Below are 54,904 nucleotides of genomic sequence, written 5' to 3' on the forward strand. Positions count from 1 at the left end.
AGTTGGTGTCTAAGGTGCTACTGGAAAGAATTTTCTATTTTGTTTCGACTATGGCAGACCAACACGGCTACCCACCTGTAACTCCACCTGATGTGTTTTTTTAAACGCCAGATGAGCCTCATCAGAAAACAAGCTGGCAACACCACTTATCACGAGAGGATCCAGGTTCAGGTATCTGCCCAGGTATGAGGCACACTGGATAGTCCCTCAGGCTTGGCCCCACAGGGTTGGCGTAGGGATAAAATGGGTGGGGTGAGGTCCATGCACACTGTGCCAGTTTGAGGAAAGGCAAGATAAAAGTGAAGCATCTGGTAGGCCACTCTCGAGAACAGGGGGCTGGACTAAATGGTTCACTGGTCTGATTCCACAAGGCTTCTGTGTACATATCTTAAATATGCAGTCTATTACAGAGCACAAAGGTAAGTCCCTCTGAGTTCAATAGGACTCAATCCCAATAAATGCTAAGGTTTGGAATTGTTCACTAAACATTCCAACAATGTATTTTTAGTGGACATGACTCTCCACTGCATTGCAGGAGTTTTGTTCACTCCCTGGTCCTATTTACATATTTGAACAACTACCACCTTCCTCACACCTTGTATTTGAACTTTTATGACCAGCATTTGGGTGGAGCTTTCTGTGCCAAGGAATTACCTTCTCATAGTGGCCTGACAGTTCAAGCTGTACAAAGGTAGGCCAAAGGTAATTGTTTTGTTTCGATTTTTTAATACAAAGAAATGACACCAATCAGGATCCCTATATATAATCACCTCCCACGCCTGAACAAATAGTTCAACCACACATACAGACTTACAAAAGAAAACCAAACACTCAAACCACAAAAGACAGGTTTTGTTTTTTAGGTATAGGACAGCTGATTTTTAAAAACCTTTTTTTGTAAAGAAAAAGAAAAATGTAGTTGACATTCCACAAGCACCTACCTTGGGTGAGATTCAACATTGTGTCAGAGTGGAAACAGCAGGACTCTCCTACTTCACCTCCCCCTGCAAGCTCCCCAAGCTCTCAACCTGCTCTGGAGGAGTCCCCAATCCCCTGGAAGAGATTTTAGGGGGTACAGAGGGTTCTGGGAGAAGCAGAATACCCATTTGTGTAAGCAGAGGTCCATTGTACAAAGGATGTCTGGATATCACCACCACCAGTGTCACTGGAAATCCATTTCCTTCCACTCTGAGAATTGTTTTGACGTGTATGAAACTAAGCTGCACAAGTGTGCATGCCCCATTGTCACCAGTGGCATATTGTCAGTTGGCTGGGGGGAATAGGTGGGCTAGTCCCTTAAATGTTCCTGGTAAATTAAGAGTATTAAAGCATTAAAGCATCAGCTGGAGCTGATGAGAGTTTGAGTCCAACAACATCTGAAAGGAGAGAGGTGCCCCATCCCTCTGCTAAACCACAGTTTAGCAGTGTATCTGTACTGGCTCGTTGTTCAATAAATACAAAATAGCCACAATACAGTTATACTTTATTTGAATTAAGGCAAAATATCACATAGGTTAAATATAAATAGCATGGATACATGGAGTTCTTCTCTCATTGCTAAGCCAATATTCTGATCACTGCTTTTAAAAGCTAAAAAAACAACAACAACCCTATTTTAACTATCACTCTGGTGTACAATACAAAACAAGTACAAGAGACACACTTTGAAATATCACAGTGTTTAAAACATGGCATGGACTTTTATTTAAGGTGCGATTCTACAAGAATAAATCAAGTCTGTTTGGTAAAGAGACGATATATGGCACTGAGCAGGTATCAAAGCAGAGGTTTTTCAGTACTAACGAAATGACTACCATGTGCTGAAAAAATGGACAGAGGTTACCAATAAAGGGTACATATCAGCAACACGAAAACATTTCTTCTTGCACTTTGCTGGTTCTCAGATATACACTTTAAGACTACCTCATGCGCATTGCCACCAGCTTGAGGCCTTGCCAGCATATGAACTTGTTAATGGACATTTGCGAGCAGACCTCTGGTCTTTACTAACATTTTGAGCTTGAATCTACTTCAGTCAATGTCAACATTTATAGTGATAATGCTGCAATGTCTGTTTATTGAATTCCCTCACTCTAGAACTGCATTGATCACCCTTATTTTGTCACTAACTGAAGTCACTACTTATTCACCCAGGCTTTTGGTCGATACTGAGGTATGGTCAGGGTCACTGTGTGTGCTGGTTCTGTGGTCTGCAGTACTTATGTGGGGAGCTGCAATCCTCTGATTTTAGTTATTTTAGGGTTTTTTAAAAAAAAAAAAATCCAGTGGTTATTCTTAAATTATTCTGTTCTTTTACTGTTGTATTATGAAGTCCTTGTCATCCTGTTTGGATGATGGGCGCTCTAAAACAAACAAATGACAAAATCATCCTCAAAGGCAATGCATTAGATATGGTATAGTCACGGAATATTCATTGATTGGTAGCTCTATAAATGTAATCATCTTCATCTTCACAGTGTTGTGCTTAATTCCAAGTAAGTGTTCCCTGGCACATCACCTTTTATGATTGAAGACTACATATTTAAAACAGTATTATACCACTTTCACTGTCATGGCTTCCCCCTAAAGAATCCTGGGAACTGTAGTTTGGGGAAAACAGTGACAGTTTAAAGCAGTATGATACTGCTGCAGTAGTAGTAGTAGTAGTAGTTGTAGAAGAAGAAGAAGAAGAAGAAGAAGAGGAGGAGGAGGAGGAGGAGTTTGGATTTGATACCCCGCTTTATCACTACCCTAAGGAGTCTCAAAGCGGCTAACATTCTCCTTTCCCTTCCTCCCTCACAACAAACACTCTGTGAGGTGAGTGGGGCTGAGAGACTTCAGAGAAGTATGACTAGCCCAAGGTCACCCAGCAGCTGCATGTGGAGGAGCGAGGACGCGAACCCGGTTCACCAGATTACTAGTCCACCGCTCTTAACCACTACGTGTAGTGCAGATGAGGTCTAAGTGATTTCGTGGAAAGCGTTGTTTGTACTTCTGAGATCCTGCCAAAAGTAGCCCCAAATAGAGGCTCAAGCCCACTATTACTGTATTCTTTTCCCTCTGTCAGGGAAATGGCAACAAGGATTAAACACAGAATGTAATGGTTGAGATTACAGTAGTTTCTTTCTACATGTAACAGAGGGATTTAAGAGTATTATCCCCACTGTATATATTATACAAATATTGTATAGAAAATATTTTTGGTCTATCACTATATAACCTTACTACATTATAAGTACTTTTGATCAGCAAGCAGCACTTTGCTTTGTAAAATAAATATTAAATATCATGGTCTGCTATACCATATTGCTGTAATTAAACTTAACTGATAACCAATTACTATCAGGGTTAACATGTGAAAAACTACAATTTTCAAAACATGCCAAAATGTGAGGAGCATGCACAGAGAGCTAAAAGCAACAATAACTTTGATAAACCTCATCCAGAAGTATAATAAGAGCTCTTCAAATAACATAGCTATGTTATCTACAGTTTGTAAACACAAGAATAAATTTTTTATCACAATATTGTTCACTGAAAATATGCACTTAAGTATATATACAAATTGATAGCACGAGAGACTACTAGCAAAGTCTGTATGAACAGAAATTATTCATCAGTACACACAAATTATGATAAAATCCTGCTATAATTGAAGTTGATATTCAAGGCAATTCAACTCTTTAAGTGCAGTATATGGGGAATAAATAGTTGTATGATGAAACAAGATTTGTGCTACTTTGTTGGAATACGCCTAGCCACATCCCTAAAATGCTGTATTGTTTCATAGGCCCTGAGTATTGCTGGATTATGGCTTTGCAGTATGTATGCTTTTCTCTCAGCAGTGTAAGACTTTTTTTTGGTTATTTTCTAAGGCCGCGATCTTAAACACATTAAACTTTGAGAGATTCGCTTCTGAGAAAACACTCTAAGGATTGCACTTTAAGGCTGTGATCCTATGCATACTTACTTGGGTTGGGAATAAGTCCCACTGAACTTACTGGAACTTGCTCCTGAGGAAATGTGCACGGGATTGCACTGTAAATTTCTTGCCTTGAAATTACCTTCGCGCTGGTAGCTACTTAGCCAATTGTATTGTTGCAAGAGCAAGTCAGTGTCAAGGGCTGCGATATCAGACGGAGACAGGACTTTGGGTAGCTCCTCATGTATTTGTTGGCTTAGCTTCCCATTATATTGTGGACTTATTATATTTGTTAGACTTATGTATTTCTTTGCTGAAATTTTATTTTCTGTATACCCAACAGATCCTGACTATGGTATGCATTCTGTATTCATGTCACAGAGGTGGGAAGCTCACACTCTACTGAATACACCTGGGGCAATACAGTTGTACCTTGGAAGTCAAACGGAATCTGTTCCGCAAGTCCGTTCGACTTCCAAAACCAAAGCGCGGCTTCTGATTGGCTGCAGGGAGCTCCTGCGGCCAATCGGAAGCTGCAGAAGCCCTGTTGGACGTTCGGCTTCCAAAAGAACGTTCGAAAACCGGAAAACTCACTTCCGGGTTTCGATCGTTCGGGAGCTGATTTGTTTGGGAGCCAAGGCATTTGAGCTCCAAGGTACGACTGACTTCAGAAAGTAAGAAGCGGAAGCATAATATGTAAATCTCCTAAGAGCCTTTTTAATAAAGACGACTCCATGTGCAAAAAACCTTGCTACTCATAAAATGATTTTACATCCTTCTTCACCTATATTTTAAAAATGTGCACTTGGGCCTCCTTTACTTGACCGTGTGGGATTGCCTTAGGAGATAAGCTGCTGGACTGAACATATTCCCTGTAAATTCTATTTTCTCCTCCAGTCAACAATTTGAATATAATATAGTGTGGTGGTGGCTGTTTGCCTTGGCTGAGGAATAAGAGTTCATACACAGACTAATACTGAAATAATATTATGTAAAGAGGCGGACAGTGGCACTTCTCCCTGAAATAAGTTACATGGCACAACATCAAAATGCAGGGAGATCAAGGGGGAGAAGCTGCTTTCCCAGCCCCCACAGAATATTTGTAACATTTAAAAACGAAGTGTGTGGGGAGGACATTATAAGCAAAGCTAGGACCACAGTATTCCTAGCGAATTTTAAATCTGTAGAAAAAGCAATAGATATTTACTAACATGTACATATCTGGTACTAAAACAATAGCTCAGCTCTAATAAAAAATGCTAGTACAATATTTTATACTTTTACTCAAGAATTTTACATTTAGTTAAAATAGCTGGCTTTACTATGATCTGAAGATTGTTCCTCATGAGTCACAAATGGCCATAATGCCTTAGGGTAAAATCTGATGATTTACAGACCAGGATGCAGGAAATATACATCACAAACAGGCACACAATATATGGCAAAGACTAATAACCCATTTTCTTTTAAGAAAGCATAATTAAAACACATTATATTACTTAAACTTCTATTTAACTACACAGAGAAGCAACCTAGTACATTTAAGAATTTAACCTGGGCTGAAATCCTAAACACACTTTCTTGACAGCGAGTCCTACTGAACACAAGGGACTTCTAAACAAACATGTAGGCTTGTATTCCTACAAGATCTTGCCTTGTTTTAGACTGTTTTTGCAATTTTAGGTAGATGTTACACATTCCTTAAATAACTGTACAATATATAGTTGTTTATTATTATTTAATTTCTATACTGCCAGTGGCGGCGGGGGGGGGGCACAATTTGCACCAGTTCTACTTCACTCCCTTAGCATCCTGAGAGCTGAACATCACCAACAGGGAGCCTTAGATTCAACCCAAGGGGATATTGTTTAATATATTTTATGAAACCAAATCTAGCTCATCAGCAAAGATTATTTTCTTATCCTATGAGGACCCGTGCAGTAATAAGCACCCATCTCTGTTCGATTTTGCAGGATTTTGCAATTTTACTATAGCTGAGGGTTAGAATGACTTCTTATAGAGGAGAGAAAACCTGCTGCCAAAGAGGTGAGCAAAGGCAACAATTCCACCTGCCTACACTGGGAAACAGTGACCTAGAATTGAGGTGGAGAACCTCTGGCCCTCCAGGTGTTGCTGGACTATAGCACCTTTCATTCCCAGCCAACAATGGCAGAATCCCCATTTCTTAAGGGCACTTTGCCATTATGGTTAGTCCTTGCCAGGAGGCTACAATGGAGCTTGATTCCTGCAAGATACATAAAACGGGCTTTATTTGAATATCTGCTATCTCCTACACTCCATCTTAAGACTCTTGCTGGGTGGCTAGAACACCAGCCAAATCCCCACCCCACCCTGGTTTCTCCCAGGTTGTTGCCATCTTACCGGATGAAGAATTCTGGGGAGCTCAAAACCCGGCATGCTCTTTTGTGGCGTTTTGGTTGGCCTAATAAAGACATTGCCCTAATATGAATTTCTGGAATATGTCAAAGATGTTTGACAGTTTTACTTTTCTTATTGCCTGCCTTCCCCAAAAGAATGTGCCAATGTACCATAAAAATATACTTTTCATGTGCTTTTAAATAATGCATTGTTCACATTTCTCCCACACTTGCACTTCTCTGAAATTCAAGTTTGCATCTTGTCCTTTAACTAATCTACACTGTGGAAGACAAAACGCTGTCAGTTTTTGTGAACTTCATTTAACTTGCCTTAATTCATCTGAATTTTGATTCCTTTTCAGTTTTGTAAAAATGCCAGACCCTTTTCTAACCTTTGAATAAAATTGCTACCTATTATTTATAAACTGCATGCCTCCCTTCCCAAGCCCCAGAATATGTGTGTGTGTGTGTGTGTGTGTGTGTGTGTGTGTGTGTGTGTGTTTGTTAAACCTGTTCTCCCCACCCCGCACCCTGCAACGTTAAGGCTATCTCATTAGCGGCAATGCAGAAATGGACATATTCTAAAATCGCTTTCCTTGATAGTGAACTGAAACAGTGCCTTTGTCCTGTCCTGGCAGTGGAACATGTTCCATTTTACACAAAGACACTGAAGAGGGGGAATTCGGCTTGGTTAGGCTGTAGCAAGTCAACCAGGAAGCAAACTGTCCCTGAGAAACCTTCATACAGACTGTAAACACTTTCCAGTTCCCGGGATCCAGCCTTAAATTCTTCAGTAAACAAGAATTCAGCAAACCTAAGGGGAAGAAAAAACCAAGACAAAAAAGAGAGTTACTCTGTACAGTAACGTCAACAAGTTGCTATTTCAAGCCGGATTCAAAATTGTCCTGTTTGGAACCATATTTAATCAAATGTGTTCTTATGTGTTATGGACAGATTCATTCCCTGGCTGTGTGGTCTGCTGCATCCAGACCATTTTTTAACCACCCCAGACCTCACACATGGAGGGGACACTGGCACTGCTGCATTGTTGCAAACTGCTGCATATATTGCAGCAATATAACTGCTAGCACATTTACCAAGCTAACGAGATCTTGGTATGGTTTCAAATTGGATGGGGGACCACGTGTTGAGATTTGGAAGATGGACTAGGTGACCTTCTGGATCCTAACTTGAGCTCCATAGATTGGGGGGGGGGGAAGGGGAGAGAATCACAAAACTCCATTAAGTATAGTGGTGTCTTGGTTCCCACGGAAAAAACCCTCAAACTCTGATTGCAGTTTCTACCAAAACCTTTACTACTTATATCTCTATGATACAAAAGCAAAGTAACACACACATTCCCACCCACAATGAACCAGCAAGTGTGTGTTTCGTTTTTAGGGTTTGGTGTTTTTTTTTCCAATTATCATGAAATGCATCCAAGTCCAAGCCTTCAAAGGATGAATCTCTTTGGGATGAAAAGCTGTCCCAGCTTCCACAGCTGTGGTGCAGCCTTCAAAAGCATCCTTGTGTGTCCTTCCTGCCTTAATTTGATGCAGAAATTAAGAAGGTGCTCTTGGCTGATCATAGAGATAGCAATAAATAAGAGTGGAGGTTTTCTGATATGATTATTAATACGCATAGTTACTTCCCAAAGCCAAACTACAAAATACTACTTCAGAAACTTTAAGATATCAAGATGTAGATAACAATCCTTTTATATATACTGTATATGATACTGGAATATATATATATATATATATATATATATATATATATATATATATATATATATATATATATTTTCCAGTATCATTCCAATAGCCTCATTATAACAACATCAATTATATCCAGTTAATACAATTATTAATGCCAATTATTCAAGTGTCAAATGATATAATTTAATTAAACTGGACCCCTTGCATGCTAGTTAATGAGTTCATTCTTCTACATTTCTTCTGCGTTCCAAAATTTTGATAATTTCCATCACATTCCATTCAGATATAATAATATTTTATATAGCAACTTCAACCTTGTGATTTCTATTTGTGTTGGTATAACAAATAATTTGTAAATGTTCAAGTGAGGAACTTTAGCTGTAATCCTTATTCTGTCCTGTGTGTGTTTTCCCCATGATGTTTTCCCATCCATGCTATATATGGTGTTGCATTGTTCATTTGTGCAACTGTTGATGGTTCCCATCATGCCCCAGGAAAAGCTATCTCACAGTTTCCAAAAGTCACTACATCTCTTTGTCCCGTGATTTGGCTTCCAGTAAACAAGCAATCTTTGCCATTTTTCCAGCCTAGGAAGGGTCTGAATCCAGACTGCAGATAGTTAATCCGAAAACATCTACAGTGGTACCTCAGTGTAAGAACAGTCCAGTTTAAGAACAATTTGGTTTACAAACTCCGCAAAACCGGGAATAGTGCCTTGGTTTGAGAACTTTATCTTAGTCTAAGAACGGAATCCGAATGGTGGAAGGGCACTGGCGGCGGGAGGCCTCATTAGGGAAAGTGCGCCTTGGTTTAAGAACAGTTTTGGTTTACAAACAGACTTCTGGAACGGATTAAGTTCATAAACCGAGGTACCACTGTATTTCCATAGCTGGTAGGCGTTCTTCCTCCCTGTCGCTGATTTATGGCCAATTATTGTTATCTCGAATGCATTCCTTTGTGGATAATGGAGGTTAGGGAGGACTTTGCTCTATAGTTTCAAAGCATATCATTTCTCTCCCCCCCCCTTCCCTCTCAGTTCCTTTCTCTCACACAAGCAGTTCCAATTTTGTTAAATTCCATATTATATTCCAATTTCTTCCATCCTCACTTGTGCATATATTTTTTAATAAAACTTGCATTCTGGGGAGGATTGCCGGTATCTAAATGTAGAAAGAAGCTTTAAATAAGCACACTGTGACTGTGGGCTACCCTCCCTCCATCGTTGCTTTCACCGAATGAAATCCGCTCTCAGTCCAAACCTTTTACAACCCTGTAGCTGGGTTGTTTTCTCAGTTTTTTTATCTCATTGTCTCTGGCATGCGCCTGTAGTTTACTCCAATTAAAATCCAATTAGCAGGACAACCTGTGCTTCCAGGAACAGGATTTTTTTTGGGGGGGGGGGGTGTCACGGCAGCTGGAGTGCTCCATGCACCCAGTGCCTTTGTTTGCCCTCGCATTCCATGGGGAAGCAAATGCCAGACCGCCAGGCAAACTGGCAAACTGCGGGTGAGAGCCTGGTTTCTCTTCCATCCAAAGAGAAATGCAGATAATGAAATTTCCCCATCATTATCTGATTATCTCTACCTGTCTGTCTCCTGTGATATTGGGGAAGACTCCATTCCTGGCCCACGGGAAACAGGAAGCTGTTGATAACAATCCTTTGTTCTGTTTCTTCTGGCTTATCTGGTTCCCAGCCAGTTGGAGTCAGAGGGCTCCAAAAGCCTCATGGAGGAGCTATTGTGCTATTCTGAATGATACCCAGTAACTGGGTCTATCACTTTAGTTTTGCTTAAAGTGACAACTGACAGGAGTCAGCACCTTTGGCAAAAGAATGTTAATGTTGTTTAATGGCTGTGAATGTTTCATGAATAAGCAATTCACCTTCAGGGGAGGAGACAGAGAGAGCTGTGAATTGGCAGTTTTGAAGAGACCACTGAGACAGAAGCTGAGAGGGAGAATGAGCTGTGAGTTGGCCCAAGGTGAAGTACTTTGGGGTAGAGGGTCCCGTTTGAGGGATCTGGTGAAGTGGATCTACTGACTTGGAGGAGTGCCTGTTTGCTTCCATGTGTATGATCTGCTTTTATATTTTTGAATAACGAAAATATCACAGAAATGCCATCACTTTCTAGTGCTCTCTCCTTCAAAAGGAACTAAACAGTTGTTCCTCACTGCTTGGAGTATTAGTGCCAAGCTACATATGACATTACTGTATTGCATTTTATTTGCATGATTTTTTTTTATTTAAAAAATGGAAATAGCTGTTGTGCATGTATGTGTGTGTGTGTGTGGGGGGGGGGAGCAATATCACTACCATGTGCTGTGATCCCAATTAAAAACATGTTCTCCTGCCTCCCATGTTGCTGTTTGCTTTGGAAAGAAAAGCTCCTATTGATGCCAATGCAAAATAGCAGTGTCCAGGTTTTTTATTTTATTTTAAAAATAGTATTACAGCCGGGGGGGGAGTTATACTCTCTCCCCACCTCTGCTGCTAGGAGAACCCTACAGCAGCTATTTCCATGTTTTAAAAAATTCACAAGCCCATTAAATGGAAAAAATGTTTTTAATGGTACATCTAACTTGGTCCTTAGGGAGGCATAACAGTATTTTAGGTTTCTTCTCTTCACTGTTGGGAAATCAGTCTGAATACAACAGGGGCATTCTTACCTCCAAGAAGCTTAAACTTAAAGGAGCATTAAAAAGCAATATGATCTACAACAAAAGAGTGCGCCGAACAAGGATTACACCAATATTCAATGCTTTACAAAGAGGTTCTGTTAAAGAACAAACCGTTGTGCTCTGTAGATGTACTTAGAATTTCCAGTTAGCCTGTATAGGAGCAGGAACACGTAAGCACTGCCAGCCACTCCGTGACATATTCCAGGTCCTTTCTTCAGTAGCCCCTTCTGCCAAGTTAGTTCTCCACAGCGGATACAACTGTCTAGATATTGGGGCTTCTTAGAAACTAAGTATGCTTTTGCAAACATGTATGCAATGCCTAGGAAAATAGCAAACCAAAGAAATGTTGTAAGTACCGGTGAAGAAATGAATAATGAAGCAATTACAGTACTACATAAGATCATATGTATTCTCTCCTTCATATTTATAGGTGTGAAGTGCAGGTTAGTTGACTGGTAACAGGAATAATCACTGTTTTTCAGTTTTAAAAGCCCACCACTGCCCACTCAGATATCTTATTTTATGACTGAATGATATAATTCATAGTAGGATGGATGAACAGATAAGATGTATTCTGAAGGCACGTGAAGAGCCAAGCAGGTCTAGCCAGTTACTGCCTGGGAACCATGATTCCGCGAGAAAAGAAAAGCTGAATATAAATGTAAGAAAATAATTAAAATCAAATCAAATCCCCAGCTATCCTCATTAAAGTACTCTAACCTGCTTCCCTATTGCAGGTGTGGGGAACCTTCAGCCCTCCAAATGATGCTCAACTACAATGCCCATCATCCCTGGCCATTGGCCATGCTTGCTGCTGATGGGAGTTGCAGTTCAGCAACATCTACAGGGCCAAATGTTCTCCATACCTTCCCTATTGCCTACTGCAATTAAGGGGGGGAAACACCTGGCAAGATGCTTGTTTGAAATCTAAATAATGGGCAGGGAAAAGGTGAGATGATAAGGAGGGGCTGGTAGCATAGATGATAGCAAAGATCACTTGTGGGCTTTTAAAATAAATAAAAAAGGCTGGGGGGAGGGAACGAGACACTTTGCAGAAGGTGGGATTTAAAGAATGCTTACATTGCTGCCAATCCATTAGACATGCAGCAGTGCACAATTAAGCAGTGTATCAGGCTGGTGTCACATTCTGACCTGCATTACTATATACAGAGGGGATGTTGTGAAAGAATGAATAGAGCTGATCACAAAAGTGAATGACCCTGTTTGATTCTTCATGAGTAGATTTTAGTCCTGGAAGTACCATGATGCTCTTTGCATCAATTTCCACCGGAAAGAAGTCCCTCAAAGGATGCTCTGGATTCTGGTAATGCAAGTAAACTGTCATAGTCACATGAACAAGCTATGCTGCAATGAATTCAGATTTCTAATGGCTGCAGTAGCAAAGGAATCTCCATGTGTTTTGGGAGCTCCCTCCATTGCCTGATCTTCCTGTCACTTCAGTAATACAAAACATTTAAGTAAGAGCGTAACATTAAAACTGTGACAGCCTCACATCAAACGTTACGAATGGATGAAATCTGGCCTGTTTCTCAGCAAAACAGCGCTGGGTGAAACTGAGTTTTAATGACTAATTTCTGGCATCTACTTCACAGCATCTACATTGAGAAGAACCTGGAGCGCCATGACACCAGTGCACAAGCTCATTCTCCCGTTCAATCATCTCTCCTAGTTCTGGAGGCCAGTTGCAATTCTGCTCTTGATCCATAAGAAAGTCAACACTCTGCCATACTAGTTCCTGATCAGCAGGCGGAATATATTCATAGTAGGAAAGCAGCATCTGTAGGATGGATGAAAGGCCGTGAGCAGCTCCTGTGAATAACAGAAAATAAAGTAGGTAGCGGTGCACTGAATTTTTGCAGGGTTTTGCATCTTGGAGGAAACCTGCTGTTGGGGGGCTCAAGCTCCACTCAAAGGCAAGCCACCTCTTGCAAAAGAAAAGGTACACTTTGTGTCAGACACTGCACAGTGTGAACCCTCTCCCTCATTTGACAAATGATTTCAACAAGAGAATGGAAGGGACACAGATCAGCTCCTGGCAAAGGGGTTGACAACAGAGAGGAGGAGGGTCCTTCTGAGTATCGTGCAGCAACTAACCTTCAAAGTGGCTTTTGTTATTTTAAAAAAGAGCCCAACATTTTCACCCCTGTTCTCACAAGACTGCTGATATGGTGCCCTCTTTTTTTTAAGGGTTAAAAGCTTTGCCTAACAGAATTTACCCTGTTCTGGCTCACCACTAAGATTTCCGCTTGCATATACAGTATATCAATTTATATACAGCATTTCCTAGTATATAAGACAAAAATCCCCCAGTTGAATGTTTCTAGACCTGACTCTTTTCGAGCCTCATCCTCACCTACTGCTTGTGTAGACCACTTCATAGCCAGGTTTTGACTCCGCAGTATAAAATAATTCTTACCAATGATCCATCTGAACACTTGACAGAGAAAACAAAGGATGTGCATTTGGTCCATACAGTGCTTTTTATGGGGTGGGGGACGCAGGGGTAGGCATACCCCTAAACATTTTGTGAATTAAGTTTGGCCTCATTGAGGGGCAGTATTTCAATATGAGCAGGAAAATGAGAGTACCCCTAAACTTTTTTTTTTAAGAAAAAAGCACTGGGTCCATATATATATTTATATGTAGTCTGTATATTATATTTCTGGGGTGTACAGATCTAATGTCTCACAGTGGAATTCTATGCATGTCTCTTCTGAATCAAGCCCTATGTAGGTAAATGGGACTTACTCAGGCTTATTCTTAGATCCTGCACCATTAAAATGCACTAGAAATTTGCTAGAAAATCAGCAGGAATACACCTAGAAGCTTTAATTTTAAGCTCTCTACTCACCAAGGTATTCTGTTCCATAGTAAGAGTACATGAGTGGAACTGGTTTTCTCTTCCTCAGAGCATACTGTTTCCCAGACTCTAACATTGCTTGACAAATTGACTTGATTTGTGGTGGAGTCAACACCTAAAGGGAGAAAAAACCCATCAGACGTGGTAGGCGTGAAATGTAATTTCTAACACTTCATCCTGAGGTATCCTTTGAAAGGTGAAAGATCCCCCAAATCCCTAAAGAAGACTGATGAAACTAAGGCCTTCTAGATGTTGCTGAACTGCAGCTTCCATCAGTCCCACATGTGAGGGTGGCAGCCTGTCTTAGGGGGTGAAGGGAAGGCTGTACAACACGCAAAGAGAACTCTGCTCTCCAGCACCTTGCTGCTGCTCCTTACTTCCCAGTATACACTGCCTATGGGTGTTTCTTATCACTTAGAACATTGCTGGAAAAAATAGTAAACAAGATTGGTGGATTTTGCATGCTGCTAGAGATAGATCACTGCAAAAGGGGTGAATATGTTTTGTGGCAACAGGATGCATCATGGGAGTTTCATGTTTCATGTAGAAGGATGAAATGAAATACACAAAAGGTACATTTGACGGAGCCACCAGTTTCTTTGTTTGAAATGAGTTTTATACAATGATGGAGAACGTGCATACAAAATGAGTCAATAATCTCCTTTGCATATTCTTAATTAGACTCCTAACGATATGCACTTCAGTTAATTTAACTATTTCCTCAGTACCTACCGGTATTTAATCTATTTTTCTTCATTGGTAGGCTTCATATCATTTAGGAAGAATTTAGAGGGGGAATTTACAGCAGAGAAAATGTCTCTTGTGTGAGGGGAAGGCATTTTTGCTCAAGCAATTGCCTACCAATGATTTCTGCTGATTCCTCTCCTGCTGCAGCTGCCCGCAACCTCCCATTCCACAGCAATCCACAGGCTCTCCCCTGGGAGAAGCTTTTCAGGGCATGCAATAATGTGCAGCAGGAAAGCCTGTTGCATGGGTGGAGTCCCACTCATGCTTCATTGGTCCAAGCCTATAAAAAACAACCCTCACATGATTATATAAACAGCAATATAAAGCCACAAATGTTACAAAATACTTTATATAACATGGAAACTCAGGTGGAATCAACCTTTAGTGTCCTTCATCACAGCTGAATGGGCTGTCAAGCAATATCCCACGTCTGATGCTTTCCCCTAAATAGTTAGAACACTCATAACTTTGGGTTATTGCATTACATCATTATAGGGCAGGATACTGATTTATTTATAGTTATAGGTAGGTAGCCGTGTTGGTCTGCCATAGTCGAAACAAAATAAAAAATAAAAAAAATTCCTTCCAGTAGCACCTTAAAGACCAACTAAGTTTGTTCTTGGTATGAGCTTTCGTGTGCATGCACACTTCTTGTGACTTCTTTTTCAGTGTATCTGAAGAAGTGTGCATGCACATGAAAGCTCATACCAAGAACAAACTTAGTTGGTCTTTAAGGTGCTACTGGAAGGAATTTTTTTTATTTTTTATTTTGATTTATTTATGTTATATTAAAAGACAGTTACTGCTTTCATTCTCACTGTCACACTCCATCATGACCAAGAAATGTCACTCAAGGCATGGCTATACACATAAGAGTGGGCTTGATTCTCAAGTCTTATTGAAGTTCAATGGAGCATAAGAAACAGGCTGCATTCAGGAAGACGAAACCTGCTCCCTTCCACCAAAGTAATTGGAGCAACTACCTGAACAGTGATCCTACTTTCACTCCTTTACTTTTGCATATATGAAGTAAATATTCACCTAAAGAGTTCTGAAGAGTTTTGGAGAACTTGAAAGCTTGCCACAGTTTTGTAGTATTTGGGTTCACGGGCGTCGCGAGGGGGGGCGGTCCACCCCGGGTTCCGGGGGGGGGGGGTGACACTTGGGCCAGCCCCGCCCCGCCGGCGGGCCCCGAGCAAGACACGGAGCAAAGCTGCTCCGCCCCGCGCCCTGTCCGGGGTCCGCCCACCGGCACCGCTATGGGGCTGCCCCGCACGACAAGCGGCTTGTGGGGCTGCCCCGTCCATGCTCCTATGGATGGGGAAGCCCCAGGAGCCAGCACTCGCTCGGCAGGTTGCCGCTGGAGCAGCAGCGCCGGCGAGATGGACTGTACATGCCCGGATTTCCAAGCATGTGCAGTCTGTCCTGACGCATGCGTCATGACATCACAACGCATGCGTCAGGATGCCCCGCCCCCAGGGGGTGCCTCTGCTCAGCAACGCCATCCCGGGTGCCCAAGAGGCTTCCTACGCCTCTGTTTGGGTTGGTCCTAACAAAGGTAGTTCCCAACTCTGAATTTTGGAGTTTCATATATACTGCCATAAAAGAAAAAGAAAAAATAAAGAAGCGCGCACATACACACACACACAAAAGCCCACAAGTGCTTATAATCTGCAGGATGAAGAATTGACAACCTGAATTTATTAGTCAGCTATGTAGATTTGGTTTATTCCTTATGATACTTGTTCATAAGGACATCAACAAAAGGCATTCATTTTATAACTCACAACTGTGGAGAACGAACAGCAGAGGGAGCTTTTGCAGCAGCTGCAAAGAATGCTATGAAATAAAGAACACAGTTTGTATTCAACAGGCTAACTCATGGGTAAGCAAACTAAGGCCCGGGGGCCAGATGCGGCCCAATCGCCTTCTCAATCCGGCCCACGGACGGTCCGGGAATCAGCATGTTTTTACATGAGTAGAATGTGTGCTTTTATTTAAAATGCATCTCTGGGTTATTTGTGGGGCTTAGGAATTCGTTCAATATCTTTTTCAAAATATAGTCCGCCCCCCCCCACAAGGTCTGAGGGACAGTGGACTGGCCCCCTGCTGAAAAAGTTTGCTGACCCCTGGGCTAACTTAACTTCAGCATTCAGAGGATTTTGGACCAGTAGAACAGGCTTCTAAAGCTGTGCAATGCAGCACATCAAAAACTGAGTCTTGAATGCCATCATGTCAGTTTCCTTTTTCCTGATGGAGCCTATAGGAACAGTGATTTAATCCAAGTATTTCTCATGGAAGGTGATGCTTTGAATGTTTTTTGTTTCTGAATTTTGCCAGTGATCTCTAGGAGCAGGAATTTAACAAGTAGCTAGCTACTTTTCATGATTCAGGACTACTTTTTCCTTTTTCTTTAACACATTCATCCTCTGCATCAAAACACAAAAAATGATTCTCCAACTCTCATTCTTAAAGATCTATTCGAGAGTTTGGTGGGGAGATGCCAAAAAGGGAAAACACAAAATAGAACACTTTTACAAAATAAATAAATAAATAAGAAATGAGGCTGATATACTATTGCTATAACTATTTCACAGCCAATGCAGCTATAGAAATACCAGAGAGCCAGTGTGGTGTAGTGGTTAAGAGCGGTAGACTTGTAATCTGGGGAACCGGGTTCGTGTCTCCGCTCCTGAACATGCAGCTGCTGGGTAACCTTGGGCTAGTCACACTTCTTTGAAGTCTCTCAGCCCCACTCCCCTCAGAGTGTTTGTTGTGGGGGAGGAAGGGAAAGGAGAATGTAGCCGCTTTGAGACTCCTTCGGGTAGTGAAAAGCGGGATATCAAATCCAAACTCTTCTCTTCTTCTTCTTCTTCTTCTTCTTCTTCTTCTTCTTCTTCTTCTTCTTCTTCAGATATAAGAATTGGGTTACTGGACACTACTTACAACTTGGCCCCAACGTTTGGGGGCTGCCCCATTTCCAGTGCAAACTGTATTGCTGCATTTAATACAGTAAATGTGTTCGCACAGTCTTCCTACCAAACCATAAATATATAAATTAGGGAATGACAATCAAAAGCCTACACTCGTCACAAGTTAGGCAGCAATGGTTTCATTTTAATTTGCACCTGATGCCAACAAATCACAATATGTTAATCTAAAGACGATCATTCCTCACCCCTGATGATGATGATGATGAATATAAATTACAACGGCCATTACTCTAACCTAAGATCAAAAAATATATTGCACTACGCCATCATTACAATGTCATGCACGGAAAATCCCCCACATTTGTTGTATCTATGTGTAGCTTCATCATATGGAGAAGCAGTTTGTCCCAGAAACACACTACAGTGGTACTTTGGGTTAAGAACGTAATTCGTTCCGGAGGTCCGTTCTTAACCTGAAACTGTTCTTAACCTGAAGCACCACTTTAGCTAATGGGGCCTCCCGCTGCCGCTGCGCCACCATAGCATGATTTCTGTTCTTATCCTGAAGCAAAGTTCTTAACCTGAAGCGTTATTTCTGGGTTAGCGGAGTCTGTAACCTGAAGCGTCTGTAACCTGAGGTACCACTGTATCGCTAAAGCACTATAGTCACCCAAAATAATCTTTCTTATACTGTAGCAATGGTATTAAATGCTGACTTGCAGGACTGTGGGACAAATATCACCATATCCTGCTCTGTAAACTGTCACAACAACACACACAGAGAGAGATGGCGCACTGTTACAGAGTAGTGGCTGGAGATAGACGTTGAGTTTCTAAGAGTGTTGAGGTCTTGTTGCTCTTGATGTATGCACTCATTTCTGGTCTCTCCGCTGTTGTCTCTGTTCAAAATTATTTTGGAAGCCTGAAAAAAAATCTGTTTACCACTTTTATTTTGCTCAATTATTTGTAATTTATGCCGCATAAACAGCCCCTAAAATGGAAGCATCAACTCATACTACAGAAGAATGCTCATAGCTAAAAGAGAAAACACACAGCAGGCGATGATGGCTCTCTCATCCTTCTTTCACAACTCACTGTAAAGCAGAACAGAATTATGTGACCTCTAAAAGTGTATTTGAGTGGTGGAAGAGTCAGCTAATCAAAATGTATATCTAGAAGAGCTATGATTAAATAAAGCAAGCCACAAAAAATGCTCACTCAAAAAAAAGTTGTCTGTTTTTCTTTAGTGGCTCATTTTCATATACTCTCAGCAATCCTAATATTCCACTGGTGCTAACAAGCAAGCACAACAGAAGAGAACTCCACATTGGCAAAGAGCCACTTTGATTTTGCCTGCTGATTTGCAATTTGTGCTGCATTAACAACCCAATGAATGGAAACATTAGCTCAGGCTACAGAAGAATGCTGATCTGTAAAAGAGAGGAAGATCAAATGAAGGTTGTGAAGTCTCAAGACACTTTAACTTTACAGTATTCTATGCCCCCCCAAAGGGGACGCGGGTGGAGCTGTGGCCTAAACCACTGAGCCTTGGGCTCTCTGGTTCACCAGAAGTGGCTTAGTCATTCTGGCCACATGACCCGGAAGCTGTCTGCGAACAAACGCCGGCTCCCTCGGCCTATAGAGCGAGATAAGCACTGCAACCCCAGAGTCGACCACGACAAGACTTAACGGTCAGGGGTACCTTTACCTTTACCTTTTTATGCCCTCCCCCATAAAAGAGTGGTTATGATTTTGATCCAGTAGCCTCCATGCCAGATCCATTTTCATTTCTTATATAACTCTCTCTCTCTCTCTCTCTCTCTCTCTCTCTCTCTCTCACACACACACACACACACACACACACACACTAGAGACAACTAGAAAAGGACAACTAGAGAAACTCCTGTGGCATAAAGAGACAGCTGTTGCCATTGCCTGGAACCAAGCACATGAATCCAAGCACAATTGAAGTCACATTCTGAATGCAGACATCACATAAGGCTTGATATTGCTCTGTTCCGAGAAGAGAGAAAGAGAGAGAGAGAGAGAGAGAGAACATGCAAAAACGAATTGTGGAAGAACAACGGAAGTAAGAAGCACATTCCCCCCATTCAATCTGCAGTAGCAAAAGAGCAGGAAGGTAAATTCTCCTCATTAAACATTTAGCATTTGAGCCTTGGATACAGGCAAGGTTAAAGCTATGTTAGTCTTGCCTTCCTGTGCCTCCTTCTCAGCTGTCACTGCATATAAAATAAGCGTTCCTTGGGGGAGGAAAAGACTGTTTTGTCAGAAAATGTGATTCAGTCAGTATAAAAATATTCCCAGTAGGTAGAAAGAAAAAAAAAATTCTTCAAGACAAAGACAAGCAAGAGCACCAATAAAAACCAAAACAGTATGTCCTTAGTATGCAAGGTGGGTTTGCTAAGGCACTGTTTTTGAATGGGAGCAGCTTATTACATGGTTAAAGATTTTCTAATAATCAAATACTTAATGGTGATGCTTTCATCCCACCTGCATTCAAATGCTAAGCACTAAAATTGTTCTAGGAAGGGCCGATAGATTCTTTTCACACATTACAGTGTAAAGAAGACTCACTTTTCCCTCTATGTGAGTCTACTACATATTTTCTCTAACCTTTAAGGGGCATTTTGTGTCTGAAACATGAACACACAGGTGCCTCTTCAGCTGAGTCACAATTTCCCACGGTGTGTTCATGGTGTGTTTTCAGCCACAGGAATGCCCTTCAAATATTAGGTAAAAGCTGACGATAACAAGTGCAGCATCAAATCCACCACCATTTTGTGACTGGCTCCACCCTGTGCCACCATTTTGTGAGAACCCATGATGTAACACACAAAGTCACTCTCAGGCATTAGGAGATAAAAAAAAATGGCATTAGGAGATAAAAACCCCATAAACTCCTAATCCAAAAGTTATTGCTTGAAAATAATCAACAGGACTTAAGTTTCAACTACTGTATTTAGAGTCAGAGTGCAATTAGTTACAGTGGTACCTCGGGTTACATACACTTCAGGTTACATAAGCTTCAGGTTACATACTCCGCTAACCCAGAAATAATGCTTCAGGTTAAGAACTTTGCTTCAGGATAAGAACAGAAATCGTGCTCTGGTGGTGCAGCGGCAGCAGGAGGTCCCATTAGCTAAAGTGGTGCTTCAGGTTAAGAACAGTTTCAGGTTAAGAACGGACCTCTGGAACGAATTAAGTACTTAACCAGAGGTACCACTGTATTTTGAGAAGTAACTAGAGCAAGGGTAGTCAATGTAGTGACCTCCAGATGTTGTTGAGCTCTAATTCCCATCAGTTCCAGGCAGCATGGCCAATGGCAAGGGATGATGGCGGCTGCAATCCAACATCTGGAAGGCAACATGCTGGCTACCCATGAACTAGCAGTAGTGTGCACTGTTATCTGCTGTATATACAACTAACAAATCAATGGAAATAATCCTCAGCCAATGTAGCTACTTTATACTGAATCAGATCATCGGTCCATCTAGCTCAGCACTGTACTAGTAGTAGATCTCCAGGATTTCAGAAAAGAGACTCTCCCATCATCCCTACCTAGAGATACCAGTGATTGAACCTTGGACCTTCTGTATGCAAAGCACATGCACTGCCACTGAGTTACAGCCTTCTGGAAATGAGGTATGTGGAACATAATCACACAGGAAGGCAATTCTGCAGTAAGTGCCAGAAGCCCCACTCACCCCAATTTCATTTTGCAGAAGATGGCACATGAGTAACTCAAAAGAAGAAAACTCCAGTGACCAACTGGCTGGCTGTTTAGCTCCCTTCTTTAGTATGCGTGTCATTGTATCTGCAAAGGGGCGCTTACAAAAATAGTCTGCTGAATTTCAATTTGCAGGTCTGCTCCCCTGTGCCAGCACAACATATTGGAGCAGCGCAGGAAAACAGAATGTGAAAATAGATTGCAAATGAAAAGGAGGCACTCTGAGGAGACACCAGATGCCTGGTGATGCCTGGGAGGCTGGACAAACAAAGCCAGAAGAGAAGGGCCAGAAGGACAGATGCAGGCAGCATGTGGCAAAAAGAATGAGCATAGTAAGCAATATAGTAGACAAGATAAGAGCAGAACCAAAAGAAGAACCAGAAGGCGAATGCTGCTCCAGATTGGGTAGAAAGGCAGAAGAATGCAATCCTGGGCTTTTCAACTGAATAGCTGCCAAAATATTAAAGAGAAAAAACTTTAGGAAGTCCAGGCTTGAATAGAAAATCATGCAGGGAATAGAAAATCATGCAGGCACACCTTAAATGTCACTTCTTGAGTTTATGGGAAACTGTTATTATTATAATCTTACGGTCTTCTGGTTACAGGAGCCTTAAAAGGACAGAGTGAAACAATTCATATAATTATTTTATACCACAGAGCCATGGTCATTATTTGAAGTGCTACAGGACTGCAAGCAAGTAACATGGGAACCTTATTAGAAATTGTCTTGTCAATTGTCTTGTGTCATTTAATTATCACTGTCTGTTCTTTTGCTGCTGCCTGAGTGCTAGAAGAAATACCTGCTTCCTGGGTTGGGGCAACTGGCTAAAATGTTTTAAACGGTTCTAATTTTGGTTGCACCGTTTCATTTTTGTCGGGTTGGTGTTGGTTAAATGTTTAGTTGGGGTTGGCGGTTACTTCCATTTGGATATAACTGTAAACTATTTGTTGTTGTTGTTGTTTTGGTTTTTGTTGATTTATTGGTTTGTTTGTTGCTTGTATAGGTTATCTTGTTTTTTAATGTTTGATGGTTTCTTGTGTTTTATATGTTGCAAGCTGCCCAGAGTAGCTGGGGAAACCCAGCCAGATGGGCGGGATATAAATTAATAATAATAATAATAATAATAATAATAATAATTCATTTCCTTTCCATCTAGTCTTGCTCCTCTCCACCACCCATGTGTATATATAATCCTGCCAGTTTATGGTTGTACTTCATTCATCTGGGGAACTGTGCTTTGGCCCATGAAAGCTTATGCCACTTTTAACTTTCTGGAACTGCCAGAAGTCTCTTCCTTGTTGTTTTAGCTGCAACAGCTAAAAGAAAGGAAGAAGAATTGCTGGAAGGAATGTACGCCTCCTTCCGCAATTCTTGTAGCCAAGCTGGTGTCAAACATATTGCTTTCCTTTCCTTTGGACCACATCAGTGAGGCCAGGGTGGTGGTGGTGGGGGGTGTCTTGTCATCTGGGCAGCCCAGGAGCTAAATACACACTGAGGGCTTGCACCCTAACACAGCAGTTTGACTTCGCCCCTGGAGGCACACTCCATTGTCTCTTGATGCCAACAATAGTACTCTGTTGATAAGATTAGGATAAGCCATTCTTTCAGATAAAATTAGTATGTGTGAATTGAGAAATGGAAATTATTTCAATAAATTTGTTGCATGGCGTTCACAATTGGGGAGAGAGAGAGGCAGCAGTACAGACTTTTGTCCTATGTGGCAAAATTTGTAGATCTGGCACTGGCTGATCTTCAACAACTTCCTGGAAAATCTGAGTGGTAAATCTACTCTACCTTTTGTTCTGAGTGGTAAATCTACTCTACCCTTTTCTCAGGTGAAGAGCTATAGGGTAGGGGTGTCATGAGGATTTACTGCAGCTCTACTCCCAGGAAACTATAAAGGCCTCATCATGAGCTACTCTCCTATTTCCTCCTGGGGATATGTGGTTAGAGGGTTGTTCTGTGCAGAGGGAGATGTGGGTTCTCCTCTGGCTGCGCATTCCATTTTGTATATAAAATTACCTTTTCCAAGTTGTCCCCTTCTAAGACAGAGCTCAAACAAATGCAAGAGTCAAGCAATGTGGGACTCGTTGTTCAAAGCAGCAACATACTGGTGGATCATCAGCATGGCCAGAAATTAGAGATGGTTTTCTATATTATGAGTTATAACTTTGTATCTTCATTCTGGGGCCCTTTGTTGATGCTGTTTCATTGAAGCAGGGTGACTTTTAAGCTCAGCAGCGAAGTGAAATGGTTTCCCATTGCTTTCTGAATACTGCTGTTTTTAACGTCTAATTTGTTTCAGTTTACTGTTTTGCGTAGAGTGACCTATTTGGCTTACATAAACAGCAGAAGGATACTGTTGACAGGTGATGGCATAGATCACATTGGAGAATGTACAGCTGGGTGAACACTTCATAGTATGGCTGATGTTATGTAGTCAAATTTGTTGCCAGAATATATGTTGTAAGACTATACAGTACATGTTCGCGGGAATTAAAGCAGCTTGCCATATCGGGTGTGCAGGCTCCCAAATTTTTTGTATTCCTTAGCTCAGAATATTTTTGTATATGAAATTAGAATTATAATTCTTCGACAGTTTAGCATCCCTGAATTCACTAAGTTAATGTAAGATTATATTTTTCTCAGGCAGAATACAGCGTGGATAAGATTAACTGAATGTCAGCAAGCATTTGGATGACCAGAAACAATGAATGGAGTTTAATTATGGCTGAATTTTAAATATACCTCCAAGCTACTGAAGACATTTGCCTGATTTTTCTTTAAAAAAAAAAACTTTTCATCTTTCATAAGCACAGTAGATTTGCATTAAGTAATTGTAGCTCGTGGCTTGTATTCTCAAGGAGAATTATGCAGGCCTTCCCAGTCCCTAGTACACAAGAGTCAAGCACAAGCATGGGTGCACATCAGTATCCATGAATGCAGAATAAAAGCTATTCAGAATAATGGGGTAGAAGAAGCATGAGGGATTGAATGGATTCCTAATATTTCAGTCTTCTGTCTAATCAGGGTACAAAATGCTGGCCATTGGTTTCATTTTCTGCATGTACTAGTAGTGTACCTGTGTGTGTGTGTACAGTATGTAAGGTATATGTGTCCACACAACATTGGTGTGGGGCAGAAATAGGTTGGTCAAGGCATCCCTAGTCCTTGCAGGGCCTCAACTTGGCAACCGCGCAGGTGGATCAATCCTGCAATAGGTATTCAAGCTTCCAACCAGGTGGGTTGTACAGGTACATGTAATATTTAATTAATTTAAATGTTTGCCTTCTGTCTCAAAAGGCATAATATTTTAGCTTACAACAGTAATACTACCAAGCAGCACTACCTATACAAAATTTGAAGTGGCTTAGTTCTTTAGGGGGTATTATAATTTTAGAATCTGCATGCCACATTCACACATTCTCAAAAAAAATAATAATATTTTGTGCTCTTGACACTTTATGAGCTCTGGTACTTAATCTTCTATTCTGGAAAAAAAATTCCTGACAGCAGCACTACATCAGCACTTCTGTGATAAAGTGACATTTTATAATGGTGCTTCTGTAGCAGCCATATGGCTCAGAGGGAGTGCTAGGTTTGAGGTGCTCTCTGTATGCAGAATAGAATCAGCATGGAAATCTGTACTCGCCTCTTCATGCTGTTCTCTTGTGATGCAGAGCAAGACTGCTGAGGTTACCTCCTTCGAGGACTGTCAGTCTTTCATTCTGGGGCTGAAATGAACAAGTAGCAAAGTAGAACATTAGGGTGCTTTATGGAAAGGTGTCTGCAAATGGGTGTGCAGAGACTGGGCTTTGTGCCTTGCATGCCATTATGAAACTTTCAAATGTTAATACAGTATTTTAAACTCTGCAAAATCTCCCCCAGAGTTGCTAAAATTAGAGCATTTGCCTATGATCAGCTTTTGTCCTGGGATACCAGCCCTTCATTTTGACAACAAGCCATCCGTTAAGATTAGCTTTTGGAATTCCTTGTTCTTTCTCAGCTGGTCTCAGTGCAGGATCTAAGAGCGGGGAAGGGGGCATGTTCCTCAGGCAGCAGGTTTGGTGGGCGGCAAAATTACAATATTGCTAAAAATTGAAATTATCATTTTATTTACTAACTGCCCTACCTTAAATAGTGTCAAACAGAATTCAGTTTAAGTGAACCAAAATTCAGTTAACATTTCTTCTAGTTTTTAGGAAATGGGTTTTATCACATGCTGTAAAAAATATTTACAACATAGTTTTTAGGAAATGGGGAGTCTCATAACATTTATTTAACCAACTCTCATTATGAATTTTGATAGAATTAACATGCAGCCACAGGGTTGGCCATAATTACAATAACATGTAAAAGGCAACATGTCACATGTGCACCATCACCGAACTGGGCTCACAACATTGTTAAAATATAGAATTTGAAGAAGAAGAAGAAGAAGAAGAGTTTGGATTTGATATCCCGCTTTTCACTACCCGAAGGAGTCTCAAAGCGGCTAACATTCTCCTTTCCCTTCCTCCCCCACAACAAACACTGTGAGGTGAGTGAGGCTGAGAGACTTCAAAGAAGTGTGACTAGCCCAAGGTCACCCAGCAGCTGCATGTGGAGGAGCGGAGACGCGAACCCGGTTCCCCAGATTACGAGTCTACCGCTCTTAACCACTACACCACACTGGCTTATTTGCTCCCACAATAAGTCAGTGATGGCCACCAACATAGTCCCAAAGCAAAGGGTGATGAAGAAGGGGGGGCGATAAGTCTGGAAGCTCTGTCAACATTAGGAGCCTCACTCCCACTGAGAACCTCTACATTTGAGGATTAAGCCTAGAAAACCACAATGCTTTCATTATTCAAAAATAAACTGTGTCGATGGATAATCCCTTACTGATACTCTTCACTGCAAAATTAGTAGGGATACAAGGATATACAATGTATCCAAGAGATAGAGGCATGGGGAAAGAGATGCATACTTTTTTGGCTTTAGGTAATAGGCCCCTACAGACCCGTCAAGTGTCGCTATTTTCCAGGGACAGTCCCAGATTTATGACGGAGTCCTAGTTTCTCATTTGATCCCAGAATATCCCACTTTTCCTTAGGACGTCCCTATTTTCCTCAGAGGGAAGGTATGGAATGGGATGTCCCTATTTTTATCAGAGAAAAGTCGGAGGGTAGATCTATACAGACATGACCAAACCACGCATGATGCACTGGTGCCAACAGGAGCTTTCCTCCCATTGCGAATAGTAGGGTCAAAAGGCCTCTATTACAATATGGACTATAGGAGGGACAAAGGGTTAACACTCTCTTCCTCTTGCACCACCAGTGTCAATCCATCTTGGGGCTCCAATGCCAGCTATGCAATTAAGTGCGGGGTGGGGTGGGGGTGGGGAGGCGGCAGGGGAGAGCAGCTATGCAAATGTCACACCTAGTTTGACCCATTGTTAAAAAACAAAGGAGCATTTGCCTTTTACACATTATGGAGAACCTACTATGTACTTCCTGATACTGTAAGGAAGCTGTCCGGAGATGGGCAGCCAACACAGCATCCTTCAGGAGTTGATGGACTAAAGTTCCAATCAGCACTAGCTAACATGGCCAGTAGTCAGGAATGACAGGAACTGTAGCTCAACAACAAATGGAGGTCACCACATTGGCTAGCCATCCTGCAGAGAAATCTGAGCCAGATAATGTTTAGCATGTAGATACATGTCTTTATAGTGCTCAAAGCACTTAAGGCACATTCTTTCAGTAATCTTTACCCTCTAAGATAGGTAAGTGTTGTTGTTGTTCAGTTGTTCAGTCGTGTCCGACTCTTCGTGACCCCATAGACCAGAGCACGCCAGGCATCCCTATCCTCCACTGCCTCCCGCAGTTTGGCCAAACTCATACCAGTCGCTTCGAGAACACTGTCCAACCATCTCATCCTCTGTCGTCCCCTTCTCCTTGTGCCCTCCATCTTTCCCAACATCAGGGTCTTTTCCAGGGAGTCTTCTCTTCTCATGAGGTGGCCAAAGTACTGGAGCCTCAACTTCAGGATCTGCCCTTCCAGTGAGCACTCAGGGCTGATTTCTTTAAGGATGGATAAGTTTGATCTTTTTGCAGTCCATGGGACTCTCAAGAGTCTCCTCCAGCACCATAATTCAAAAGCATCAATTCTTCGGCAATCAGATAGGTAAGTAACACTATCCTAATACTACAGTTGGAGGGGAGGGGGGCTGAGGGAAAGAAACACAGCCTTATCTAAAGGTTACCTAGTGAGTTAATGGCTAATGTGAGTTTAAGCTCGGACTGCCCTAAACCAAGCTCCCCTCCTGAGCCACTGCACTGCTCATGCCCCCTGACTAGCTCAAGGACAAAATGGGCTTAATGATGTACACTGGGCTTAATGATGTACACTGCCAATAATAAACCACTGAGCTCCTGCTGCTTAAAATTTATGGATGCAAAATGCTGCAGTTATAAAATATATTGTGCTGTTAATGCTATAAGCAGTACAGTAACTTAAACCAGTCATAAATGTTAGAAAGTTATTTTTCATGCTGCCCTACCTAGACTGGAGGTTTTATGCTGTCAAAATTGAAGTAGTTCTGCTGGTGCAATTCCCTGGTGTGAATGCAATTATATTGGTATTAAAAAGTCTATTATGGCATATGGGATGTTTAATTTAGATGAATAAAATAGAAATTCTCATGTTCAGCCTTCTCACAATGTAAAATCAAATCCCCTGCAGACCACATTCTTAGGGCTGTGAGCCCTAAGTGGAAGTAAGTGCTCTTAACAATATGTGGGATTAACTGCAACTTCCACTTAAAATTGATGCAGTTATATGTCTGGAAAATGGGGAAAATCTTAGTAAGCAGCTCACACATCCTATTCTAAGGTCTGGCCACAGAACATCGTATCTTTTTTGGAGGGAAACATACGCAAACATTTCTTGCAATATTGTCAGTGAATAGTCTGGTTAATATGGTCATGCACACCAGATACCAAAGACAAAACCTAAACCTAATTATCTGTGTTAAATCTGCCTAAGTAATGATTTCCATGGTCTGCAACTTCCACTATTTATTTCTTCCTCTAAAACAACAAGTTAGGAGGGAGGAATTGATTAATCAGCACCCAACATGCAAGTGGCTGTGTTAATAAAAACTGTTAAAGCAAATGGCAATGATTTTATTATATACTATGCACACAATTATTTATTAGTCACTTTTTAAAGAATTAAACTCAAAGTGGTTTATGAAAACAATCTATATGAACTAGAAGAACACTTTTATTAGTTTTGCTAGACTGCAGCCTCCTGAAGTCATTCCTTTGTTTTGACAAAGGTTGATATAAACTGAATAAAGTGTCCAAAGAATTACCGTATTTTCCCATGTATAAGACTAGGGTTTTTTCCTTTTAAAATGTCAAAAATTAGGGGGCGTCTTATACATGGATGTATATTTCCCCATTTTCTTAAATCTGAGTCCTCAAAAAAAGGGGGCTTCTTATACATGGGGGCGTCTTATAGACGGAAAATACGGTATTTGATTTATTTATAACCAAGCCTCTTATAAAATAGAATCCAAGGAGAGGGAGCAGGGTATAGTAAATAGGAATACTGATGATGACTTGGAGACACACAATCTTAATCATTATCATGGAAACCAATAACCAACTTTCTGCAGAATCTGTAGTTAATTGTTGTGAAGTCACTCATCCCCAAACCACTTTCATCCAAAACCAAAATCTGAACCTAAACTGATCTACACTTATCTTTATAATATATAGTATAAGTGTACACTTACTTTAAACCAAGTGTTTATTCACTTTCTGTCAGTTTTTTTATGGTGGTGGGAGAGAACTTAAAAGCAAATTTAAACAAGAAAGATTTGTAGATGTTGTGTAAGTGAACTTTGTTGATTCTTATATAACTAATTGACTTTTACAAAAGTAGCTGAATTACTGATTGAGTGCTTCTCAAACTAGGAATATTTCATCCTGCACACACAAACATCAGGAAGCAAGACAAGATGGATTTCCAAACAAACATGTGTATTGCAACACAGTATCTTGTATCTTGTAATTTCAGCATGTGATATCAAGAGGGTGATTCTCCCATCACTTATACCACGACTACACTTGAATATGGATATCCCATACTTCAAGGGCTACCTCTAAATTTATAGCAATGTCCCTTATTTCAGAAAAGCACTGCTCAGCGAACAAAAAGCAGATGTCCTTAATTTCACACCCTGTTCTCTCCATGACCTGTCAGTTCTACTTATATATGAAATTTCCATCGTTGTAACACTAGGTTTCTACTAAAATTGGGCCCCTGAGATGAAGAAAAGTGAAAGTGATCAGTGAGTCACCATTTCTACATCCCAAAAAAGGGGGTTAGCCAAGTGTTCCCAGTATAATCAATCTCCCCTCAAGAATGGGGTGGAAGAATAGGCTACCTGGTACAGTTGAGAAACACATACTAGCCCAAGCCAACAGAACAGAGATGGGGGACCTGTGACTCCAAGTGTGGTTCAGCTTTCCTCAGCACCTGCCAGTATGTCCAACCATAAAGGATTATGTGAGTTGGAGACTTGGAGGGACACAGATTCCCCATCTCTGCAACAGAGGCTAAAGAGTTGCTGCCCCAGCCCAGATGGAAAAAGTCCTTGGGTGTAGCCAGGCTTTATGTTAGGGGGAGCAGGCTTTATGTTGGAGGGGGCAGAACCTCAGATAGTTAAGTATTTAACTGCCCCCCCCCCCGGTTATACCAATGAAAAAGTCCAGGGGCTGCTTAGGTGAGCTGGAAGAGAAGAAACCCCAAGCATTTTCCAAGAAGCGTTGAAAGACACTTCCCTGATAAATATCTCAAAACCAATTCACTGTGCAGCCTTTTCCTTTGTGTTTGAAGCACTCTTCACCCCTTGCCTCCAGACAAACCCTTCAGATAACAGATTTTAAGTCTTTAAATTGTGCCTCTTGGTTTTGCTGACTGAAGCCCTTGCCCCTCGCCCCATATTAGGTCAGAATATCCATCCACCTTTTTGTGGAACAAGGAAATAAAGGGTTGCAAATGCAAAAATACTTAAGAGATCACAATTCCTTCCCTGTCCCAGATGTTGTCACCTTGAGGAGGAAACAACTGCACCCTTGCATTCAAGATATTAGGGAGGGGAAGCAAGATTAAGACAACAAAATTAAGCCTGGAAGATACCAAATTATTTATTCTGGAGAACCTCTAGTAAGAAAGAAAAGTCTTTTCAAGCACTCATCATCATATAGAAATGGGTATGTAGAGTGGAGGAGTTGAATCATGCCCACCATTCCTGCCTCCAACTACTATGGGTTCTCTTGAACCTGTGCACAAAGCCTACATATGTTCAACCTGTACACATATAGACACTATCCACAAACCCTTTAAAGGATCCAGATGTGGAGATTCCAACTCCCATCAATCCTAGTCAGCATGACCAATGGTCAGGGATGAAGGGGGCTGTGGCACGGCAACATCTGAAGGGTCGCAGGTTCCCTATCCCTGCTTCACAGGCATGCTGCAGTACAGAAGAAATACGTGTGTGTGTGTGTGTGTGTGTGCATGGAGGGGAGGTGTAGTAGCAAGTTCTGCTACCAATCTACATGCCTATGAACATCAGAATGTCTATAAATCAATTGGAAGTGCATAGAGCTTGGAATAATAGAATCATAGAATTGTATAGATGGAAGGGACCACAAGGGTCATCTAGTCCAACTCCCTGCAATGCAGGAATCTCAACTAGATCATGCATGGCCATCCAACCTCTGCTTAAAAACCTCCATGGTAGGAGAGTCCACCACCTTCCAAGGGAGTCTGTTTCATTGTTGTACAGCTCTTACTGTCAGAAAGATCTTCCTGATGTTTGGTTGGAATTTCCTTTCTTGTGATTTGAATCCATTGCTGCTGATGTTCAGACAAACACACCTGTTTCAAGGTAACATCTGCCTTCTACAAGGCTAGAATCTCTTTAAAGGGCTACAAGTTTGGGTAAATATGTGAAAGTCAAGAACAGAGCATGATCTTGCACGCACCTTGCACACTTTCCATTTCTACAAGGCTAAATGCATGAACCAAGTTTCAGTGGTTTGTAAAGACAAAAAGATCAAATATCACATCCAGAACTGTGAAGGCAGGAGCAAAGAACACCCCAAAAGAGTGGGATGACAAGCCAATACCTTCTCTCTTGTGTCCAGGAAAGTCATTTTACCAAAGCTCAACAGAGAACCTTGGTGCACCTTATAAAGGCCAATTATTTTTAATGTTGGTATAAGTTTTCCTGGATGAGAGTTCAGTTCCTTAGATCTGATGAACTCTAGTCCATGAAGGCTTATGTGTTTATAATGTGCCACAAGACTCTTTGCAGGTTTTGCTGCACCAGACTCACATGCCTACTGCAGGGAAATGAAGGAAGGAAGAAGTACTAAGGCCAGGTTTCCCAAACTTGGGTCTCCAGCTGTTTTTGGACTACAATTCCCACCATCCCTAACCACTGGTCCTGCTAGCTAATGGATGATGGGGGTTGTAGTTCCAAAACCACAAGTTTGGGAACCCCTGTACAGTACTAAGGCAAGGCAAAGGGCGGGTGTGGCGCGTGGCAGGGACTCTAGGCTACCTCCAATCCCAGCTTCTGCTTCAGCACCAGGGCGGCGCACAGGTAGCCAGCGCGACCCACGAAGAGCTCGTCGGAGCCGCAGTCGAGGAAGGTGACCGGGGCGCACAGCTCGCACAGCTCGCGGAACTTGCCAAGCGGCCTGGCCCAGTCCGGCAGCCCGAGCGCCTGGTAGACGAGCGCGGCCACAGCGTAGACGCCGGCGCCGCCCAGGAGGAAGGCGGCACGGGTGTCGGCGTCGGCGTCGCCCCAGTCCTCCTCGTAGCGCACGCAGGCGTCCACCAGCTGCTTGGCGGCGCGCAGGTACGAGTCCCTGGCCGGCGCGAAGAGCGGGCACTGCGCGACGTGGTACAGCATGTAGGCCACGCCGGCCACGCCGCCGTACAGCCCGCCCTGGCAGCCGCCCAGGCCGCCCGCCGCCTCGGCGCCGCCCAGCGGAGGCACCTCCTTGAGGATGCGGTCCACGGTGGCCGTCACCAAGGGCGCCACCGCCTCCTTGCCCTGCCCGGCCAGCAGGCTGCCCTTGTAGTCATCGAAGCGGTTGGCGAAGCAGCGCTTGCTCTCCATGCCTGGCGCGGACCCAGCCAGGCTCCCGAGGCGCGCGGGTCGCTTGCGCTCTTGGCGCGCCCGCCCACCGGGGCTCCGAGGCGCCGCTCGCTCCGCAGCCGGACGCTGACTGGCTGGGATGCCGAGCGGAGCCCCCTGGAGGAGGTGTGTCCGACTCCCGAGCAGCCCGTTCCTATGCAGAGAGGCGGAGGAGGAACTATCAGGTCGTGGAGTTCTTCCCTCAGCGCAGAGCAAGGCGGCTTCTCTTCGCCAGGGCGCCTGGCATGTTCTGCCCCTGCCTGTGTCGCTTCCTCTCTCTCTCCAGTCCTGCCTGAAATGTCTGAGAGAGACAGCAGCCCGCCTCCTCCTCCTCCCGCTATTTCCTCTGTGGTGTGAAGAAGAGGCGGCCGCTCTCCCTCAGCGCCTGGCAGCAGCAGCAGCAGCCGCTGTCAAGAATGCGCCACCCATCGCCACGGCGCCCCTCCCACCGCGGTTCCTGCTCGCTGAAGTCTGTCATGTGCGCGCGCGGGTCAAGGCGGCGGCGGCGGCGGAAGAGAGAGCCATTGTTTCAAATATATGCAGCTCTTTTCAAAAGCTTACTGCATTCTTGTCTCTCTCTCCCACATGTCCGTCCATCAATAAGTGCAAATTTCATTATATAGATTTTTTTAATAGGGCTTCATGCAGTCAGCCAAAATACCGCTCGGATAGTGGAGGCGTGTACACACACACACACATATATACATACTGTATATAGAATGGCCAATAAGAAACGGATATTTTCCCCTTTCTTTTAGGAAGAGGAAACTTTTAATTATTGTTATTAGAGGGTGATAAGGCGTCTTGCTATTTTAATGTATTGGGACTCACAAGTAACTTTTGATGGCCGTGGTTTTTAATGTAGAATGTGTTGAGATGTTTAAAAATGTGTTTTTAATACAAAAATGTAAGTAATAATAACCTAAGCACGCACACAGCCAGTTTAATTTCCATGTCAATATACCTTTGGGCTTCTTTTCATCCTCAGCAATATTATCCACATTACAACACTTGAACAGGGCAAGGAATTTCATCTTGAACAGAACAAATGGAAGTGATGCAGTACTAGAAAAGAGAAGCTCTACTGCTAGCACAGGTGCACTTCCTCTGCAAATTGCTACACTAGGCAGCTCTTTCCGAACCCACAGTGGCAATGACCTTGCTGTTATTAAAGGAAACTGTAAAGTCGAAGCAGATTTTCACTGACTGCGGCCAACAGTGTCTGGCAGTGCTTGCTATGAGACATTCGTTTTAGAAAACTGTATTAGGTAGTGCCAAAAACACATACGATGTTACTATTTCCCGGTTTTGTGTCCTTTCCCCCAATTACATTTTCCTTAAGTTGCAAAATCTAGATAAAAGCATGAGCTTACCAGCATTTGACTTTAAGCCCCCCCGAAGGCAATTTGTCTATAAATACTTCACAAGTTATCTGACTCAGCTCTGCTAAGCAAAGTAGCTTGTGCATTTGCCAAGGTTCACAGTGAAGTGCAGATATAGGACTTAACGGACAATGTATCTCCTTTAAAATGTATGATGGTTTGTGCCAAATTTCATTCACCTCCACTTACAAGAATGGTGGGAAATTATATTGGAGGCATGGGCCACATTATCCCAGTGAAAAGCTGTTAAGAGCTGCATTCCAATAGTGTGCAGGGAGAGACCCATACATAATGACTCTTCCTAACCCGGAGAGATGCATACCATCACATACACACACTGCTGTTTCCCAGAGACATATGTTTAATTTTTAGTAGCATCCCTTAGTTTTCACTTTTAATCTTCTCCCTAGACTTTTAAGAAACAAAATTTGCTTTAAAGCAAAAACAGCACCCAGCAGAAGAATGCAAAGAACATCAGTGCATGGTTGAACTGAAAACCCTGCCTTACACCTCTTCAAACTTGAAAATGCACTTGCATCTATAAAACTCCATGCATGCGATTGCAAGATGCACAATCAACTTTTGCGTATTTGAAAATTTCAGGATCAATCTTCATGCAGCTGGAGTTTTTCTTACTTCCTAAACCACATAACCTTGCAGAGGGAGCAGCTTCCTGTGCTGTCAACTCCTTTCTCTTCCTGCACCATGTGTGCTATTAGACAGTTAATGTTACAGACACCTTGGCTATCAAGGTTGTTTGCATTTCTTAAATATTCTGCTTTATGAAGTGCTTCCTTGTATCTGTTCTAAATCTTCCAGCATTCAACTGAGGCAGGAAGATTTCTCTCCAACTATTTTCTCAAGACCTTGTATAATTTTATACACCTCTCCTCTATAATATCTGTCTTTCATGACTTTTTTTCTAAACTAAAAAAAAACCCAAATTTAACTTTTCATCATAAGGGAGATATTCTAGCCTCATAATCATTTCGCTTGCATTTTTCTAGTTCTACAATATCCTTTTTGAGGTGTGACAATCAGAATTGGCACAGTGTTCCAAGTGCAGTCACATCAAAGATTTGTATAATTGCATTAAAATATTGCTGGCTTTATTTTCAATCCTTTAAAAATGATTATTAACATGGAATTCACCCTTTTCATAGCTGCTGCACGCTGCATTAACATTTTCATCAAGGTATCCAACATGATCCTGAGGTCTCGTTCCTGGTCAGTCTCCACCAGTTCAGACCTTGTAAATGTATATGTAAAGTTACCCCTAACTCCAGGTCCCAGTACTCATGCTTCAGGGACATTTCTCCATTGTGAGAACAATCCATTTATTCCTACTATCTGCTTCCTGTTCTTTAATCCCAGGGTAAATTTTTATTTATTTATGTATCATGAGTATTGATAAAGCAATGTGCTCCTCAAATTCTTTTGTGCATGTGGCTGTTTACTCACAAGTATACCACACTATGTCCAGTGGGCCTTATTCCTGTGAAACTTTTTAAGGATTGCAACCTCATATATTTGTACTTACCAGGTATTTCCATGCACTTGCTCCTTGCAGAATACTTATTCTTTTCACCACTATTCTGATTAGAATCTTAGCAGCTAAAGAACCACAAGGAGTGATCTTGTTGATTAGCAGCTAAAGAACCACAAGGAGTGATCTTGCTGATGCAAAAGCATATCAATTTAAATTAGTAATTAAGGACCATTTATTTAATTGACCGAGTGATTCGTGGCCAACTCATCTGTCCAGTAGTCCTTAGCAGAGACACTCTCTTGACTAACTGACATAGATAGCAACACGTATCTCTGAGGTCCTTCTGTGCATTAATGGCAACTGTGGTCAGAACAGGGATGTATTTAATGTCATGTTTCTTTAGCTAAAACTGTTTTTAATTTAATTCAGTTTTGGCTCATGCAGTGCTTTTAAACACTCTTAAGAACATGAATAATTCATTGTGAATGTTAATTGTGTGTCCAAGTGCTTTATGGGATCAACATTAGCATTCTAACCTTAGGCTAAGCCAGATGTGACAATACATTACAAAATATATTTATCATGGTGTTATATTTTTGGAATATATTAATTGGAATACAAATTCAAATTAATGAAAATGAAGTCTGAAGCCTTCAATTAACCCTTTTGCTGTGATTTCTGTGAATATGCTGAAGGAAATCCTGTAAACACATGGAATGCTGATCTCTCATTTTAAAAAGTATGAATTTAATTCTTTTAAGATAGTTATGTAAGTGAACAGATCCAGATTGTGCTGGGTGCTGCTTGTTTAAAAGTTACATGTAGATGGTTGCAGGGGGTGCGGGGAGCTACAATTCAGAACTGGGAAAACAAATATGGCCACACTGAGGATTGTATCTAGAGCAGCACCAGAGGAGCTCTGTTTATGCAATGACACTTTCATTTCATTTCCTCCCACTGCACACACATACAGAGAGAGAGAGAGATCTTCTCCCCCAACCCCCTAGAGGCTAGAACTGACTTTGAGGGCTTGTGGGGGCTGAAAGGGAGAGGCGAGATGGGGAAAATCTGTATGCCTCTTGCACTAGAGGAATAGGTTCAAAGTGGGCAAGTGTACACAGACTGCCTGTAAAGCACAAAACCAAGAGAACTACCTAGGAAAGCTTTGCATCCTCTAGTGCTATTGCATCTGGGATTCATAAATATATCTTCTTCCAATAGTCTCAGTCCAGATGGCCTCTTTTTTAAAACTCACCTCTAGTTGGTCTGTTGTTTGCAGATCCTTTCCATTTCATTGATATTATGTGCTGTCTTTTCTAGACTCATCATTCTGCTCCCCCACCTCCCCAAATAATTATTATCTAGTCTTCTTCTGGATAGCTCTGAGCATAGTTTGCATGTTCCTTGATAAGGACAAGGATTGCCCACCTGCTCCCGTTAGGACAAATTCATACATTCTAGTAGTTGTGCTGTGGCAAAAAAAGAAAAGAAAAGCCAGGAGTGAAGAACTGTCATGGATGAAGAACTGTCCATGTCAGATCTCAGAGGTTTAAATGTAGGACAGAGTGAGCCATGATTTTACAAAGTATCAGATGATGCATAAAAGTGCACAGCACAGCACAGAAAAAAAAAGTTAACTTCTCTTGGCTTCATCATATCATTGCCCTGTCAAAATGGTTGTTTGGATCCTACTTCCATCAATTCTGTGGATCATGTGTTAATGAATATTGCTAGCAGATACAACAAAACAGTCATCTATTTTTCATAGCACTGTCTTTCCCCTGACATTTGTGCATAGACTCACAAAAAAAAACTTGTCCCAGGGGCTAGATAGCAGTGAGAGCCTACAGGCACACCACTGTATATATTTTGCCTTAGTTACATTTTGATGATAAAGGCAGCAGAATGAGAAGGAACAATAAGTTCAGGTTTTGGACTTGTGCCTTTTCCGAGAACAAGTCAAAGTGGTTTTAAATCAGCAGTTCCCAAATTCCCCTCCTGCCCCATAGGCCACTTGAAACTTGCTTGAGGGTCTTGGCCAACCACTTTTCCTGCCTGTTACAGCAATTGTAACATGCTGTGCTCAGGGGCGGAGGAAGGAGGGTGCGATAGGTGTGGTCTGCCCCGGGTGTCACCACTGGGGTGTGTGTGACAAAATGCCAGCTGGCACTTACCATGGGGCCTGCAGCATTCCCGAGCCACGCGTCTCTCCTGGGAGAGATGCGGTGGCTTGTGCATGCGCAGGCTCTGCGATGCCCAAACGGTCCACACGCTGCCTCCCCCCTAGCTGTAGGGCGGCTGAGTGGGAGGAGGCAGGCAGACTCCGGAGGCCCCATGGGGCACACTGCCTGTATAGGCGTGCCACCCCAGGCGCCCGAGTGACTTCCTCCGCCGCTGGCTGTGCTAGGTGCCGTATGGTTTTTTTTTTTATTGTGCCCTTATTGCTTGTTTTATTGTATTACAATTTGAATTGCATAGAAGTCTATACAATTCAGACTGTAAGTGTTCTCCACTGACACACCATGAGCCACAGATGGACCACAGGTGGTTCATGGACCACAATTTGGGAACTCCTGTTTTAAATCAACGTACTTCGCATTTGGTGGATGTGCATTCAGACTGATATATAGATTCAGACAACGCAGTGACAGATTATGATGGCAAAACATCATTGCATGGGCACAGATGAATAATTCAAAGCCACTTTAAACTGACTTCAGCAAAGGAAGGCCTTGGGAATATGCACCTTCAGACGAGAAGAGTTGGACAAGTTGTCAATAATACGTTGTATTGGCAGTATGGTGAATTTGTACCAACTTAGCAAGACAAAAATAAAACACTTGTTGCAAAAAGGTGTGTTGTAGGCTAGTGTTGCTATAGTGGGGCAAGGGTTCAGGGAAGGTAGGTACAGTACACCCACAAACACCAACACACAACTTTTTTTCCTGAAGGAAGTAAAGGTCTGGACTGTGGATCTGGAAAAGGCAAAATCCTCCAATTGGGCAGCAATGTAACAGAACACATTTGATCAGGCAAGCAGGGAACAGCCTGAGAATGCCTGACCTAGACTGAGAATTTCTTACTTAAATATTTCTAAAGGTGTGCTTATGTTTGCAATAATACTTTTTGGTAAATTATTTCATTTTTTATTCCCCCCCCCCCCCGATCTTTTAAGTATCAGTCTTGCATGCAAGGTAGAACATCTATCTATCTATCTATCTATCTATCTATCTATCTATCTATCTATCCAGTTACAGGTAGGTAGCCGTGTTGGTCTGCCATAGTCAAAACAAAATTTTTTAAAAAATAATTAAAAAATTCTGTTTCAGTGTATCTGAAGAAGTGTGCATGCATACGAAAACTCATACCAAGAACAAACTTAGTTGGTGCTACTGGAAGGAATTTTTTATTTTGTTTTATCTATCATCTATCTATCTATCTATCATCTATCTATCTATCTATCTATCTATCTATCTATCTATCTATCTATCATCTATCATCTATCATCTATATCTATCTATCTCTATCTATCTATCTATCTATCTATCTATCTATCTATCTATCTATCTATCATCTATCTATATCTAAGATAAATAGATAGATAGACAGATAGATAGATAGATAAAGAGATAAGATGTTCTACCTTGCATGCAAGACTGATACTTAAAATATCTATCTATCTTCTATCTATGGTGCATAAATGAATATCAATTCCCTTTGGTGGTTCTCTAACAGAAGGTCAAAATAGTCAATTATCTTTCAGCAGAATCTTTTCCTGTATTCCCACTTGAATTTATTTTTGTTCTTCTTACCCTGTACATTTATTCTCTTGACACATGCTTGTACTGTACTTCTAAATAAAGATTAAATTTAGACAACATCAATATTCATATAAAATGTGAATAACATCTATAGCTATTTTCAGACTTTGATATGTATTTTATTTCCAATACTGTATAATGAAAAAAAAATGGGTGGAAATGGCTATGCAATTTTGCTGTGTATTGATTTACTTTTTGCTAAAGCAGTATGATGATAAATACCTTTGTAGTGCATACCATGAGAGCTTGTTTCACTACAAAATACTTGAGTGCTGTGTGTGTGTAGTTTTATTTTTCATCATATTTGGAAGTATTTCAAATTACCCAGCACTGAGAAGTGCTTTTTATCACAAATATTTACCTGGATATTCTTCTCCATACTTCCTCCCTTTGTCTGTTGGCATCACAGCTAAGCAGTCCCTGGCACAGCCTTTTAAAAACAAAGCACATTTCTACATGGTGTCCTTGGCTATTGTCTTAGGAAACTGTTCTTTAAAGTGCTGCTTTACAAAATGGATACCGTGATACTAAAATGGTATGATCACCTTAAACAAGCTGATCCAGAACTATGCCTTTTATAATATGTGCCACTCAAAATTAGAGGGAACAGAAGGTGGACAAATTGTTTCTATCTCCAGTAATAAATATACACATTAAAACAGAGGTGATTAAATTATTATTTTTCCTTTTCTGGTTGTGAAACAAATTCTGTTTAAAACACTGATTCATAAGGCTCAATTTGTATGGATTCATTTCTCCTAAACCTAATTTGCAATCCGACGGCTAAACCTGACATCAGTGTTTAACTTCAGATGGGTTCCCTATTGGGCATTCTCCTCAGCCTCAAGTCCGTCCCTGTGCTCTCTCTCAGCAGGTGCTAGACATGTTTGGCATTCAGGCCTTCTGTAGAGATTTCTAAATGTGGAGTCTTCTTCATTCATACTAGAGAAAATTGACAAGTTAATACTCCTGCGCTGAAAGAAGCAGCAAAGCTTACACAATTTTGCTTGGTTTTTGGAACTGGCTGGGGTCAGGAAGGGGGGCACTAGGTACAAGATGTGCTGAAGAACTGAGAGGAAGCTATGTATAGCTGTTTAAGTGAAGAAACTCTATGATATAGAGCCATCATTTGAACTGCCTTTCCCTGGTCACCACGTGCCCCATTTTCCAGTTTCAGCTGGACCATCCTTAAGAGATTTTACAGCCTGAGGCAAAGGATGAGAGGACACCTCCATGCCACATTGGACATTCAGTATCAACACTAAGGCATTAGGATAGTGTCCTGGTTAGGGAGTGCAGGCAGGGCACACACAAAACCAAAACACCAAATTGGCTAATAAATATTGGGAGCCATTTACTCAATCAAACACATTAAAATGAACACAATAAGGTGCAGTGTGCAAATCCAGGCCTGTAGAGCACATAATAAACTGATGGCATAATGCTGAGACTAATGATAATATCCTAGCGTAGTCCAATAACGCGAAAAGTGTTGCAAATGGTACTCTACTGAACGGTAGTAGCGGACAGGCCCTCCTCACCGTCCCTCAGCGAAGCTAGCTGAAGACCTGAATCCCGGATATAATCAGGTTTTGTGGGAGCTTCCTCAGTTCATTGTACTATTTATACAATGCCATGCAACAAAATTATAGATTCTCACAGGCACAACAGGGCACACACAGCTCTATCTTCTTTCACCTTACCACTTGTATTTTTACAAAGATGCTGCAGAGCACCTGAATTAAGCTTGTGGACCACTTGTGGTTCATGGACCACAGTTTGGGAGTCCCTGGTGTACATGAATCAAATGTCTTGATCCTAAATGTACACAACCATCATCCTAACCCCACACAGTCCATGATCCTGAATCCCAGTGCCTCATATGTTGGGAAAGGTAAGGAAGCACCTAGGGCCTTTTAACCTTTCCACAGCTGACAGCAGTCTAAATAGAACATCTGCAGAAGATATTAGTAGTGTCTCTCAACCACATAATTTGTCTCCCCGAATTATAAACATCCTGAAAAATGGTCTGTGAATATAGTTTGCCTTAGGTTACCTGAAGGCCTTGTCTGAATGGCTGCCAAGAACATTTCCAAATCGATTCTTGTTCACATTTATTTACCACTCTTGTGCTAAGCACTTGCTGTCCCCATGTTATTGCTACAAGTCAACTACAGGACCCTTCCAGGCTGCTGGAATATTTTTTTTTGGGGGGGGGGGATGATTCAATCACATTCTGGCAATTCAGGCTGCACAATTAAAGCTGATTTGGAGCTCTTGTGAAACAAAAGAATGGGTTTCTTGCAATAATAAAAGCAATGGGGAAATGCACTGGAAACTGTGGGATAACACTTGCTTGATGCGACATTGTCTAAATCTCGCCGCCAGCAAATCAGGCAGAATACTTATTAAATAGGCTGCCTGGAAGCAACCACAGTGTGCAGAAAGTGTCAAGGACTGGGAAAAGTTTAATTGTAATGATTACAGCTTGTGTTAACACTTTTGTTCAGAATTCAAATAAACTACAAACACACCCCTTACTCTGAGGTGCGTTTTGTGATGGCAGTGGAAGCTTTTGCTTGCTTGGCATTTCATTTTTGTAAAATATGCAAGCATCTAAAATTGGTGGTGTAATAGACTTCTAGCAGACTCTGTCAGTTTTGTTTTTCATTCTGTTTGCAACAAATTGCCTTCTGGGGTTCGTTACCACTGACTCAGTCACTACATATGTATATATACAGAAATGAATCACAGAATCATAGTTGGAAGGGACACCAAGGGTCATCTAGTCCAACCCCTGGCAATGCAAGAATCTCGAATGAGCTGCATTTCAGTAAAATATACCAGCTTGATGGAGTTGGCAGAATCTGGGCATCCAATGGCATAAAAATAAATATAGCAACTTTTCATTTTCTAAGTACTCTGCCCTGATTTGTAGTACCTTCAAAGCCAGAGGGTAAAATAAAAATAACCCACCCAGCATCATGAATTATGCAAGAAAACATCCTGTTCTTCATTACTATGGCAAAGCGTTCACAAACTGTGACCAAGCTCTGGCTATGATGCTAAAAGGAATCTTTATACAGATAGGCTTTTGTCCAGGAAAGCACTTAAGTCAATCAGTCTGACTCATGATGTAGCTCCATGTTTTCCTAACTTTTGATACCTGACTGCGAACCTCATACACACTTATCTGGAAGTAAGTCTCATTGAGCTCAGTTCCTGAGATTGTGTTGTTACACTTTTTTCTGGATTAAAGTTGGCAGCAAACCATTTTCACACCAGAGAAAAATAAATCACTTCACCTATTTAAATAAAAATGTTTTTACTTGACAACAGAAGACTATCAAGAAGGGAGCTAGCATTGCAAAGTTTAGGTAGGGAGTTCCAAAATCTGGGTGCAACCACTAAGAAGGCTCTTGCTTGAATTGCTCACCAGGACAAGACTGTCTGAGCATATAACATCAATCTTGGCATGACTGCACAGGCTGCCAATTTGTTTCCAGCCCAATGCAAAGTTTTGGTTTTTACCTATAAAGCCTTAAACAGCTCAGGACCACAATACCTCAATGATTGTCTCTGTATGAGCCAAGTTGGCCGCTGCAATAATCATCTGAAGCCCTTTTTTGTGTGCCTCCTCCACAGAGGTTTGGTGGGTGTGGCAATACAGGAACAAGCCTTTTTTTGCAGTGGCTCCCTCCGTTTGTGGAATGCTCTCCCCAGGGAGGTTCACCTGGCACCTTCATTACATATTGTTAGGCACCAGGTGAAAACATTTCTCTTCAACCAGACGTTTGGCTGATTAACATTCTATGGCTTTAAAATGTGTTTGTGGGAGAGGGGATCTTGGTTTGTATTTGTTTTATTATGTATTCTGTTTTCTCATTTTGTATTTTTCTATTGTCAACCAACCTGGGATCTTCAGATGAAGGGCAGTTGACTAATTAATTGATTAATAAAAATAGGATTGCCTGTTGAGGCAATAGGAAACCCTTCAAGACCTATCAGGAAACCATTTGAATCCATCAGTCTCTTGAGGGGGATCATCCAAAAGCTCTGCTCCATTGAGATCATCATCATTCCATCCAACACAAACCAAACCAAAGCAGATCAAGAGTGTGCCCCGCTGAGTGAGTGGGGTCAGAAACTACTTGGGGCATATCCATGGTTGCCATAGAAACCATTAAATCCTGAAATCATGAAAGCTCATACCAAGAACAAACTTAGTTGGTCTCTAAGGTGCTATTGGAAGGAATTTTTTTTATTTTTTATTTTGTTTTGACTATGGCAGACCAACACGGCTACCTACCTGTAATTAAATCCTGAGACATTCTTGACAGGGCAGTCTTCACATGTGCGTTAAAATACTGGGGAACACCACCAAGACCACGCCAGATAGCTCAGGAATGAAAACTGCTAGGCAGCACGATGGACAGTACACCAACAGGCTCCCTATTCTTGTTCAGATGCAAATGCTGACCTCAGCATAGGTATGGCTACCTTGGACAGTTCCCTGCAGGACTTAGGCTAAATACTGCAAAAGAACAGAGCTCAGATGTTACAACAGCAGTTGCTCTGAGGTCTATAGGAGCCAGCTCCAGCTCCGCTGAGAGGTGCCTCTTCATCTGAAGGGCTCCAGCCTTCTCAGGCAGATGTGGTACAGTGACAATAAAGTATTTCTATTTCTATGGGCAAAGGATGTGGGGCACAACATCATGTTGAAGGATTGGGAAAAGCTTTGGAATACAAATATTAAGTTTTCAGCATGCAGTTTATTAAGAGAAAATATCATGAAGATTATGTACAGGTGGTATTTAACCCCTGTGAAATTGGCTAAAATATACCATGGCCAAAGTAACAAGTGCTGGAAATGTAAACAATCAGAAGGAACCTTCTTCCATATGTGGTGGTTGTGCCCTAAGGTGAAAGACTTCTGGGGAAAGATATATAATGAAATCAAAAAAGTGTTGAAAAACACATTTAAGAAGAAACCAGAGGCCTTTTTACTGGGCATCCTAGGACAAGACATTGTAAAAAGTGACAGGAACTGGTTTTTGTATGCCACAACAGCAGCTAGAGTTTTGATAGCTAAGAACTGGAAGACAGATTACCAACGATTGATGAATGGCAGATGAAAATGATGGACTACATGGAGCTTGCAGAAATGACTGGGAAAATCCGTGACCAGAGAGACGATGCGGTGGATAAAGAATGGGAAAAATTTAAATTGTATTTAAAAGATCATTGTAAGATTCAAAATTAGATATATTTTGAGAATAAGATAGGCTGTAGAGTGGAAGTTAGTTGTATTTGATATAAGATGATAAGATAGGATAATGATATAGATTTAATTAATTAGATGAGGACAATATTAGATAAGAGATAAGAGATATTAATGGATAAGTAGTTGTTAGAAAATAGATTAGAATTGGATAAATTTAGGAAGTTACAGAAAAGGTATTCATAAGGGACGCAGAAGGAGGAGATAGGAGGAAGTCCCATCAAGATGTGAGGGAAAATTGAATTATTTTTTTATAGTAGTAATAAGTTGTAATTTTTGTTGTGTTTTTTATGTTAATGTTTGTTGTTATTGTTTGTTGTTTGCTTTTTTGTTATGTGAAAAATTCAATAAACATTATCAAAAAAAATAAAGTATTTCTATTTCTATTCTATTTCTATTTTCTCAGATGCAGCTGGGGAGACTTGGGTTGCAGTGGGGTTCAGGGATGAAGCTGGATTCAGGGGACGTAATTGGGCTGGAGTGGAACTGGCCCTGTGGTTTCTTCTTGCAGAAGTGCTTCCAGTAGATTAGGTGCTTCTCAGCCTGACCACGATAGCAATTCCCTCTCCCAGTTCTGAATTCCAAACCTCATCCTCTGAAGAAGGGGAATCTGGCACCAGGGTCATGACAATTGTGTTCTGGGCACCCACTGTCAGGAACGCACAATAAAACAGAAAGACTGCTGGATGATGGGTCATTGGTCAGGGGAATGAAATCACAGTAGCCTACTGCAATGCAGAAAGAGCTCTTAAGCTCTCTGCCTTGCTTACCAGGCTCTGGCAGGCTCTTGCAAGATCTCAGATGGCCCCACAAGAAAGCTGTATGCCTTGCTGGGGTGGGGGTGGGGTTAGACCTGTTTGGTGTGCCAGCTCTGGAAGGTATGATTGCTTGTGTGTGGGTGGTTCTGGGGGCAGTTTTGACTATACTTGATTTCTTTTTTAAATTTCTTTTAATTTTTTACATTTTATTAACATATAAAACACATATATTTACACAATACACATACACAACGCACTACCTTATTTTCATAACATAACACATACCTACATTATGCTATATAATGCCTATTTATGCTATTCATAGCAACATACCTACACAGCTACCCCACACGGACACCCACCAAGTGACTTGACTTCCAGCCGTTCTTGTTACGCTACTTTATTTTTCCAACTAGCTTAAACACATTTCATTATTTCTTTCGTCTCTTCTTCTATCTTGACTTTACTCTCCTTTCACTCTAATCATTTTCTGGATTCACTCAATATCTGCCAGAAATTCTACTTTTTGCACATAAATTTTGATGTATTCCTTAAAGATAGCCCACTCCTTTTTCACTTTTTGTACCACATCTCCTCTTATCCTCCTTGTTAGTTCAGCAATATGGAAGTATTCCATCATTTTAGATAACCAGTCTGTTTTAGTTGGGACGCTGCTGCTTTTCCAACTTTTGGCAATCGATAACCTTCCCGCTGTAGTCGCATACATAAATATTGGTCTGAACGTTCTTTTTTATTTCCTCTGACTATACTTGATTTCAACTTTACACACCACCCCAGAACGTAACCCCTGTGTGAGATGAGAGTGATCTGTAGTGTGACTCTGTCCTATAATTGCTAAGCAGACTCTCCCACTTCACAAGCAATATGTTTCTGAATACCAGACCTTAGGGGAAAGGGTTTGATGCTTTCAGTCCTTGCTTATCATGCTTGTGGGCTTCCCAGTAGTATTTGGCTGGCTGTTGTTGGAAACAAGAGACTCTTCTAATGTTTTTAACTACTGCCAGCCAGCTGCATAATAAAGACATGACTCCATTTCTGCCATGCTGAAGGGCCCTTGTGGGCAACGCTTGAGCTGCGTTGCATGCTCTTGTCACACATTTTCCCACATGGAGATGTATTCTGTCAGATTGCTAATGTTGCGTCAAGTGAATTGCCTTAAAAAAAATCTAATATGGAAATGTATTGTTGTAGAAACATATTTAAACGCCTGAAGGACAGCAAAGGAAGTATCATTTCCCCACACAGTTTGTATCAAATTGCATTGTTTTGATGAATTTGAGAGGGGTTTTTTGTTGCTTTATTTACAGTATTTGCTACTTTTTATATTATAGTGATTGCAATTTTGTTATTTTTAAATGCTATTATTGTGAGCTGCTTTGAGCTCAATATTTATTGTTGAAGAAGCAGAATACAAACATTAAATCAGATAAAAAATGGCAAAGCATGACCTCTGCATTGGCTCTGACTGCTTTAATAATCACCTTTTGGATGAAGGCTGTCTTGCTTATGACAATGGCCTTGCAATGTTTTGTGTATTTAAAAGATTTATATTCCACCATGCCTTCAAGAAGCTCAGGACAGTTCCCCCTCTTCCCTGCATTATATCCTCACAGTCACTCTGTAAAATGGGCCAGGACACTCAGAGATGGTGACTGGTTCAAGGTCACCCAGTGAGCTTCATGAATGATTGGGGATTTGAATCTGGGTCACCCCACTCTAACACTAGTATAACGATTGCACCACATTGACTCACTAATTTGGTTCACTCTACTCAGTTCAGATTCAGATATGCTGATCGAATGTACCAAAAATTTGAGCCCATCACCTTCTCTTTTCCTTCAAGTATTTTATCCAGCTATATTGTGTCCTGTATAAGGTTACCATCCACTGACAACTTTCCGTCTTGCATCAGGCTGTCAACATGTACCAAGGCAGGAATCTCTTTTCTGATGTGTGTATATGGCAATCATATGTACGCATTTCATTCTATGCATACATAGTGTGTACGTGCTGGTCAATGATGGCCAAACTATTGACACATCTGCCTGTGATTCTATGCTTTGTTGCCATTTCAGCAAAACATGAGTTAGTACATGATAAATTGTATGAGTATCTGGCCAGAAAAATGCCCCAGGAATCATGTCAATCAGAAATGGAAAAGCTCCTGCAGTGCAAAGGTTTGCTTAATTTACTCTCTTGAGTGTTGTTTCTGCTGTGGATATGACAGAATATGGAAGGGTGCAATTCGTATATGATTGACACGCACTTCAGTACCCATTTTCCCTTAGCAGCACTCAAGACACTTACTAAAACCAGCATGAGCTGATTGTTTCCTGTAGTGGGAAAATGCACTATACATTACTTTGCAGGTTATACATAGACATCCATTTTTATCTTTTAATATCACAGTATTATGCAGTGGTAGGATGTTGACTGTGTTGTGTGAGCATTAGATTGAAGAGGGGAAAGCAAAGGCAGAGCTTGGTGTGTGTTCCTTTTGCTGTTGACAGGATACTTTCCTGAAAAAGCAACACTATGTTCGTCTGCTAGCAGAAATGAAGGTAACCATTACATTGGAAGCTGTTACCTGTTTTGTTTAAAGGATTTTTGCGGTGGGTTTTTGTGTAATTTTAGCCCCATTCAGGCATTCTCTGCATGCAGAACCTCTGCATGGGGAAGGGGGGCAGTGAGGTTGAACTGCTGGCACTATTCCCTGCCTTCTGAATACTCATGCCTTGGTGCAAACATTTGCAAAGGGGAAAGCAAGGGTCTCTGTACCTTTGGAATCCATGATGCTGCTGGCATTGGGTGGAACCCTACACAGGAGCAGTTGCTCAAACGTAGGTTCCGTTTTGCAGATGCCAACATAAGAACATAAGAAGAACCTGCTGGAGCAGGCTAATGGTCAATCTAGTCCAGCATTCTGTTCTCACAGTGGGCAACGATCAATACACAAACATTCAGGGGACCATGCCAGTGGCATGCAGATCCTTTGCAAGGGGAAAGAATATATGCTGTGGGCTACCCAGAGTGGCTGGGGAAACCTAGCCTGATGGGCAGGGTATTGATGATGATGATGATGATGATGATGATGCAGGGCAACCAGAACAGGGAGTTCAATCCTGCTGCTTTCTTCTCTGCTCATGTGTAGAAAACACCTGACCACTATCATGACTGAACCAGCCAGCTCAGTAAACAGTGTAAAATTGGGTGAATGTAGTGGTTAGGGTGGCAGTCTAAGCCTGAGGAGACACAGGCTCAGATACCCACACAACTATGATGGTCTCTCAAACCGACATCACAGGTTTGTTGCAAACATAAAAGTGGGGGCATGGACACCATGTTGAACACCTTGAAGGGAACGCCAGGTATAAATTCAGGAATAAACATAATAAATAAAGAACGACAGAGAAGGTAGCCCCAGAGCTTTGGTGGTCCCTCACACACACACCACTGCCTCTAAGGAAGATGTTAAAATATGAGTAGATTTATATGTCCATATGCAAGAAGGTAATCCATTATGGCAGGGAGAAGCACATAAACCACCACAACAGGAAAGCTGGAGCAGTTGTTCTGCTCATGGACAAAATGCAGATAATCGGTCCGAGCTACAGTCAAAAAGATTGAGCCTGGCCTTAGAACTGCAGCTGAAGTAGCAGAAGAGAAAACTGCTCAGGGATGTGGTAGAATCTTCATCTCTACTTTTGATTAAGGTTGGGCAAGTGTTTGGTTGGATTTGGTAAGGTGGGCTAAGTCCTCAAGGCCACACCCCATCCCCAGCCACACACTTTCTCCCTAGGCCACACCCATCATGCTTTGCACCCTCCTTAAGTATTAAGTATTTCTGCCTGGCCTGAATGTGTCCTTGAACTTGGATAATCCTTGCTTGCCTGGAGGGAGGATCGAGAGGGCTGTGTGAGTAAATTAACATGTGTTGCTCCGCCCACTTTTGCTTCTGTCATCAGTCATCACCGAACTGTGGCCCCTAAAAGTTGCCTGGAAGGAAACACAACCCTTGGGCTGACTTCACTGTTCACCTGTAACTTGTGATAGCACTTAATGCTTCTGAAGATGTTGAATGTTGTCCACTCAAGCTTCTGTCAAAATGAAAATAAAAATGTTAGGCTCTAAGGTTCCAGAATGTTATTCGTTCTTTATCTACTTTAGTGAAACTCTCAGCTGTGGAATCTGGTTTGTGTGATTCCCTCAGCCCTACTTTCTTGCCTATTTTCCTGAGCAAATTTTGCTGCACTCTCTCTCTCTCTCAATAAACAGGAGGTTATGGTTTTAAATTTGCAGCTAAACAATGAGGGCAAAATTTAAAAGCATATTTACATTTGTTTGTCTGTGCAGAGAGGGGGAAAAAACACCCTGATATGGATCAGAACCATGGTATGAGTGGAGGGAATATTAACCCTTTATCCCCCACTCTAATGTCTGAATGACACCCCTTACCTCACCCTAGCTCAACTGCTGCCATACCTCAATAGGAATAAGAATTTCAACCCCCAGTACATTTATCAAAAAAATCTATTAAAAATTCATGAATGCATTTTGAACCAAGAGACCTACGTTGTTGAAAACAGAAGGAATGTGATTAGACTGAATGCAATCACCTTTTTAAGATGTAGCTCTGCTATTAAGAAAACTGATATGCTTAGTAACAGTAACAGAAAACAAGTTCCCTGTAATGACTACATTAGAAATTAAAATAGGAAAACTGCTTCAAAAACAGCATCCGTAATCAAAGAATGACTGTGCAGTAGCGTTTCAAGAGTCACATGCAAATGTTGTAACTGGGAACCAGGATGAGGACGGATGCAGTGATTTGTCTCAATTAGTGAATAAGTCTGAATTCATGAAATGTGTATTTTTCTATGAAATGCAAGGGAGACATCTGGTGATAGAATGAAGTAACGCCGCCAAGAAGAACAAGAAGCATGATTCAAACTGCTGCATGTAACTGAATGAGAAAAACTGAGAAAAACTATGTCAGAATAAATCCGTTAGTCTTTGAGTCACCACATGACACTTTGCATCGTTATCCTAGGCCCTACTGGGCTGAAGGAGCCACTGACTGCAGCCAACATCAAAGCAGACATGTTGGGCCAAAAATGATGACAATAATACAAGGATAGCCAAGATGGTGCCCCTCATATGTTGACTGAATCAAGGGTGATGGGAACTGTAGTTCAGCAACTTCTGGGGAGCACCCTGTTGACTCGCCCTGCTGATGGATTTGTATAGCTCTGTGCCACTTTGTGCAAGCTGAGTGGAACTTTGCTGAATCACGGTGCCAGTGAAGTGAAACCTTTATGCATACATTCATTAAATTTATTTCCCACCCCTCCTCCCGAAGGATCCCATATCCATCATTTGCATCTTGTTGATAAGAACCAGATGGTAACATTAAAGAAAGCACCATAGCTAATAAAGTGCAAAAGAGAGTGACAACAGTGGCCCAGCAAATGTTGACTCATAGCATTGGAGAAAATGCTGCAATATGTCAAGGTGACCTGAGTAAAGAACTGCCAAAAAGCAGCAGTCCCAGTTGTACTTTCCTCTAGTTAGAATATGGATAACCATAATCTACATCTTATGCAGATTCCCCTATGTACATAATTAAATTGAATTATATATAAAAAATGTCCACTGACTCGTTCTTCCCTATTTCATTCCTGTCTAACTCTCCTTCATGCACTCACATCTAGCTGAAAACAACAGAACCCTAGCCTCAGATTAACTATTTATTCCAAAAACATTAGGAAATTTATATGTTGGATTATTCTAGGAAATATTTCAATGGTTTTATAGAAGGAATTTCAGGTGTAGGCCGTCATGCCAACCACATGTACTGAAATGTCATTGTCTAGACAACAATTAAAGGCATTAGAGCTCTGTCCTCTTTTCCTACCCTACAAGCTAGTGTCAAGAAGTGGAGGGGGGGGGGGTCAGGAAGAACTCCATTGGCTCTCTAGGTCACCTGATTTTTCTGGAGGTGTGAATCTGCAGTAGTGGTACTGTGTATAGCCAGTGTTTCACTCTGCTTATAAGCTGTGCTAGTGGCACAGGCAGTAAGAGATCTGAGCCCACTTAAAGGCACCCTGGAGACTTATATGCAATGGTTTAAAAGCAAAGCAGGTCTTTGGTTGACTGAGCCCATCTGGCAGAAAAGGTGCAGAGATCATAAGCATAAGCCTTACATGGATTTCTGGCCACCTTTAGGTTTCAAGGGTGAAATGGGGAGGGGAGGGGCAGGGCAGTCACAATACATACTGGCTCGAAACTGGAATAAATGAAGGTAGAAAACATGTTGCCTAGGTAACCAGTGAGCCAAAGATGATTTCATACTAGATAGAAATGGGGCTCGGATCCTTCTCAATGCTGGTATTATACTGTTCTAGTTTTCAATCTACCTACATATTGCAAGGTAATACAAGCTGGTAAGAAACAGATAAGCTAAAATTCTTGCTTGCCGTTTCTTTCTATGAAAACATGTTCTGTACTTTCCAGGCATTTAATCAAAAATCTGCCTGCAACAAGCATTTGCTTTCATCAGTCGTTTTAGGAGTACAAAATACACTTGAGAACCTCTTTTAAAAGTACTCTGGCCTACTTTCATTCAGATTTTAAACATGCAGTCAACAGAGAGGAAATAGTGGACAATTGCACAGAAAGGTGGATGTTGCCAAGCTCTCAAAACAGATTTAAATAGTTCTGGTGAGCTGAAGCTGGTTTATGTAGTGAGTGTGAAGCTTCTTTTAGATTTAGTTTGCAACAAAGATACGGGATAAGTTATATCCAGTGTGTTATTTGGAGACTCTCTTGTTGTGTGCCAGGGATCCATACACGTCTGCCTGTTGCCTTGTGTTTTGCCTCACTGCAGTTTGTTTCCATGACATCCACATTTTCCCTTGCTGGCTATTCTGCAGACAGATTTATATACTACAAGGAAATTTAGGTACAACAAACAGAGGAGAAAACTCTGTGCATCACTCGCTTCCCTCAGAAGGGCCATGATCTCTTCTTTAATCTGGAGCATGCACATTTCCTCAAAGAAGAGACGCACAAGCAACCCTATCACATGTTCCAGGAAGCAATCTCCCAATGCATTCTTTAATTTGTTCCTGTAGTGCTAAGCCTGCTGTATTGGCTGTGATATCCCTCTCTTTTCCTTTCCATAATAAAATGGTAACTCTAAATTGGTTACAGTCATAGAAGCAATTGAGATCTATAATGTGTCTTGGATTTATGAGCCAAATTAATGTTATTTCATATTTACAGCAGAAAAAAGATGGCAATCTTCTTTGAAGATCAAATGGATAATGAGATGATAGGAATGCATGTAATAATGGACTGCCTTCTTTGAGGATGGTTGACTTCCCAGGTCTTTCAGGAGTTGTAATCTAGCTTAGAAATTTAAGATCAACTCTTTAACAGCAACTGCTAAGGAAATCTTATTGATTGATTTTAATCACAAAGCACACAGTTACAGCTTCAAAAATAAGTGTGATTGCATAAAGCTGTTGGGTTAATTGTTACAGTATCAATGATGACAAAAAGTATTACAGTACTTGTAGTCTAGATTGCTACAGCAGCTTCTGCAACAAATGAATTTCTTGTTTAGTGTTCGCTGAATTCATCATAATTTTTACAAGCTGCTGAGAAGGGTGAAATACCTTGCATATATGATATAACTGCAGGCTAACATAAAATACAAATGTGGGTAGGTAGGTAGCCGTGTTGGTCTGCCACTGTCAAAACAAAACAAAACAAAAAAAATCCTTCCAGTTGCACCTTAGAGACCAAGTTTGTTCCTGGTATGAGCTTTCATGTGCATGTGTATCTGAAGAAGTGTGCATGCACACGAAAGCTCATACCAAGAACAAACTTAGTTGGTCTCTAAGGTGCTACTGGAAGGAATTTTTTTATTTTTTATTTTGTTTTTATAAAATACAAAGAAACACATACCCTTTCCCCACTTTGCTTAATCTCCAGCCTCATGAAAAGTTCTGGAGAACTTGAAAGCTTGCTCATTATTTTGTAAAATGTTGGTTGACCTAAGACAGTCATAGCCAATGTGAACAATAGAAATTTTTGAACTACAACTCCCATCAGTCCCAGCCAGCACAACCAATGGTCAGGGGTGATGGGAGTTGTAGTCCAGTAGCATCTGATGGGCACAACATTGGTTACACCTGTACCTAGGTATTACTCTACAATGAATTTTATAATTTCTTATGAGGCAGAATTCAAGTAATACATCTATAAATCTATATCTGTATTTATTACTTCACTGGCCAAGAAAAAAGAAAGCTATACTCTGCATGCGGTTTGCCAAAGGTACAAGAAAAAACATGGCATGAATAATTCAGTGAGGTCAAAATAACTTACATGCTGCAAAATAGAATAACAGAATCATAGAATCATAGACAATGGCGAGTTTCCAGCTGCCATCACTTGGGAGGCAAACTGTTTCAAGCTCTTCCCAAATTTTTACTAACTTATGCTCCCCCCATCCTGAACTGGAATAAGCTTTGGCCTTCCAGATGTTACTGGACTCGATTCCATCATCTCTGATCATTTACTGTGCTGGCCCTTGCTGAAGGGACATTGAGACCAACAACAGCTGGAGGACTCCTGCCTAGAAAGTCCATAGAGCATTGTCTGTGCATCATATAAATCATTGGTGCTATGTAATAAATCTGCAAATAGAACTGCAATGTGGGAATTGTTCCATGGGATTCTTTATGTGAAAAAACAATGGGCTGCAATAATAATGATAGTTGAAGACACAACTCCTCTGTGTGTATGGATTCAATAGTCCTGATGAATTAAAAGCCATGACTCATCTCCCACGCACTTGTCTCATACTGTATCTGCTCACAAGTGGAATCCAGCTCACAACTCTTTACTTTCAAACCTAGCTGTTCTAGTAAAAGCTGTATACTATTTGGTCATTTCACTCACACGGCTTTACTACCTTGAAGTTGGTCAGCTAAGTTGGAACATCATTTCTGTTCCAGAATAATGTCCAGCATGACATCCCTACAATGCGTTGTATTGTGGCATTATGCTGATGCAGCAGCTGTTGGAAACAAACAGCTAGCACATAAAAATAAATAAATTATAAAACCTACTACAGTAGACAAAAGCTAGTTCTGCAAAGTTCTCTCTGACACAGTGAGCTCTTGTTTTCCTGGCATGCCCGTTTCATAAACAGCTCTCCACCTAAAACTGAAGTGCTATGATTCCTGTGTGAGAATTGTGACATGCCATTATTATTATTTTTTAAATTAAGACCCCTGGTTATTTGTTTTCACTATAGACACTCGCCAGAACATTCAAATTACGCTGCATTGGCCAGCTATTCATGGAAAATCATTTCCCCTCTGCATCTTAGCTGAGGAGGTAATTTATGGGTTAAAATAAATAAAATTCCAAATCACTGAATTGGAGGTAACAAGATCTAACCTATGCATTTGATATAAAGTACAGTGGTACCTCGGTTTACAAACTTAATCCGTTCCTGAAGTCCGTTCTTAAACTGAAATCGTTCTTAAACTGAGGTGCGCTTTCCCTAAAGAGATCTCTTGCCACCAGTGCCCTTCCACCGTTCGGATTCCGTTCTTAGACCGAGGTAAAGTTCTCAAACCAAGACACTATTTCCGGTTTTGTGGAGTTTGTAAACCAAATCATTCTTAAACAGGACTGTTCTTAAACCGAGGTAGCACTGCATAATTTTCTGTGGTAAGATGTCTTGATTGAATCGATGTTCCTTTCCAAGAATGAATAGGATGACAACTGTGACACTTAATAAGGTGACCTTTAAAGCAGTACCATACCTATTTAAGGAATCACAGCTTCTCCCAAAGAATCCTGGGAACTGTAAAGGGACTGTGTGTTGTTAGGAGGTCCCTATTCCCCCCACAGAGC

General features: G+C 41.4%; 1 protein-coding gene across 2 annotated transcripts; it reads right to left on the bottom strand.

Annotated features, from left to right (window-relative positions):
- Positions 1–6,799: 6,799 nt before the first annotated feature.
- On the bottom strand, positions 6,800–32,243 carry LANCL3 (LanC like 3). 2 transcript variants are annotated; one of them, XM_033147188.1, is made up of 5 exons: positions 31,635–32,243; positions 13,567–13,690; positions 12,315–12,524; positions 10,806–11,013; positions 6,800–7,114 (listed from the first exon to the last, which is right to left on the bottom strand). In XM_033147188.1, the coding sequence occupies exons 1-5, from the start codon at positions 32,196–32,198 to the stop codon at positions 6,955–6,957; spliced, it is 1,266 nt and encodes a 421-aa protein (XP_033003079.1). In that variant the 5' UTR covers positions 32,199–32,243; the 3' UTR covers positions 6,800–6,954. The 2 variants fall into 2 exon arrangements, with proteins under 2 accessions (XP_033003079.1, XP_033003080.1); XM_033147189.1 differs by having other exon boundaries at positions 12,327–12,524; positions 31,635–32,241.
- Between the last annotated feature and the right edge of the window lie 22,661 nt (positions 32,244–54,904).

This window comes from Lacerta agilis, chromosome 4, assembly GCF_009819535.1.
Source record: "Lacerta agilis isolate rLacAgi1 chromosome 4, rLacAgi1.pri, whole genome shotgun sequence".
Taxonomy (NCBI): Eukaryota; Metazoa; Chordata; class Lepidosauria; order Squamata; family Lacertidae; genus Lacerta; species Lacerta agilis.

Bases quoted from the DNA above. Each gene is read 5' to 3' on its own strand.
- LANCL3 (XM_033147188.1), bottom strand. From the start codon at position 32,198: ATGGAGAGCAAGCGCTGCTTCGCCAACCGCTTCGATGACTACAAGGGC. The intron at 13,691-31,634 runs GTAGCCTAGAGT...TTCTCCCTTTAG, and splicing joins AGCAGAAGCTGGGATTGGAG to GTGTTGACTCCACCACAAAT. The intron at 7,115-10,805 runs GTTTGTTCTTTA...TCTTCCCCTTAG, and splicing joins TACATCTACAGAGCACAACG to GTTTGCTGAATTCTTGTTTA.